Here is a 71,664-nt window from a genome sequence, read left to right on the forward strand (position 1 = left end):
TTTTTTAGAAAAAAGTCAAAAATTCGAGAAAAAAGTCAAACATTTTGAGAAAAGAGTCGAATTTTTTAGAAAAAAGTCAAAAATTCGAGAAAAAAGTCAAACATTTTGAGAAAAGAGTCGAAATTTTGAGAAAAAAGTCGAAATTTTGAGAAAAAAGTCGAAATTTTGAGAAACAAGTTTATTTGAGAAAAAAGTCGAGAAAAGAGTCGAAATTTTGAGAAAAAGCCGAAATTTTGAGAAAAAAGACGAAATGTTAAGAAGTAACTCCACTTCTCTGTCACTCCAAACCAAAGACTCTGGTCAATCTTGGAAGTAACTGGAAGTTACTCGTGTCATTTGTTGATGTTTTTTTCCAGGATTCTGATTGGCTAGCATGACTTTATCTTCTCGTTACACTGCCCCCTGTAGGTTTGGCTGCTCATAGCACCTTAACAGATATTTATGCAGGTTCCTGGAAATGATGGGATTTTTATAAACGTAGAGGGGGAAATATCCGTTTTTGAGAAATTTTGAGAAAAAAGTCGAAATTTTGAGAAAAAAGTCGAAATTTTGAGAAAAAAGTCGAAATTTTGAGAAAAGAGTCAAAATTTTGAGAAAAAAGTCAAAATTTTGAGAAAAGAGTCAAATTTTTGAGAAAAAAGTCAAAATGTTTAGAAAAAAGTTGAGAAGAAAGTCGAAATTTGAGAAAAAAGTCGAAATTTGAGAAAAAAAGTCAAAATCTTGAGAAAAGAGTCGAAATTTTGAGAAAAGAGTCGAATTTTTGAGAAAAAAGTCAAAATTTTGAGAACAAAGTCAAAATGTTGAGAAGTAACTCCACTTCTCTGTCACTCCAAACCAAAGACTCTGGTTCATCTTGGAAGTAACTGGAAGTTACTCGTGTCATTTGTTGATGTTTTTTTCCAGGATTCTGATTGGCTAGCATGACTTTATCTTCTCGTTACACTGCCCCCTGTAGGTTTGGCTGCTCATAGCACCTTAACAGCTATTTATGCAGGTTCCTGGAAATGATGGGATTTTTATAAACGTAGAGGGGGAAATATCCGTTTTTGAGAAATTTTAAGAAAAAAGTCGAAATTTTGAGAAAAAAGTCGAAATTTTGAGAAAAGAGTCAAAATTTTGAGAAAAAAGTCAAAATTTTGAGAAAAGAGTCAAATTTTTGAGAAAAAAGTCAAAATGTTTAGAAAAAAGTTGAGAAGAAAGTCGAAATTTGAGAAAAAAGTCGAAATTTGAGAAAAAAAGTCAAAATCTTGAGAAAAGAGTCGAAATTTTGAGAAAAGAGTCGAATTTTTGAGAAAAAAGTCAACATTTTGAGAACAAAGTCAAAATGTTGAGAAGTAACTCCACTTCTCTGTCACTCCAAACCAAAGACTCTGGTTCATCTTGGAAGTAACTGGAAGTTACTCGTGTCATTTGTTGATGTTTTTTTCCAGGATTCTGATTGGCTAGCATGACTTTATCTTCTCGTTACACTGCCCCCTGTAGGTTTGGCTGCTCATAGCACCTTAACAGATATTTATGCAGGTTCCTGGAAATGATGGGGTTTTTATAAATGTAGAGGGGGAAATATAAGTTTTTGTAAATATGTGGAAACGTGGCCTTAATCATATCCACCACCTCACTGGACCAGATTATTCTCATATCACTGCTATACGCAGATGATACACAACTCTACCTTCATTCCCACCAGACGACCTCACAGCGTCTGAACCAATCACAGCTAAGACTTTTACAACCCCGTCTAGACCAGACTGGTCTCTGTAGTCCACCAACTAACCACGTAACTGTTAGTTCTCCGGTTAACGATCATTAATGCTAGTATATCTGCTCTTTTGTACTGTTGAGGAATTTATCAAAACCAGTTCAGAAGTCCGCTCGTGGTATAGAGAGTTTTTAATCAGTAAGCCGGCGGTCGACATGACCAGCACAGATCGAGTCTGTATTTGGTGTGTCGACACCAATTGGTTTGTTCAAAGGGTTTTTATACAAAAGTTACAGGAATAAACCAGCCCAGTGAGAGGTGGGACCCTTTAGCTTTGGGACCACCCCTGAGGGATCAGGAAGTCCGTATATGGTCTTTGTCTCTGTGGGGGCTGGAAGTCTCGGCAGGGATGCAAGACGCCGGACATTGCATGACAATGTCCCGGCAGGGGTCCCCAGGAACTGGAACCTGCATGTCTATGTCTTAAGGGGTATATGAGGCTTGAGCAATCTGCAAGGCGTCGTTGTGTCCCTGCAGGGGGGCCAAATGGTCAAAATGCTTCATCAGTACCTTTGACAATATATCTGTGTATTTCCTTTAGAGATCGTGGCTAAAGTAGGGGGCAGTTCTTCAGTTCAGTGAGTGATTAAAGTCGTGTGTGTCTGTTTCAGTACGAGGAGATCGAGCTGCCTCCATCCAGACCTCCACCGGAGTGTATTTACAGCAAAATCCAGCATCCCTGCTGACCCGCTGCTGACTGACACACACCTGCTTAGGTGGACGAGGCCACGGCTTCAATGAGAGACAATGGTTTCCTGCTCCAGCATCTCTGGACTGATGGGAGGACTGCGAACATCCAGAAACTTGATGAACGTCTAACAAAGTCTTGGTACCATTTAGTTCTAGTTCCCAGGAGATGAACCTGGAGGGAACTTTTCAGTTTAAGGTAGTTAAACTATTCAAGGAGGCTGGGATTCCTGATGGGCTGCAGGCAGCTGCTACATTTATTAAAGGTTTGATAGCATCGCTTCATTTCTGTTAATGCACATTTATCATAGGGATTCATTGTTCTGGCTCTGAACTGTTTGGTCCCTGATACTAATAGCTGATGTTAATTCCATGTTAGCTGGTCTATATTTGTGGTTTTAAGTTTATAATTCTGTTTTTTTAGTTCATATTTGTGGTTTTAAGTTTATATTTGTTGGTTTTAAGTTTATATTTGCGGTTTTAAGTTCCTAATTCTGGTTTTAAGTACATATTTGCCGATGTTAAGTCTATAATGCTGCTTTTAAGTTTCACCATTTCCAGACTGTACTGATCCACAGATCATAAACATGTTTTAATATAATGAATGAGTCTCCAGTTTTCCTTCATAATATTCTCATTGTTGGGCCACAGTCCGATGTGAACTATGTGATTATATGAACAGTGGAGGCCTTAAGGGAACTTTAAGGCCTAACTCTGAGACCAGCCTTGATTTTCCTACAACTGGCCGCATGGTTGAAACAAAGGAACCAGGATTTGCATTATCTCGGGTCTCTTCACTTTCTTCTCTTCTCTTCTCTAATTACGGACTGGCCTCCTCCATGATCGTGACCGAAGTCACCTCCTGGTACAGAGTATAGAATTTCAGCCTCCTAGCTCAAAGCGTTAGTGAACTATGCAAAAAAAGACATGAACTAGGCCTCGCAGGCCCGAAAAGCAACACACGCTGTGACCTTTGACACTTCCGAAGGTCACACAGATCTGAAACTCGGCACAGTGGATGAGAGTCACCTCCTGATACAGAGTCTAGAACTTCAGCCTCCTAGCTCAAAGCGTTAGTGAACTGTGCAAAAAAAGACATGAAATAGGCCTCGCAGGCCCGAAAAGCAACACACGCTGTGACCTTTGACACTTCCGAAGGTCACACAGATCTGAAACTCGGCACAGTGGATGAGAGTCACCTCCTGATACAGAGTCTAGAATTTCAGCCTCCTAGCTCAAAGCGTTAGTGAACTGTGCAAAAAAAGACATGAAATAGGCCTCGCAGGCCCGAAAAGCAACACACGCTGTGACCTTTGACACTTCCGAAGGTCACACAGATCTGAAACTCGGCACAGTGGATGAGAGTCACCTCCTGATACAGAGTCTAGAATTTCAGCCTCCTAGCTCAAAGCGTTAGTGAACTATGCAAAAAAAGACACGAAATAGGCCTTGCAGACCTGAAAAGCAACACACGTAGTGACCCTTGACACTTCCGAAGGTCACACAGATCTGAAACTCAGCACAGTGGATGAGAGTCACCTCCTGATACAGAGTCTAGAATTTCAGCCTCCTAGCTCAAAGCGTTAGTGAACTGTGCAAAAATAGACACGAAATAGGCCTCATAGGCAAACCTATAACAATACATAACAAACCTCCTGTGCCTACTGAGCATTAATAACATGTCATAATCGAAGGAGAACTAATTAAAATGGATTTCCTTAACATGAACCTATTATATACTTTCGTGTTTTTGTGTTTAGAAATGTTAAAGATATTAAAAGAAAACCATAACACAATGAGGAAAATACTGTGGCGAACAAGTCGTGCCCAGAGCGTGTCTCGAACCACAGTCTCCCAGACCACAGTCAACTGCACTAACCAGTCGGCCAAATGCTGATGTGTTGCCCAGGCGGGCAAGGCCTTATCTTATCTGTGGTCGTTACACTATGTTCCAAAAAGTATTGTTTTTAATGGACAAGATCCGGCATTTTACGTTGAATTCTATTGTTCAGGCTTTAAAATTCTAGCTAAATACATAAAAAAGGGAGGTGAGGTGTGAGCTTCATAACAAAACTTCTGTGCCTACTGAGCATTAATAACATGGGGTTAGCCATAGAAAGGGGCGATAACAGCCTCCTGCGCCTACTAGTAGGTAGAGTAGGGCCCTACTGGCCCATATCTATGGGATGATTGTTATCGTTTTGTCCTTCATTCAATGGGATGACAGCAGTCAAATCGGGTGACGGATCCCATCGACTTCGCATAGTACTATATCCATGGTGTTCCCATTAAAACCTCAATAAAACACTGCTAAAACAGCGTTAAAAACATGCTTTTACAAACTGACAGTAACAAACAGTACCTTGCGCGACAAAAACTCATAATTTAGCCACTATAACAAAGAATAATATATAAATAATAATATTGTCATAATCCGAGTATATATCACAAGAACGGATCCCATTGACTTTGCATGGTACAATATCCGTGGTGCTCACACGGAATTATACCATTTTCCGTGTATATACCACGGAAAATAGTGGTGAGAGGTCGTGGGCATTTCACGGATTTTTGTGAGATCAGGTTGAACGAGTGACCCACGAGGTTCCGAGCCCCAGAAAGTCGAACCAGGGACCCCGCAGGCCTCGACGTGAACGCCTTTGGACCGACCTGAATACATACATGTATGTATGTATGTATGTATGTACTGTATATATATATGTGTGTATATATATATATATGTGTGTATATATATATATATATATATATATATATATATATATATATATATATATATACACACACACAGGACTGTCTCAGAAGATTAGAATATTGTGATTTTCTGTAACGCAATTATAATAATTTAATAATATAATAATAAAAGGCTTGCAATATTTCAGTTGATTTGTAATGAATCCAGAATGTATGACATTTTTGTATTTTTAATTGCATTACAGAAAATAAAGAACTTTATCACAATATTCTAATTTTATATATATATATATATATATATATATATATATATATATATATATATATATATATCTTTTGTTTTTTGTATAGAAATTTTTTGTATAAGTTAATTTTGATCATAATGAAATAGAGTTTAGGGGGTAGGAGTTAATACGTTTTTACTCCTTACGCCTTTCGAGCATGTTAATTATGATGGATGCATGTTTTTATTGATATTTTTGTTTTTTTGTCTTATTTACATTTATTTATTATCGATTATTATTGTTTTGTTTTGTATTCACTACCGTTTCATGTTCGAAATAAAAATTTCAATTCAATTGTGTGTTCTGCTGCTGCACAAAGTGAACTTTCCCCCACTGAGGGAGGAATAAAGGAACATCTAATCTAATCTAAGCAAAGTGAAGTGAAGGGGATTTTTGCGCTGGTTGTTTTCGTAGGTGTTTGTTCACCACCCTCACTGTGTTCATAGGTGTTTGTTCACCACCATTTGTTTTTGTAGGGGTTTGTTCACCACCATCTGACCACAGGGACGTGTCATCTCCCCCAGTACTGCTGAGAGCTGAGCTGCAAAAACCTCACCTTCCTGTCCATCTGCAGCTCTGAGGTTTTATACTCTGCCAACGTCTCCGTGGTCTGATCCACCGGTGTATTTAACATTTATGCTGCTTTACAGATACAGAAAACATTGACCAAATGCATTGTGATCTTGCCTGGACGAAAGTAGTGGACAGAGTAACATGTAACTTACTAACATTATTCAGGAATATAACTGTGTCTAAACAACCAAAAATAACCTTTTCCCAGGACGGACATGAGCACAGTTAGACAGGGGTTAGCAGGGGTTAGCATTAAAGTTAGCAGGGCTCATGTTTCCACTCCTTTACCAAGATCAAACGCAATGAAAATAACTTCTATGTCTAGGTTCATCTCACAGTGGAACAGGTTTGTGCCGTTACTAAACGAACGCAACAAGCAGAGACAGTAATGGGGTGTAATGATACACTAATCTCACGATACGGTACGATACACGATATTGAGGTCACGATAACGATACGATGAGGTGGTCGGAAGGGAGGGGGTTGTAAAAGTCTTAGCTGAGATTAGTTCAGACGCTGTGAGATCGTCCGATGGGAATGAAGGTAGAGTTGTGTATCATCTGCATATAGCAGTGATATGAGAAGCCATGTGAGGATAATCCGGTCCAGAGAATTGGTGTATATGACTAAGATAAGGGGCCCCGATACTGAGTCTTGGGGAACCCCTGTGGAGAGCTGATGTCATGAAGATGGTCTGGATTTAGTTCCTTCTCTTCCTTCACGTAAGAAGCAGAAGTCTCTTCTTGTGAAATGTCATCAGTTCAGCTAAAGTTCGGATCCAGTTTAAAGTCCAAATCTAAGTCAGTATGTACATTTATACATCCTACTGTGGTGGAAATGTAGTCTTGGCCACTGGATTAAACCAAAACGACTGTGAGGATGCAAATATAGTCTCATACAGAGAACAGAGTCTGCAGACGGATATTTAGTCCATAAAATACAAGCTCTGTTTTTATGAATCATAGGGATGAATCATCATTCTTCGCTTCTTTTGTTCCATTGTCATTCTGCATTGAGATGCCAGATTAGGGGTCGTCTGGTGGAAATGAAGGTAGAGTTGTGTATCATCTGCATATAGCAGTGATATGAGAACAATCTGGTCCAGAGAGGTGGTGGATATGACTAAGATAAGGGGCCCAGATACCGAGCCTTGGGGAACCCTTGTGGAGATCTGATGTTTCCCCCACCATGACTCTTTAAAGGGACGTCCAGTAATGAACCAAGAACCAATTAAAGCTGCAAGCAGCGATGAACAGGCCCCTCGCGCGTGCAATTTTAAGCAATTATGGTCAAGGAGTCAAAACCGAGTCCGATGACACCACCATGACTCTTTATGTTAAACCATTCAAAAGTTATGGCGGAAAAAAGGAACTATCAAATATGACCAATCAGCTACTAGTATCACTTCCTGTTTAGCGTTGAAGTTTGACGCGGCACCACGGCCACGCCATTTCACGAAAACTCGCGATTTTAATAACTTTTCATGGTTAACGTCTTTTGTGTCTCCTGAGCGAGTTTTATGTTGAACGGACCATCCTGCTAGGAAGAGTTCGTTAAAGTACGACACGTGAAAATGGCATAAATTGGGACAAAACTACATGATTAATTCAAAATGGCCGACTTCCTGTTTGGTTTCGGCTATGGCACCAAGAGACTTTTCTTTAAGTTGCGACATGATACAGGTGTGTACCGATTTTCGTGCGTGTACGTCAAACCGTATTGTGGGGCTTGAGGCACAAAGTTTTCTAGGGGGCGCTGTTGAGCCGTTAGGCCACGCCCATTAATGCAAACCATTAAATATCACATTTTTGGCATCAAAATGAGCATAGTTGAATATCTCAAAAAGCGTAATAGCTAGCATGATGAGACTTAAATATGTTGTAGTACAATGCGTCCCGGGTTTTTCAATGTTGTAATGATGTCAGTGCGATAAACCGTTGCCTAGCAACAAGCATCCAAAATAAAATTGATTTTTTTGTTTTTTATTGAAAGTTAAATATCGCAAAATTCTTAATAAGTAGCATGATGAGGTTGTACGGTCCTTTAGTGCCAATCGGGCTGAGTGTTTGTAAATTTGAACGATGTCTCTATGATAAAGTTTGGCTGAGCAATAAGCGTCCAAATTTTCGCTTTTTTTTTTTTTTGCTTTTTGGCATACACTAGGGTTTTCTGTCACAGACACCAGATATGTTTCAAGATTTATCTCAAGATGGTCATTAAATGTGAGGAAGTCCATGACCAGTTTCAAAACTGCTCGTTCAATAACCTTGGAGAGGAAGGGAAGCAGGGAGACCGGCCGGTAGTTTTCATGCTGATCACAACAATGTGCCGCTTCAGGGTGTGGTGATCAAGCCAAAACAAGAAAGTCCCTCCGTAAAGGAATTAACTTGCAGCGAATTAAATATGCGTCCGTGTTTTGGACTCTTTTATATGCAACGTTTAGCTTAATGTTTCAGTAACTTTTTTTCAGCAATATTGATAGTGAATCTGAATATATGATAGGAAACCTCTAAGTGTCAGCTTTCATTAGAGGCCAAAATTATGACTTTATGATGAAAGATTCAAGAGTTCTGCCCTTTTATCCAGGTATGTGACCTGGTTATCCTAGTGTCTTTTTGGCCATTTTTGGAAAGGTCTAGACACAATCTTACAAAAACATGTGTAAAATACTCATTTTTTTGTGGTATTGTTATCAAATTTGAACTTGTACTAGATAAGGCTTCAGGCTGTGGTCTGATGTGTTTTCACAGCTACACTAATCTGCAGACATCTGTTTACAAAACAAATAAAGACCTTCTATTTCAGTGTGTTCAAATTTAGATTACTCAATACTAGCAGCAGTTACAGTGATTGTGACAGTTGGGGAAAAACTTCACAGTGTTACCTTTCAAAAGATGAATAATAAGCTGTTGTAGCTTTGTAAATAGCTTTTTCATATACTATTAGCATATCTTTCCCTTCACGATAGGATTCTACAGACCACTTCCTTTCCATTTCACACACTTTTTGTCTCAACATGTGGATATCTGAATTATACGAGCGAGTAAATGGTTGAAAATCCTCCTTCTCAAAGTAGAACTGCATCTAAAGCTGAGTGCAGCAAATCTTCTGTGTTACTAACAAGGAAATCAAAGTCAAATTGAGGTCACTGACCTCGATTACTTCACTATTTTCCACTGTCGTAAGACGAGCCATGACCTCCCTAAATTTAGCAATGGCTTTACCGGATAAACATCTGCTAAAATTACACTATTTTGAGCTTCAACATCGACAATGTTGAATTCAATCGTTATTAAATAGTGTTTACAGTGGGATTGTTGATAATTTAGCAATTCTGGTTTCATTATTGATGTCGCTTATCGATTCTCATCCAGTTATATATTTATTTAGTACAAATGACTTTAGTTGCATTAACTCTTTAATTTCAATTATGCAACTCAACTAAATCAAAGCTGGCTTAAGCTGGAAAACAGGAATTTTTTTCAAATTTGTGACATAAATACTATCGAAATGATCAACTTTTGGACTTTTGAACAGTTTTTATGTAGGAAATGTTTCGGATGTTGGAGGTGTTTCCCCTTTGATGTGTCAAAGCTCTATTTTTGTTCTTTTAGCCGAAGCACTGTCGTCACTTCCTGTCACGTCCTGTGTTGTTGAGTGTGTGGTTTTGGATTGTATGAGGAAGCACTCACTGTAAACCAAATTTACCCAAGGGTACAATAAATAAATCTAATCTAAATCTAAAGCACCAACCTTCTCACTTCCGCACTGATGCTCCTGCAGGACTAAAGTTCCCTGCAGTTCCTCCACTGGCCACTAGAGGGCGGCTGCAAAAAAACGGTCAATCTCCCTTAACCTCCATGTTAAAATGTCTCACTTTAGAGCAGAAATAATTAGGGCCCAAGCACTGACAGTGCGAAGGCCCTGTTGTATCTGTAGGGAATTTTTCCCTTTTTTCTCGTTTTTATTTTTCCGATGAAATGAGGGACTTTTTTCCCCCTAAACGTGCCCCAAAAGTCACCAAATTTTGCACCAAGCCAGGCCTGGTGATAAATTTGATATTTAATGGTTTGCATTAATGGGCGTGGCCTAACGGCTCAACAGCGCCCCCTAGAAAACTTTGTGCCTCAAGCCCCACAATACGGTTTGACGTACATGCACGAAGATCGCTACACACCTGTATCATGGCACAACTTAAAGAAAAGTCTCTTGGAGCCATGGCCCAAACCCAACAGGAAGTCGGACATCTGAATTAGTATTATTATTATTCCGCACGCTTTTTTCGTCCGTTAATGCGGCCCGAACCGCAACGTTCACCCTTGCATGTCATACATGGTTTGATGCGTCTCCATCGTGCCTCGATGGACGTTACTTTTCTCAGTCAAAAGTGTTACCGTTGCAACACTAGATGCCAAAAAGCAAAAAAAAAACGCGAAATTTCGGACACTTATTGCTCGGCCGAACTTTATAGTATATGTAGAGACATCGTTAAAATTTACAAACACTCGGCCCGATTAGCACTAACGGACCGTACAACCTCATCATGCCCAAATACGAAGAATGTACATGACATCATCACGCTAATGCGTCAGACGTTGGCACAACCTTTACGCGGAATCATCAGCGATTCTACAGAATGGAACTACCGGGAGCCGGTTCTCGACTAACAGTGACTACGTTTACATGCAGTCAACATTCAGGTTATTGCTAATATTCCGGTTACTGAAACATTGGGAATATTTCGTTTACATGGTAATTAATCATTCAGGATATCTGGATCAAACCAGTGACGCACGGAGAACGTGATGACACAATTCCCGTCATTTCTGCTACTTCTTCCTGTATCCAAATTCAAAACAAATCCTGCTTCATACAACTTTTCTCTCACCTTCTTGTAAATCTTCTATCCCGGTACTTTCTAGCGTCTACAAATGCAGAAATGTTCATATCCTTCATTACATTTATGAAGTGATTAGTCTCCTCCTGGTCTTGGTTTCTCCGTGTTTAGAAGAACTTCCTGGAAAAAAGGGAAAAAAAGAGGAAAAAAAGAGATGAAAAAAAAGAAAAAAAGGAAAAAAGAGGAAAAAAGAGAAAAAAATGATGAAAAAAGAGGAAAAAAAGAGAAAAAAAGGAAAAAAGATGAAAAAAGGAAAAAAGAGGAAAAAAAGGGAAAAAAGAGGAAAAAAGAGAAGAAAAAAATATGAAAAAGAGGAAGAAAGTGGAAAAAAAGAGGAAAAAAAGAGGAAAAAAGAGGGAAAAAAGATTAAAATAGAGAGAAAAAAAAACTCTGTTTAGAAGAACTTCCTGGACTCAAAAGACCAGGATTCCTTGTGAACAGAGCATGTGCAGAAAACAGATTCCTGTTCCGTTAGTCCAGGAGTCGGCAATCCAAAATGTTTTGGATCCATATTGGACCAAAAACACAAAAATCTCACAAAAATGTCTGGAGCCGCAAAAAATGAAAAGTCTTGTATCAGAATTAGAATGAAGAAACACATGCTGCATGTTTCTATATTAGTTAGAACTGGGTCCTCGGCTGCAAATGTAGCTGCTAATGTGTTTCCACGTGACTCTTTTTGTTACACAAATCTATGAAGAGTATTAGAGCCAGGCAGGAGAAAAATAAAAATAGTATTTTAGAGGAGGAATATTTGTTTTTCATTATGCACTTCGAGAAAAAAGTCAAAATGTCGAGAAAAAAGTCGAAATGTCGAGAAAAAAAGGAAAGGAAAAAGGAAGAAAAAAAGAGAAAAAAAGAGAAAAAAAAGGAAAAAAAAGAAAAAGAGAAGAAAAAAAGGAAAAGAAGAAAAAGAAAAAAGCTGAAATGTTGAGAAAAAAGTCGAAATGTCGAGAGAGAAAAAGGAAAGGAAAAAGGAAGAAAAAAAGAGAAAAAAGGGAAAAAAGAAGAAAAAAGAAAAAAAGAAGAAAGAGGAAAAAAAGAAAAAAAGAGAAGATAAAAAGGAAAAAAAGAAAAAGATGAAAAAAAGGAAAAAAGGTCAAACAGTTTCTAAAAAGCTCCAGGAGCCACTAGGGCGGCGCTAAAGAGCAGCATGTGAATGAAATGTTCTGGAGCCGCGGGTTGACGAGCCCTGTGTTTGGTTATACATGACCAAATATTCGGGTTAGGAAAGGAGTAACCCAGGGGTCATATTGGGGTTTTTAAAAACCTGAATATGAGCAAATTCCGGTTATTCAAAGGGGTTATTGGTGTTTACATGGCCGTGCAAATTCAGGTTATTGCCAATATTCGGGTTTTAAAAGGATTATTGATGCTGGAAACACATTCACACAGATTCTTGGATTTTACACCACAGGAATAGAGACTGAGAGTGTGATTAAAGTGATTAAACCAGAGCGTCAGCTTGTCTAATCAGAGAGGAACTGCAGATTAGCATGACAGTAAACTGCTCAGCCTTCACACTGAAACCACTTCCTGTTTGCACAATGCAAGTGTAGAAAAGAAATCTTTGATAAAACAGTGATCCCCCTGTTGTTTAGTTTAGTTTTATTTAGCACATACAATACAAATCATCACACAAATAAGTGCAGTTAAAGAAACTGTGCAGGGAGGAGCGAGCGAGCCAGTAGACCCCACCTAATAACATTTAACAATAAAGTTATGAGGATACAAAATATTAAATAATAAAAATAATACATCATGAAAATTGCATGCAGAACATGAATGAAAATAAAAAATTACTGTTGACCTATAAAGACATGATCATGAAAATATCAATATTATGTGGCGACACAGAATATGAAGTACAAAAGAAACATTAAGAGTGGGAAAAGCAAGAGCTTTCTTGGCTACATTGTTGAATTAAATGTTTTCTTGAGCGACTTTTGGAGATGGATATGGACCTACAATTGTTTGCAATCTGGTACCAACTATTCCAGACTTTGACACAGAGTCGACCCTAAATTAATTGTCTAATCATTTAGACAGGTACATTTTTCTGGTTTAACTGAGATAAAACAACAGAAAATTAAAGCTGCAAGCTGCCACCCACGACTTCCTATGTCAAACCATTCAAAAGTTATGGCGGAAAATCAGGACAACCAATCAGAAGAAGGGGCGGGGCTAATTTTCACCAATTATGGTCAAGGACTCATTACAGAGTCCAATGACACCACCCACGACTCTTTATGTCAAACCATTCAAAAGTTATGGCAGATAAAAGTTTTCTAGGGGGCGCTGTTGAGCCGTTAGGCCACGCTCATTAATGCAAACCATTAAATATCAAATTTGCGTGCAAAATTTGGTGACTTTTGGGGAACTATCAATAATGGACCAATCACATGAAGGGGGGGGGCGCGCTTTTTGGCGTCTAGCATCGCCACGGTAACACTTTTGAAAGAGAAAAGTAATGCGTGGTGTCGCAGGATGGAGACGCTCATTTTGATGTATAACAAACCTGGGTGCACATTACGGTTCGGGCCGTATTAACGGCCGAAGGAATGGCATAAATTGCTCCAAAATTATGCAACTAATTCAGAATGTTTAAAATGGCCGACTTCCTGTTGGGTTTGGGCCATGGCTCCAAGAGACTTTTCTTTAAGTTGTGTACTGATACAGGTGTGTACCGATTTTCGTGCATGTACGTCAAACCGTATTGTGGGGCTTGAGGCACAAAGTTTTCTAGGGGGCGCTGTTGAGCCGTTAGGCCACGCCCATTAATGCAAACCATTAAATATCAAATTTTTCGCCAGGCCTGGCTTGCGTGCAAAATTTGGTGACTTTTGGAGCACGTTTAGGGGGAAAAAGACCCTCATTTTGTCAGAAGAAAGAAAAATAAAAAAAATTCCTACAGATACAATAGAGCCTTCGCACTGTAATTGCTCGGGCCCTAATTAAGATGTGATCAAAGCTAGGCTACTGAATCTAAGCTTTTCTTTTTGCGTTGGAAAGATCTCCCAGCGAGGATTCACGTCTAAATCCCCTCTCTCTTTGTACACGAGGCCCGTTAGATGTCGGACTCGCGTACGTGTCGGCAGCAGCAGCAACAAAGACGAGCAGGCGCTGCCTGACAGCAGATTTAAACCACACGCTCGCGTCCGCGGTCGCACCGAGCTGTATTTTAGAAGAATGCTCAAACCACTTCCTCTTTAGACACTTTATACAGAGTGATTTTCCCAGAGCTGCCTCTCAATTCAGCTTCTGTTCATAGAAATCAACCTAAATAACTTGTGAAAGTGTCACATTTGTGTCGTTGAAGTCGGATAAAAGCAAAAAAAAAGGACGTCGGCGTCCGGACTGAAGCGCTGCGTTGTCACGCTTGTTGGTAATCAAGGCAAGTTTATCTGTACAGCACAATTAACACGAGGTAATTCAAAGTGCTTTACATCAACATTAAAAGCAGCAAGACACAATTAAACAGTAAATAACAAATAAAGTAATTAATTGCATGTAGATTCTTCAGGTCTGGACATTTAGCGGATGAAACACCCACGACTCTTTATTTCAAACCATTCAAAAGTTCTGGCAGAAAGTAGGAACTATCAAATATGGATCAATCAGATGAAGGGGGGGTGCTTTTTGGCGTCTAGCGTCGCCACGGTAACGCTTTTGACTGAGAAAAGTAATGCGCGGTGTCGGAGGATGGAGACGCACATTTTGATGTATAACACACCTGGGTGCACGTTACGGTTCGGGCCGTATTAACTGCCGAAGGAATGGCATAAATTGCGCCAAAATGACACGATTAATTGAAAATGGCCGACTTCCTGTTGGGTTTGGGCCATGGCTCCAAGAGACTTTTCTTTAAGTTGTGACATGATACAGGTGTGTACTGATTTTCGTGCATGTACGTCAAACCGTATTATGGGGCTTGAGGCACAAAGTTTTCTAGGGGGCGCTGTTGAGCCGTTAGGCCACGCCCATTAATGCAAACCATTAAATATCACATTTATCACCAGGCCTGGCTTGGTGAAAAATTTGGTGACTTTTGGGGCACGTTTAGGGGGAAAAAGAACCTCATTTCATCGGAAAAATAAAGAAAGAAAGAAAGAAAGAAGAATTCAGTCTTACTAAGGTACGGCAAGGTTACGAGTCACAGAACTTAACTAGAGTATCAATAACACGTCCAGCAAATACTCATCACAGAAGTTTGTAGCTTATCTGCGTTGTCAAGAAAATGTGAACTTTTTCAAATGCAGTCTCGCACATCCTGCTAACTATGAACACGACACTTTAACAACGTGTTGATCAATTCAGTCAATGCGCCTTTACGCAACACACATCCATAAGTGTTGGGAAAGATAATACCTAGTGAAATGATTTGCACTTGTAGTTCTTTTATATGTATTAAATAACAGAATAATCAATACAAATAGACAGAGTAATTCCATAAATGTATTTAAAAAACAAACATTTACATTTTACCCTGAAGGTGTGGTGGCTGCCGTAACTTGGCTTAACCAATTAACGCCCCGGCCCACCTGGACCAAAGAAACACCTACGTGAGGAAGCCGTTTGTGGATTTCAGCTCAGCATTTAACACAGCCGTTCACCACAAACTGACCCAGAAGCTGGACAGGTTTAGGTTTAGGCAGGTTTAGGCAGGTTTCCACAGGAACAGACCCCAGTGCGTCAGGATGGGGGACGCACCTCCTCCACCCTGAACACTGGAGCTCCACAGGGGTGTGTCCTCAGCCCTGTACTCTACTCCCTTTTCACCCACGACTACTCCCCCATCCATCCCACAAACACCGTCATCCAGTTCGCCGACGACACCACCATTTTTAAGAACAACGATGAGTCGTCTGCAGGGAGGAGTCGAGCACTGACTGACTGGTGGTTCTCTCAGAACAACCTGGACCTCAACACTTCCAGAACCAAGGAACTACAGAAGATCTAAGTCCGTGCTCCCCACCCTCAATTTGATTTATTTATTATTAGGGCCCGAGCACTTACAGTGCGAAGGCCCTATTGTATCTGTAGGAATTATTTATTCTTTCTTTCTTTCTTTCTTTCGCCCCCTAGAATACTATTCTCTGCCATAACTTTTGAACGGGTTGTGATAAAGACTCGTGGGTGGTGTCATCGGACTCGGTATTGAGTCCTTGAGCTTCATTGGCCTGAATTAGCCCCGCCCCTTCTTCTGATTGGTTGATATTTCATAGTTCCTATTTTCTGCCGTAACTTTTGAATGGTTTGACATAAAGATTCGTGGGTGGAGTCATCGGACATGGTTTTGAGTCCTTGGCCATAATTGGTGCACATTAGCCCCGCCCCTTCTTCTGATTGGTCGATATTTCATAGTCTCTATTTTCTGCCATAACTTTTGAATGGTTTGACATAGGAAGTCGTGGGTGGTGTCATTTCTGATATGCTTATGGGGGGCGGTGGCCGTGAGTGAGAGGGCCCGTTCAGCGCTGCTTGCAGCTTTAATTCTGGTTGTTTCTGTGTGTGTTGATTCTTGCTGAGTGTTATTCTGTCAAGTGGAGCTGCTAAACAGATTTTCTCAGCGTTGTTGGAAACAATGTTTACATTGACAATAAAGGATTCTATTCTATTCTATTCAGGTTCATCTCATTCTTAAAATGGCAAGAATTACGTTTCTATACGGTCAAAACGTACAAAGACCGGGTCAAATACAGGATTACAAAATAATCTGTAACAATTCTAGTCATCATGAGTCGACTGATCTGCTGCTCGACACCGGGCGAGAACTTCCTCATCATGAAACCACATGAAACTAATTTCTCTGGAAAGTGATGGCAGTTATTAAAGTGCAATGTGTTTGTACACATGATCAGTCATGTGACCAACAGACACATGAAACATGCTCAAAGACTATTCTGTTCAGGAGTTTTAGGCCACGTTTCCACGTATCCGGGTATTTACAAAAACTGATATTTCCCCCTCTACGTTTATAAAAATCCCATAATTTCCAGGAACCTGCATAAATATCTGTTAAGGTGCTATGAGCAGCCAAACCTACAGGGGGCAGTGTAACGAGAAGATAAAGTCATGCTAGCCAATCAGAATCCTGGAAAAAAACATCAACAAATGACACGAGTAACTTCCAGTTACTTCCAAGATGAACCAGAGTCTTTGGTTTGGAGTGACAGAGAAGTGGAGTTACTTTTAAGTGTGACTTTAGAAAATAAAACTAGTAAAATACAAGAAAATATTGACGGTTAAAAACTAATAGGGCTTGGTTACCAAGGTGCATTCTGGGACGTGGTGGCCATGTTGGCAGCCTCGGGAGTGTAAACAAACAGCAGTGTAGTAGCACCAAGTGAACAGATGGAACGCAAAAAAAAAGATGTTAAACTGCTGGAAAGGAACTGGAATTTACCGGGATACCTTAAACAAGGAAGCCAGGGAGCGGTATATGGAGAAAATAATGATTATTAACGGTCTGGATCCATATGAAATCACTACTAAAGAATGGAGCTCCTCGTCGGAGCGCCACTCTTTATAAGGGATTACTGCCGCAGTTCTGCAGAACCACCGTCTCCTTGTTTAGGAGTGTTTGGCAGCTACTTTGGTAAATGTTTGACTCGCCATGTGTTTCAATAAATTAGTATAATAGTACAACATACAGTACATGTTTTGTATTACTCTTACTTTTCTTTTCTTTTTTTTGACTGCTATATTATGCTGAAGAGGCTCCGAGGCGTGAGCAATATTTTTGTTTTCCTCGTGAGATTATTTTTTTCCTCTGCAGCTACAAATAAGAGTTACTATCTTTTCCTCAACAAACTAGTTTTATCTGAAGATTGGGGTTAATCGCAGCGCAGAGAGCTGGCCAGTAACTGCGTTTAGCTGGCGAAGTGGGGAATAAAACCCGTGTTTTGATCCGACCCCGGTCTGTGTGAGTGTTTGTTTGTGGGATACTGTGGAAGGTGTTTGGTCGTTACAGCCGCGATCCAAGCGAGCTGACGACTCTTTTACTCTGTTATCTCAGATAATTGGCCGGCCTCCGTGGTTCTGCCTCCGTGCAGGGAAGCGGTGAAAAGTTAAACCATTATTGATCTTTTCCCCACGTCTGTTGTGTGGAGCTGCAGCAACAACACAGCAACGGGGTTACCATGGTTACAGAATAACGGAAAGTAACGATTACAAGTAAGACAACATAGAGGGAGCACGTCTGTACACCGAACAGCAGCTAAGTTAGCTTCCAACATGGCGTCTCCACCAGGTGATGACGTCAAGACGACCAAGCCCTATTGTAACCACAGGTGTCACTCACGCTGGTGACGTTTCTGTCTCATAATGTGACTGTGGCAGGGTGGAGGAGCTGCAGCTGCAGCCACTCAGGCTGATGGGACACAGGTGTGTCCCGTCAGCCTCTCCACCCTGCCAGCCTTATAAGACTGAGACTGAAGCTGAAGTACTGGGTGCTTGTGCACGTGTGGCGGTGTGTTGGAAGTTTTGCCAATAAAGGGTTCTGCACTAAACTCCGTGTCCTCTCTATCCTGTCGGTCGGGCCACGTAGCACTCGCCCTGCTAAAATGACGTTCTGAAGCCTAAATGTCCGTTTCCCTCCGTTTACAAGCAAACGTGAAGACGGAGGGTTTTAAAAATCTCCACTTTGGCCGTAGTTTTCAGAAATGATAGTTTTTGGAGACTTTGAGCTTCATTTTCGTGTAAATTTCGACTTTCTTCTCGAACATTTCGACCTTTTTCTCAAAATTTTGACTTTTTTCTCGACTTCTTTCTCAAAATTTTGACTTTTTCCTAAAAATTTTGACTCTTTTCTCAAAATTTCGACTCTTTTTTTGATTAAAAATGAAACATTTTAACTAGAAATAAGACAAATATTCTTGTTAAGATTGGGTTTTTGCAGTGTGGTGACGTTTCTGTCTCATAATGTGACGTTCTGAAGCCTAAATGTCCGTTTCTCTCCGTTTACAAGCAAACGTGAAGACGGAGGTTTTAAAAATCTACACTTTGGCCGGAGTTTTCAGAAATGATGGTTTTTGGAGACTTTGAGCTTCGTTTTCGTGTAAACGAACGACCAAAACGCATGAAAACACCACCGTTTTTACTACGTGTAAACGAGGCCTGAGGTTGGTCTGAAGTCAAAGCTGCTGATAAAACCTGGGGGTTAATGTTGAAAATGTCCCAACTCTGGAACTAGAAACATGTCTGACAGTCTCTGACGGCTCAATCTCGCCATCTAGTGGTGGTTACGCAGAATCACAGAGGAATGATACATGGAATCACAGAGGAATGATACATGAAATCACAGAGGAATGATGGGAAGAGACAGAGTTGTCCAAGTTCCTACTTTTTTCTCGACATTTCAACTTTTTTTCTCGACATTTTTAACTTTTTTTTCGACATTTCGACTTTTTTTCTCGACATTTCGACTTTTTTTCTCGACATTTCAACTTTTTCTTCGACATTTCAGCTTTTTTTCTCGACATTTTTAACTTTTTTTTCGACATTTCGACTTTTTTTCTCGACATTTCGACTTTTTTTCGAAATTGTACTTCAACATTAATCTCGACATTTTGACTTTTTTCTGGACATTTCAACTTTTTTCTCGACAGTTCGACTTTTTTCTTGACATTTTGACTTTTTTTTTTTTAAATTGTACTTCAACATTAATCTCGACATTTCGACTTTTTTCAGGACATTTTGACTTTTTTTTTACATTTTGACTTTTTTTTCAACGTTTCAATTTTTTTCTTGACATTTCGACTTTTTTTTTTTTTTTTTTAAATTGTACTTCAACATTAATCTAGACATTTCAACTTTTTTTTCCGCATTTTGATTTTTTCTTGACATTTTGACTTTTTCTCAACATTTCAATTTTTTTCTCGACATTTTAACATTTCGACTTTTTTCTCAACATTTCGAATTTTTCTCGAAATTGTACTTGCATTTTCTTTTCTGTTCAGGAGTTTTAGTGGGTCTGAACTCAAAGCTGCTGATAAAACCTGGGGGTTAATAATGTTGAAAATGTCCCAACTCTGGAACTAGAAACATGACAGTCTCTGACGGCTCAATCTCGCCATCTAGTGGTGGTTACGCAGAATCACAGAGGAATGATACACGAAATCACAGAGGAATGATACATGAAATCACAGAGGAATGATGGGAAGAGACAGTGTTGTGCAAGTTCTTCCTTCTCAGGAACTAGTTCAAACTTCAGTTCACATAGTTTAAAAATTAATAGTTCATAGTTCACCATTTTCACTTTGAACTAGTTCAAATTCAGTTCATTTCAATGTTTTTAGGTGAGAATTAGGACTGAAACGCCCCCCGATCCTAAAACTGTTCCCTGTAACTAATCATGTATCGTCCTGGTGGCTTTAAACTTTACTAGGCTGTAAATCTCCAACAATGTAGTCCTTTATCTACGGAAGAGAATCAGGAACATGAGGAGAAAAATATCTGAGGGGAAGATTTTATTTTATTGTGCCCTTCGAGAAAAAAGTAGAAATGTCGAGATTAATGTTGAAATATAATTTCAGAAATAAAATCGAAATTTCGTGAATAAAATTTTACTTTTGCCTTTTTTCTCAACATTTCAACTTTATTCATGAAATTTTGACTTTTTTCTCTCGACATTTCAACTTTTTTCCTCCTTCCATTCTGGGAGCTGATTGGTCTTTTCCTTTCCTTTCCTCTTTGGACCAAAAACACAAAAAACAAATATGTCTGGAGCCGCAAAAAATGAAAAGTCTTAGAATGAAGACAACACATGCTGCATGTTTCTATATTAGTTAGAACTGGAGGAAGATTTATTTATTCATTATGCACTTCGAGAAAAAAGTCGAAATTTTGTGAAAAAAGTCGAAATTTTGTGAAAAGTCAAATTTATGGGGGTATTATTGTTCCAATATTATTTGTGTGTGCGTATCTCAATCTGTGTGTGCGTAAAAAGATTTGTGTGTCTGTATTCAGATCTGTGTGTGCGTAAAAAGATTCGTGTGTCTGTATTCAGATCTGTGTGTGCGTAAAAAGATTCGTGTGTCTGTATTCAGATTTGTGTGTGCGCAAAAATCAGCCGGTAGCTCTCGATTGGCTGTCTTTGCACACGTGGATTTTGACACAGTTCTGCCGCGGCAAATCTGTAAAAAGATCCGTGTGTAAAACGATTTGTCCGTATCTTTTGCTTTGCCCTGAGCTCGGACTCACAGGCTCACGCCAGGCTACAGTAGCAATGCAGCCTTCACACCACTAGCGTTTTATAATAGATCCATGACCACTAGTCGGCGCGTAGCACTCAGTCAGTACTTTACTTGCAGCAGTTCCATCGGGTTTCTGAACATAGTATTATACATCGTTTGGACTTTTATACTGCATGCAAACACCTGAACCCCATCTACTTCGGACCTATGTCGGACACTTAGTAATCGGGTTGCATATGGAGTGAGATAACTTCCAAAAAGATGTGTTCATGTTATAACTATTCGTATTCGTAATGATAAACATTTGTATGTAAGTAAAAACGTTGTACAAAAATAAGAATAGAGAAACATATTTTCTCATCAACAAAACAAATTTAAATTTTTTCAAATAACAAAATAACACATTTGAACCATTTTTCCGACAATAAAAGAACTGAAACAATTGAAGAATTGTTCAAATATGTTATTTTGTTACTTGAAAATTTTTTAATATGTTTATGTAAAATATGCTTTGTTGATGAGAAAATATATTTTTCTTATTTTTGTGAGGGGGGATAGGCTATATATTGTTTTTCGGCACTACCTTGTTCTCTAATATGACATGAATTACTCCTACAGTATGTGGGATCAATAAGGTTCTTATTTTTGCCATCTGAGAAAATTAAATATATTATATTTGGTGCCTAACTGTTTCCCAAATATATTAGTGCGTGTGTGAATGAATAAATTAGACGTAAAAGGTCAATTTCTTACTCTTACCCTAATAATTTATCAGACTCATGTGCGTGACAGCAGCATTTTGAGTACAACTTTTCTATTTACATACAAATGTTTATCATTATGAATACGAATAGTTATAACATGGACACATCTTTTTGGAAGTTATCTCACTCCATATGCAACCCGATTACTAAATGTCCGACATAGGTCCGAAGTAGATGGGGTTCAGGTGTTTGCATGCAGTATAAAAGTCCAAACGATGTCTAATAATATGTTCAAAACCCCGATGGAACTGCTGCAAGTAAAGTACTGACTGAGTGCTACGCGCCGACTAGTGGTCATGGATCTATTATAAAACGCTAGTGGTGTGAAGGCTGCATTGCTACTGTAGCCTGGCGTGAGCCTGTGAGTCCGAGCTCAGGGCAAAGCAAAAGTTACGGACAAATCGTTTTACACACGGATCTTTTTACAGATTTGCCGCGGCAGAACTGTGTCAAAATCCACGTGTGCAAAGACGGCCAATCGAGAGCTACCGGCTGATTTTTGCGCACACACAAATCTGAATACAGACACACGAATCTTTTTACGCACACACAGATCTGAATACAGACACACGAATCTTTTTACGCACACACAGATCTGAATACAGACACACGAATCTTTTTACGCACACACAGATCTGAATACAGACACACAAATCTTTTTACGCACACACAGATCTGAATACAGACACACGAATCTTTTTACGCACACACAAATCTGAATACAGACACACGAATCTTTTTACGCACACACAGATCTGAATACAGACACACAAATCTTTTTACGCACACACAAATCTGAATACAGACATACAAATCTTTTTACGCACACACAGATTGAGATACGCACACACAAATAATATTGGAACAATAATACCCCCATACAAATTGTTGTGAAAAAAGAAATGTTGAGAAAAAAGTCGAAATGTCGTGAAAAAAAGTCGAAATTTTGTGAAAAAATTCGAAATGTTGAGAAAATTCGAAATTTCGTGAAAAAATTCGAAATGTTGAGAAAAAAGTCGAAATGTCGAGAAAAAAGTCAAAATTTTGTGAAAAAAGTCGAAATTTTGTGAAAAGTCAAATTGTTGTGAAAAAAGAAATGTTGAGAAAAAAGTCAAAATGTCGTGAAAAAAGTCGAAATTTCGTGAAATTTTTAATTTTTTTCTTCCCCTTGTCCCCTTTTCTTCCACATATTAATGATCGACACCATGATGGCAGAAACCAAAAGTATATAAATGTGCATTATTACTATATTTAATATATATACATATTTATATGTATATATGTATGTTATATGTATTTATATATATACATTTTTTTTTTTTTTTTTTTGGGGGGGGGGGGTGACGACATCCACTGCCAATCCAGGAAGCAGGAACACACGGAAACACACGTCAAGCACTGGAAATCTGCAACAAAAAACCACAAACAAAGCACGAAACCGGCACGGAGCCGACCAAAACATGAACAGCAATCGACCCAAATCTTGAGATCTGATCGCAGTCTGAGCTAAGCTATCGCTACCGCTACCTAAACCCAAAAACTAGAGAGCCAGCATGCAGGTGAACAAGCCAGTGTGTGTGTCTATGTGTGTGTGTGTGTGTGTATATGCGTGTGACTAAGTGACTATGTGTGTGTGTGTGTGTGTGTGTGTGAGGCCGACACGGAAGAGCCCGGAACCCAGGCCACCGGCAACCCCACAGAGGGGAGAAGTAGGAGGGAGGCAACCCACCGCCTGCGAGGACCCCCCCCTCCCCGGCGGCGGCGTGAAAAAATTCGAAATGTTGAGAAAAAAGTCGAAATGTCAAGAAAAAAGTTGAAATGTCGAGAAAAAAGTCAAGATTTCGTGAAAAAAGTCAAAATGTCGAGATTAAAAAAGAAAAACTGAGAAAAAAAGCAAAAAAAATTAAAGAAAAAGAAAAAAAGAAAAAAAAGGTCAAACATTTTTTTAAAAGCTCCAGGAGCCTCTAGGGCGGCGCTAAAGAGACGCGGGTTGCCGACCCCTGGTCTAGCACCCAAATCAATATCAGAATCATTCTGGGACTCCGAGAACCGGCTCGTTGGTTCCTGAACGGTTCTCTTCACATATCACAGTAGTTCTGATATGAATGATAGATCTCCAGCAGTAAAGTTTCAAAGAAAAAAACCCAGAAACAGCTCAGACTTTGTTTACGAGGTTTTATTATCATGAACAGAAAGTCGTCAACGTGGCAGAAACACACGTCTCACAAACAACTTCCATGGTGGACAGTGGTAGGAGATGAAAACTAAAGACCTTTCGGAAATCCTTTCCTTCACAGTTACTAGCGTCGATGCTTCTTCATTTACAGATGAGACGGCAGGAAGTCGTGCTTCTTCACAGGAAGCTCATGACCGTTCCCTTCTTGCCGACTTGGTGAGGCTGCAGCGCGTGGAACAGCACGACGATTCTGAAAACACAACGACGTTAGTCCGACTCGCCCGGATAAATACGGTCAGGGTTTAGAACAGGGGTCGGCAACCCAAAATGTTGAAAGAGCCATATTGGACCAAAAACACAAAAAACAAATATGTCTGGAGCCGCAAAAATGAAAAGTCTCGTATAAGTCTTATAATGGAGGCAAATGGCGAAAGGCAAAATGTCGAGGAAAAAGTTGAATTGACGAGGAAAAAGACAAAATTTTGAGAAAAAAGTCAAAATTTTGAGAAAAAAGTCAAAATTCTGAGAAAAAAGTCAAAATGTCGAGAAAAAAGTCAAATGTCAAGGAAAAAGTCGAAATGTCAATGAAAAAGTCAAAATTTCGAGATGAATGTTGAAGTACAATCTCGAGAAAAAAGTCGAAATGTCGAGAAAAAAGTCAAAATTTTGAGAAAAAAGTCAAAATTTCGAGAAAAAAGTCTAAATGTCGAGATGAATGTTGAAGTACAATCTCGAGAAAAAATTCGAAATGTCGAGAAAAAAGTCAAAATGTCGAGGAAAGTCTAAATTTTGAGAAAAAAGTCAAAATTTGGAGAAAAAGTCGAAATGTCGAGAAAAAAGTCAAAATTTTGAGATAAATGTTGAAATGTCGAGAAAAGAGTTGAAATGTGGAGATTAAAAAGGAAAAGAAAAAGGAAGAAAAAAAGGAAAAAAGAAGAAAAAAAGAATAAACAAAGAAAAAGAAGAGAAAAAAGAACATTTTTGAAAAAGCTCCAGGAGCCACTAGGGCGGCGTTAAAGAGCCGCATGCGGCCCTAGAGCCGTGGGTTGCCGACCCCTGGTTTAGAAGAATGACTGAACAACCAACGTTTTTAATTTAGCCACTTTTTACACCATATTTGGCAAGTTTTCTTTTTTCCGTAAAAGCGACGAGTGACTTTCTTCAGGAGTTGAAGACATTAGCGGACTCTAACGTGAAAGCTAGTATTGCTCTTCTCAGTGAGCAGCAGGTGCTGCCGCTGGCTCCGCCCCCGTGGCCACGCTGGCTCCGCCCCCTCCGGCAGCCCGGTCCGACTAAACGCTCTACACTCTACACGTGCCTTCCAGATTAAACTATAATTTTATACATCAATCTTTTAATGAAAAGATGAACCGTCTTCTGGCTCTCGGCGAAGGCGGACGCTTCTCTGCTCCTCTCCCTCCCTATCTTCCCTGCTGCTGCTTTTGTCCTTTCTCGTCTTCAGAGTCTATTCTTTTCATTCCTCCAAAACTCTACAATCATGGAATTGATTAACTGGTCTCTCAGCACAATTGACCACATTTTTGTGACGAGAAGTCTCGGGGTAAGGGAGCCCTCTTGGACACTTTTTGCCGGATACACAATGGATTCCTGGAAACATTGGAAAGCGTTGTGTTTGGCGATTCTGTCTGTTGAGGACGTTGAAGATGCTTCATAATTGGATTTATGATAGCAGGATTTCTCCTGATAGGAGGAGGGGGATTCCTGGTCTACCGACAAACGCGTAAGTCGTCGACAGCTGTTCTGGCTCTTTCTGAGCTGCCCGACGTGGCTGAGGGGATAAGCAAAGCGATCAACGATCAGACTTTAACGTTGGGGGAGCAAAACCGCAAGCTGGATGTGATTCTTGAACAGAATCGCAGGCTGGCGGTGGGTTTTGAGCTCATTGGCAAGATGGAAAAGACCTTGGAGAAGTTGGAAGCTCGGCTTGGTGGGAATTGATCACAAATTTGTCTGTTTGGAATTGCCATTGATGAACCAGAGAGTAAAGGCAGACGGAAAATTACTGATTCTGTCTGTTCTTTGCAATAATTGTTGATTCTATAATCTGCCCTTGACGGAGCGGTTTGGCTCCAGTCACAATCTCCCTGGTGGAATGTAAACAAGGTGACTCTGCCCCCACTAACCCTCCCCTCTCCAGGAACATCTGTGGACCTGTTTCAGAACTGACCGGGCCGTCTGATAACATCAAGGACATTGGCTGAGGAGCAGCTCTGAGCAAAGTTCACAGACTTACCGCTCACACACACTTGCTGATAACCACACCTCCCTCATCTCAACGCCTGTCCCAGGTTAGAACTCACCTGTCCTCAGGTAACCCCAGCTCCCGGGTCAGGAACTCGAACAGCTTAGCGCTGTGCTCCTTGTTCTTGTCGGCGGAGTCGGTGGCAGCGATGGCCGACACCGACAGCATCACGCAGGGAGAGAAGGAGCCGGCCATCAGCATCGGTAGGCCGGGCTTCACCACCATGTTCATCCTCTGGAAGAGAAGATGGAGGGATGAGGGAGGGAGGGAGAGATGGATGGATCTAGAGGGGGCCATGGGGGCCGAGGCCCCACCTGTAATCTGATTGGCACCTGAAGTTCCCCTGTTCTGTTCTGAACATTTTTTAATAAATCAAATAAATTTGATTTAGGCTTTTAAAAGAAAAAAATCTTTTACAAAATGACAAGGTAGAAAACATTTGTTGAACATAAAAAACTGAACATTTTTTAATTTCCCAGCATTTCTTAAATATTCCAGCAGACATTATACCAGCAAAGAACAATAACCTAAAATAAATAAATTAGCAAAATAATTTTTTTGTCCATCTTTGAGCTTACGTTAGGCTTAACTGACTGAACATTGTAACATAAGCCTTAAAACAATAAAAATGCATTAAAGCGCTCAGGGTTTTTTATCATTTCAAATGATAAATCAAACTTGTAGCTGAAAGACTTTGCAGATGTTTCCCCTCTAGATATTTGAGCAGAACATTCATGTCAAACAGCCATTCTTGTTTTATTCTTTGCCACTCTAAAATACTTCCACACTGCTGACATGTTTGCACCACTTCACTCCACGCTCTTCCACGTTTGATTTCCTCATCTAAACCTGTAATAGATTGATTTATGTTGTTTTGGTTCCACCTGCTGGTGAATGTTTGGTAAAATTCTTATGTGGTTAGTTTTTGGTTGGCCAACGATTTATGTGGTGCGCAACAGTTACGGAGCGGCCAGTCTATTTATATTTCAACGCAGTTATTAATTGTTCGGTTTTTTTCCCACTTATTCCACCGAACACCGAAAGTGTTTTTTTGCCATTTTCGGCCGAACAATTTCGGTTACCGAACAATCGGTGCATCACTAGCAGTAACCGCGGCAACAACCTGTGGACATTGAACTGCTCCAGGTCCACAAGTCCAGTTCCTCTAATGGATCACTGATCAGTAAACGGCTGCTTCCACTGACGGAATGCTGTACCGACTAGTATTACAACAAAAAACGTCACGTGACTGATCCCCGAGTTCTTTGTATCTGCACTCGATTGCTGTTCCTGCAGAAGACCCAGATGTGGCACAGTAGAATTGAAATTTAATTGCAAGAACTGAATTTGAATTGTGAGAGCTGAATGTAGATTCCGTTTTTCAATGCAATGATTCAAATTAAACAATACACATTCAAATTATGTGATTCAGATTCAGTTTTTTAAAGCAATTATTCAAGTTGAGCAATTCAAATTCAAATATAAATGATTCAAATTCAGTTTCTAGTGGCACATATTTCTGCCCATCTTCCCCCTCTAAAATATTTTTATATTTCTCCTGCCTGGCCCTAATACTCCGTAGTATTGTGATGGGAACGAGACACAGATTACCTAGCAACCCGAAACTTGATTACAAATGATTTAATTCTACAATTCAACAAGTATAAAGTGTTAAACTACTTGGAGTCTCACCACATTAATTATACTGTAGTAAAACTGCAGTTCTTTAGTTTGAACAGGTTGTTTTTACTAAAACTATTCATGATAATTATACTAGAGCGTCCAGTAACGTCTGCTTTTATTGCCTCGTTCAAAAACAAATGTTTTACAACGTTCTTTTATCTCCAGGTCAATGTCTCTGGAATTATCTCCTTCAGTATCTCCGCTGGATTTACAGTCAATCACTTATTAACAGGAAACTTAAACTCTATCTAAGACAGTCATTTCATCTGGTTGGTGTGTTGTGGATAATGATGATTTGTTTATTATCTATTGTATGTATTGTTTTGGTTTTACGTTTTGATTTTTGTTTTGTGTGCTATTTAAGTGTGATTGTACTGTATGTGTTATGGTTCCGGGAAGACTAGCTGGCTGCTATGGCTACAGCTAATGGGGATCCTTCATTTATAAATAAATACTACTGCTACTACCTGTAGTGCTATAACTACTACTACTACTACTACTATTACTACTACTGCTACTACTAGCATGTGAAGCTGGTCTGCCAGGTAAACCAGCCAGGTAAATCACACCTGCACCGACCGGTTTAGACCAGCCAAGTAAAACTAGTGATGCACCGAAATGAAAATTTGTGGCCGAAACCATCATCATCATCATCATCTTCTTCCGCTTTATCCGTTACCGGGTCGCGGGGGCAGCAGCCTCAGCAGGGATGCCCAGACTTCCCTCACCCCAGACACCATCAAGGACCGTTACGTCGCCCGGTTCGGCGTCACCGGGGCCCCTCCCTGGAGCCAGGCCTGGGGTTGGGGCTCGTAGGCGAGCGCCTGGTGGCCGGGTCTTTGCCCGTGGGACCCGGCCGGGCTCAGCCCGAAACGGCGACGCGGGTCCGCCTTCCAGTAGGCCCACCACCCGCAGGAAGGACCATGGCAGGCCGGTGCATTGTGGGCTGGGTAGCAGTCGTGGGGGGGTGTGGCCGAAACCGAAAATAATAATAAACACTAATAAACACGCTGAATACCGAACAATACTGAACATGGTTCTTCAGCAGTTTTTCATTTATTTTGCCAATTTTTTCACCATTTGCATAAATCAAATACATAACATAACATAAAAAAATGATTTTTTTTAAATTTCCCAGCATGATGTTGTTTTGGTTCCACCTCCTGGTGAATGTTGGTAAAATTCTTATGGGGTTAGTTTTTGTTTGGCCAACGATTTATGTAGTGCGCAACGTTACGGGACGGAGCGGCCAGTCTATTTCCTTATTTTACAACGCTGTTATTAATTGTTCGTTTTTTCCCACTTATTCCACCGAACACCCAAAGTGTTTTTTTGCCATTTTCGGTCGAACAATTTCGGTTACCGAACAATCGGTGCTTCACTAGGTAAAACCATACTACTGGTACCCCCACAGTAATACCACTACACTAGTATTATTACCACCACACTAGTACTATTAGCTGTAGTACTAGTACCACCACACTACTACTACCACTACTCTAGTACCTGTAGTACCAGCACCGCACTAGTATTAGTATTATTAAGATAAGATAAGATAAGATAAGATAAGATATCCTTTATTTTCTCCCTCAGTGGGGAAACTTATTTTTGTTGTCAGCAGTAACTTAGCACACACATGCAGGGGAGGGGTAAAAAGACTGAAAAGTCAGAAGTAAAAAATATATAAAAAATACAAAAAAAAAATATATAAAATATGTATAATCACAGAAATATGAACAGTATATACAGTTGGTTGAAAGAAAGAAACAGTGCAAAAAAAGCAGGTGGAGTGTTGTGAGGTAGACTGGTAGACTGGCAGATATTGCACATCTTATATTATTGCATGTATTATTGTCATATTACACTTATTATTACAACTACTACTACTACTACCACCACCACACTAGTACTCAGGGGCGAAAATCCTGTTTCATAGTTGGGGGGGACAATAAACAGTAAAATTTTAGAGAATAAATCCAGGGGGGGACAAGGAATAAAAGTTTGATCCTTCCTTTAATACAGCATTTTGACATTTTCATCTCTATCTCAAACAGGCAGAAGAGCTTTCTTAGAGCAATAAAACAATGGTATTAGGTGGAAGGTGCAATAATACACACATCTGACATAATACACTGATACAAAAACCCACAATCTGTACAAGAATATCTGTCTTATTTCTAGTTAAAATGTCTCATTTTTAGTCAAAAGAAATCTCATTACACTTAAAACAAGACTCATCATTGGAAAAAAAACCTTTTCACCTGTTTCAAGTAGATTTTCACTTGAAATAAGTAGAAAAATCTGCCAGTGGAACAAGATGTTTTTGCTTGTAATGAGAAGATAAATCTTGTTCCACTGGCAGATTTTCCTACTTATTTTAAGTGAAAATTTACTTGAAACAGGTGAAAATTGTCAAATAACAAGTTATTTTTCTGGTAATGACTCTTGTTTTAAGTGTAATGAGATTTTACTGTTTATTATTATTTTCGGTTTTGGCCACAAATGTTCATTTTGGTGCATCACTACTAAATACTGCTGCATTGTTCCAAAATTATTAATTCTGTCTCAAATTATTCTAGGGGGGGACAGCTTTACTAATGGGGGGGACTTTCCCCCCTGTCCCCCCCGGGATTCTCGCCCCCTGCTAGTACTACTACTACTATTGTAGTACTAGTCTAGTACGTCCTCGTCTCAAGGTGGCTGGTTAATCATCACCTGTTATTATCATCACCTGTAATTATCACCTGTTATTATCACTACCACCACCACCAGACTAGTAATATTACCACACTAATACCACCACACCACTACTACTACTATAGTACTCTGTCCTCGTCTCAAGGTGGCTGGTTAATCATCACCTGTAATAATAATCACCTGTCCCACTATTATCACTCACCTCCTCCGGCTTGTTCAGAGTTGCGGCCGCGCATGCGCACAGCTTCTTGACGAAGTCGTCCGTGAACGCGCCCGCGGGCAGGTTGGTCTGCAGCTCGACGAACGGCATCTTAATGGGAGTTTTCTGCTGGATTTATGGTAGTTTTCTGCTGGTTTTCCGGTAGTTTTCTGGTAGTTTTCTGCTGTTTCTCTGCTGTTTCTCTGCTTCGCTGCCACCAGTCCACTGACACGGGGGAGACGCTGCTTCCGGTCGGGATTTTCAGAATAATGCGCTCCGTCAGAGATAAGCCGTTAACGATTAACGGCTTATCACTCACGGAGCGCTTTATTTTGAAAGTTTTAAAGTTTAAAGTTCAGGCTCAGAGCCTTCAAGCTTTTATTGATTTATGTTAAAATCAAAGTATCGAACGTTTATGGTTTGAAATGTGACGTTTATTTATCTTTATGACACTTATTTTACATTTTTATTTTGTATGGAACGCAGTTTCAATTAAAAAATAATAATTTTAGATGATATATATATATTTATAGGGATATTTATGTAGTTTATATAGTGTATATTTATATAGATTTATATAATATTTGTATTTTCTATATATTGATATAATATTGATGTAGTATTTGTATTTTCTATATGCTTATATGGATAATTATGTAGTAATAGGCATGTTTACGTAGTATTTATATGTAATAATAGCAATAATGTAAATTCAGTTTTTTCAGAGTTATAAAGGGGGAGGAAATAGGAAAAAGTGTAAACTTCTTCTTACTCCTTTTTCAAACCTATGTTCATATGAAAATGTTACCGTTTATTTTTATTTTTTATTTTTTATATACATGTTCGAAATAAATTCATTCATTCATAAATATTCAATGAAGTAAATGCATAAGACAATAAAATAAATGTAAAAATGTATTATAAATCTTTACTTATTTGTTTATTTATTTATTTCATCCATTCATGTGCAATATTCAAGTGCATATATATATATATATATATATATATAAAAGTTAATTTCTGATTTAACTGTAAACTTTAATCATGATTGTGCTTAAAGACAAAACAAAATGATAAAATACAAGAAGATTTAAAACTAAATTAAATAATAAAACAACAACCTCCGAGTTTATTCTTCATTTCCACCTTTAAAGTCAGATATCAGTTAAATATTGTTTCCTGTTACGCCCTTGAAAATGGACTTCAGCCTTCTGAGCTGCTGTGATTGATCAGGTGATTGATCAGCTTTATTGATGGTTGTAAATGTGTAAAAAGTGTCGGCCGGTGAAGGTAAACGGTGAATTTGACTCTGGATTTTAACCTCTGAGGGAATTTCAAGGCACCAGGTTGTGTAAAATAATTTAACATAAAATGTCGAGATGAAAAGTAAACAGTCATAAGGAAGAATATTTAAGATTCAGTGTTTCCTTGAATGTAAAAGTTGCTGCTTAAATCAGCTGTTCTTTGTCTCCATCTAGCGGCCAGACAGAAGAACTGCAGCCGGGGACGACCTGCTGTTCCTCAGCCGACCAGCAGAGGGAGGAGAAAAGTTAATTTATTTCAATAATTTAACTTAAAAGGTGAAAGTAATATATTACATAGTCTAATTACATGCAAAGCAAGATATTTTATTTGGGGTTTTCATAAACTATGAGCCATAATCATCAAAATTATAACAAATAAAAGCTAGAAATATCTCATTTTGAATATAGTGGGAAATAAGATATTTGTTTCACCTTTAGTTGAATTTACTGAAACGAATGAAGTTTTGCAATATATTGTAATTTTCCGACCTTAACCTGGATATTATGACATCAATAAATAACAGAGTGAACCAACACATGTTGCTGTCTTTAATATCTTTAATATATCCTGTCCTTTATTTTGTTCATTATTGTTAGTTCGTTGTTCGTGTGTGTGTGTGTGTGTGTGTGTGTGTGTGTGTGACACACTTTATTCTCGTAATATTACCACTTTATTCTCATAAATTACGACTTTATTCTCGTAATATTACCGCTTTATTCTCATAATATTACGACTTTATTCTCATAATATTACGACTTTATTCTCGTAGTATTACCACTTTATTCTCGTAGTATTACGACTTTATTCTCGTAATATTACGACTTTATTCTCGTAGTATTACCACTTTATTCTCGTAGTATTACGACTTTATTCTCATAATATTACGACTTTATTCTCGTAATATTACCACTTTATTCTCGTAGTATTACGACTTTATTCTCATAATATTACCACTTTATTCTCATAATATCATGACTTTATTCTCGTAATATCATGACTTTATTCTCGTAATATTACCACTTTATTCTCGTAATTTTACGATCCAATGTTGAGACGTGTTATTTTTCATAGAACTAACACCAAACGACAACGTACCTCCACTGAGACCGTGACCTCGTGTCCGTCCATCCGTCTCCATAGCAACCGTCTCCCTGGCGGCTGAAACCTTCAGTTTACGGAGCCAGAGATGCTGGAGATGCTGCTGCGTCGTCGTGGCAACCCATCACTTCTCCTGTAAAGAGTCTGAACCAAGCACCAACTTCTACCGACCACTAGGGTCTGGATCCAGACCTGCTCAGATCCAATCAGAACCAATCAGAACAATCAGATCAATAAGATCCGCTCAGATCAATCAGATCCAATCAAACGCTCAGATCAATCAGATCCAATAAGACAGTCAGATCAATCAGAGGCTGAGATCCAATCAGATTCAATAAGATCCAACCAGACGCTCAGATCCGCAGGTCAAACATGTTTATTGGTGTAACAGATTCTTCCACTACAAGTAGAAAAGTAGCTCCGCCCACTCCTGTGACCACGCCCCCTGGAGGAGGCGTGGCCCTGCGGTGGCCCCTCCCCTTGAAGGAGACCACTCCCCCTAAAGGAGGCGTAGTCCTGCAGTGGCCCCGCCCCACATATATGGGGGCGTGGTCTTTTGATTGACAGCTAGTTACAGCCAATAGATGGAGGTCGTCTCTACAGATATGATGTTTCTCTGCGCTGCTAACGGCAGTCCCACTTTACCGGCACTTTGGACCTTCCTGACCGGTCTAGACCGGACCTGAACGGTCCAGAACGTCCAGGAATCTTCCCAGCAGCCTCTGCTTCACAGACCCGCCCACTCATGCGTGACATCATCAGATCCCCGGTACAGGTAAAGGTGCGGTAGTGGGAACTACTCACACGACTTTATTCTCATAATTTTACAACTTTATTCTCGTAATATCACGACTTTATTCTCGTAATATCACGACTTTATTCTCGTAATTTTACAACTTTATTCTCGTAATATCACGACTTTATTCTCGTAATATCACGACTTTATTCTCGTAATATTACGACTTTATTCTCGTAATATTACGACTTTATTCTCATAATATCACGACTTTATTTTCGTAATTTTACGACTTTATTCTCGTAATATCACAACTTTATTCTCGTAATATCACGACTTTATTCTCGTAATATCACGACTTTATTCTCGTAATTTTACGACTTTATTCTCGTAATTTTACGACTTTATTCTCATAATATCACGACTTTATTTTCGTAATTTTACGACTTTATTCTCGTAATATTACAACTTTATTCTCGTAATTTTACGACTTTATTCTCGTAATTTTACGACTTTATTCTCATAATTTATTATCATATTATTATGACTTTATTCTCGTAATTGTACGACTTTATTCTCGTAATATTACGACTTTATTCTTGTAATTTTACGACTTTATTCTCGTAATTGTACGACTTTATTCTCGTAATTTTACGACTTTATTCTCGTAATTTTACGACTTTATTCTCGTAATTTTACGAATTTATTCTCGTAATTTTACGACTTTATTCTCATAATTTATTCTCATATTATTATGACTTTATTCTCGTAATTGTACGACTTTATTCTCGTAATTTTACGACTTTATTCTCATATTATTATGACTTTATTCTCGTAATTTTACGACTTTATTCTCGTAATATTACAACTTTATTCTCGTAATTTTACAACTTTATTCTCGTAATTTTACGACTTTATTCTCATAATTTATTATCATATTATTATGACTTTATTCTCGTAATTTTACGACTTTATTCTCGTAATTTTACGACTTTATTCTCGTAATTTTACAACTTTATAATCGTAATATTACGACTTTATTCTCGTAATTTTACAACTTTATTCTCGTAATTTTACGACTTTATTCTCATAATTTATTATCATATTATTATGACTTTATTCTCGTAATTTTACGACTTTATTCTCATAATTTTCCGACTTTATTCTCGTAATTTTACAACTTTATTCTCGTAATATTACGACTTTATTCTAATAATATTACGACTTTATTATCATAATTTTACGACTTTATTCTCATATTATTATGACTTTATTCTCGTAATTTCCAATGTTTTTTTTTTACATTACAGAATTACATAAAGGTCGGGATGAGAATTACACAAGGTGCCTTTAAAAGAGTCATCAATGAAAGACCAGGCGTGAAACGTTGAATCTGAACCAACTCGTTTATTGGGCCGTGATTCCCGGGGGACGTGAACGCAGCATCGTCCTCCCCGCCGTATGAAAAGCCCAGGTAACCATGGCAACCCCCCCCAGAGTCCAGATCCCCCCCTCCCCACAGTCACGGCTCCACGGCCGGGCCAAAGTCTGGCCGGCGGGTCTGGACGATGCGGGGCCGGGGGGCCCGGGGGGCCCGGGGCGGCCCCTGGGGGGACTCCTCCTCCTCACGGTCGCTGTCGTCGTCCTGCTCGTCCTCGCACACGTGCACCACCACGCTGGGGGTGGTGGGCGTCGCCGTGTGCAGCTCGTACTTGTCTCCTGCAGAGGGAACAGAGACGGAAGAACGGAGACGGAAATTAGGACTAAATACGACTAAAGATAAAAAAAAGATCCTAATCATGAGAGTTCAACGTAGATCTGGGAATCGTCTGCATAAACTGTGACTAGAGACCACGGAGATTCATATTCAAAACTGTTACTCGTTAGGAGTAAAGTTGTAATATTACGACTTTATTCTCATAATATTACGACTTTATTCTCATAAAATTACGACTTTATTCTCGTAATATTACGACTTTATTCTCGTAATTTTACGACTTTATTCTCGTAATTTTACGACTTTATTCTCGTGATTTTACGACTTTATTCTCGTAATTTTACGACTTTATTCTCGTGATTTTACGACTTTATTCTCGTAATTTTACGACTTTATTCTCGTGATTTTACGACTTTATTCTCGTAATTTTACGACTTTATTCTCGTGATTTTACGACTTTATTCTCGTAATTTTACGACTTTATTCTCGTGATTTTACGACTTTATTCTCGTAATATTACGACTTTATTCTCATAATATTACGACTTTATTCTCGTAATTTTACGACTTTATTCTCGTAATATTACGACTTTATTCTCATATTACAACTTTATTCTTGTAATTTTACGACTTTATTCTCGTGATTTTACGACTTTATTCTCGTAATTTTACGACTTTATTCTCGTAATATTACGACTTTATTCTCATAACATTACGACTTTATTCTCATAACATTACGACTTTATTCTCGTGATTTTACGACTTTATTCTCGTAATATTACGACTTTATTCTCATAACATTACGACTTTATTCTCGTGATTTTACGACTTTATTCTTGTAACATTACGACTTTATTCTCGTAATATTACGACTTTTTTCTCATATTACGACTTTATTCTCGTAATATTACGACTTTATTCTCGTGATTTTACGACTTTATTCTCATAATATTACGACTTTTTTCTTGTAATTTTACGACTTTATTCTCATAATATTACGACTTTATTCTCGTAATTTTACGACTTTATTCTCGTAATATTACGACTTTATTCTCGTAATATTACGACTTTATTCTCGTAATTATACGACTTTATTCTCATATTACAACTTTATTCTTGTAATATTACGACTTTATTCTCGTGATTTTACGACTTTATTCTCGTGATTTTACGACTTTATTCTCGTAATTTTACGACTTTATTCTCGTAATTTTACGACTTTATTCTCGTAATATTACGACTTTATTCTCGTGATTTTACGACTTTATTCTCGTAATATTACGACTTTATTCTCATAACATTACGACTTTATTCTCATAACATTACGACTTTATTCTCATAACATTACGACTTTATTCTCGTGATTTTACGACTTTATTCTTGTAATATTACGACTTTATTCTCATAACATTACGACTTTATTCTCATAACATTACGACTTTATTCTCGTGATTTTACGACTTTATTCTCGTAATATCGTTAGGAGTAAAGTTGCTTTCGTCAACCAAAATTGTGACTAAATATCGTCGTCAACGAACCTTTATCACCTGAGGAAAACGAGACGCGATGAAAATGCTGGTCATGTGACAATAATGATAGAATTAAAAAAATAAAGGCAAATTTAACCAAAATAATTTGTGAGAGTTAAAAAGAAAAACGTGAGTCATGTGACTAATGTCAACTTCAGAGCGGAAAAACGAGCTAGCTAGCTGTTTAAGAAAATTTGTTTGCGAAATTGACTTGGCTATCTCATGTTTAACGCTAGTTAGACCTGAAGGATAAATTTGTGACAATAACGAAGCCTAAATGCTGAATTATGATTCTGCATTAAACCAACGCAGAACCTACGCCGTTGCCGCGACGCTGTTGCCGCGACGCCGTTGCCGCGACGCCGTTGCCGCGACGCCGTTGCCGCGACGCCGTTGCCGCGACGCCTTTGCCACCCACGCTGGGGGTGGTGGGCGTCGCCGTGTGCAGCTCGTACTTGTCTCCTGGAACAGAGACGGAAGAACGGAGACGGAAGTTAGGACTGAATACGACTAAAGATAAAAAAAAGATCCTAATCATGAGAGTTCAACGTAGATCTGGGAATCGTCTGCATAAGCTGTGACTAAAGACCGTAGAGCATCGGTGTCAAACTCATTTTGCTTGGCGGGCCGGATTTGACCAATTTTTTTCTCGCGGCCGCACAAAATAACAAAAACGGTGCGAACATTTCTTTTTACTATTGTTATCTAATCCAATATCAGTTTAGTTAATTTTAAAGGAAATATGCACTTTGTTTACACTCTAATTATGTAAAATATATTTCTTCAGGATCTTTTCTTGAAATTTCTCGTTTTTTTCCAAATTATGTAAGATACTTTTAATATCATTTTACAAACAAGTATGTTTTTTTTTAATATTTCCTTTTTTTATATATACGCCAGTTATTTTTTTTCTCCTTTTTTCCTCCTTTTTTCTTATTTTTTCCCCTTTTTTTCCTTATTTTTCTTTTTTCCTTTTTTTCTCCTTTTTAATCTCAACTTTTTTCTCGACATTTCGTCTTTTTTCTTGAAATTTTGACCAAGAACCAATGACCTAAAGATGCAAAAAAAAAAATTTCTAATTCTTTTTGTTTACTATTGTTATCTAATCCAATATCAGTTTAGTTAATTTTAAAGGAAATATGCACTTTGTTTACACTCTAATTATGTAAAATATATTTCTTCGGGATCTTTTCTTGAAATTTATCGTTTTTTTCCAAATTATGTAAGATACTTTTAATATCATTTTACAAACAAGTATGTTTTTTTTTAATATTTCCTTTTTTTATATATACGCCAGTTATTTTTTTTCTCTTTTTTTCCTTTTTCTTTTTTTCCTCCTTTTTTCTTATTTTTTCCCCTTTTTTTCCTTTTTTTTCCTTTTTTTTCTTATTTTTCTTTTTTCCTTTTTTTCTCCTTTTTAATCTCAACTTTTTTCTCGACATTTCGTCTTTTTTCTTGAAATTTTGACCAAGAACCAATGACTTAAAGATGCAAAAACAAAATTTTTCTAATTCTTTTTGTTTACTATTGTTATCTAATCCAATATCAGTTTAGTTCATTTTAAAGGAAATATGCACTTTGTTTACACTCTAATTATGTAAAATATATTTCTTCAGGATCTTTTCTTGAAATTTCTCGTTTTTTTTCTAATTATGTATAAGATACTTTTAATATCATTTTACAAAGATAAACGGAAACAAGTCTGTTTTTTTTATATTTAGCTTTTTTTGTAGGAAATTTAATTAAAAGCAAAATCTTTCTTATTACATCCGAGAGTGTTTTTGTGATTTAGAGATTTTTACAGTACAATTATTATATAATAGTAGTCAGTTAATAAAAATAAACGACCGTCTACAAACAAATAAAATAAATTCTAGAAAACTAAAAAAATGTCGAAAACTGCTCTTTGTGGAATAACGATGGATTTGTAGAAGAAATATATTATCGGATATGCTGCGATTCATGGCAATTATTTATGCCTTCCTCTTTAGTAAATTAACATTTCGTTTTTTTGCGTTGGAAACTTCTCGCGGGGCCGCACATTTGACACCCCTGCCGTAGAGATTCATATTCAAACTGTTTCCACGTAACAGACTCGTTAGGAGTAAAGTTGCTTTCATCAACCAAAATTGTGACTAAATATCGTCGTCAACGAACCTTTATCTCCTGAGGAAAACAAGAAAAATGCTGGTCATGTGATAACGATAGAAGAAAGTAATTATATATATATATATAAGATTTACAAGTCAAGATGTCGTGAAAAAAGTCAAAATGTCGAGAAAAAAGTCAAAATGTCGAGAAAAAAGTCAAAATGTCGAAAAGTCAAAATGGCGAGAATAAAGTTGAAATGTTGAGAAAAAAGGCGAAATTTCGAAAAAAATTTCAAAATTGTATTTCAACATTAATCTCCACATTTCGACTTTTTTCTCGAAGTGCACAATAAAATAAAATCTTCCTCTCTCAAATATTCTTTCTCCTGCCTGGCCCTGATTATTATATATATATATATATATATATATATATATATATATATATATATATATATATATATATATATATATATATATATATATATATTTATATTATTTTTTTAAAAGCCTCCTGTGGACAAGTGTTGCAAATTAGCATGTATGCTAAAACACTCAAACAGTGCATTTGGTTTGTCCTATGTTATTGTGGTGTCCATACCAAATATTATATATGTATATATATATATATATATATATATATATATATATATATATATATATAGCCTGTATGTAAACTCACGATTTTGATAACTTTTGATCGTTAACGTCTTTTGTGTCTCCTGAGTGAGTTTTATGTTGAACGGACGATCCTGCTAGGAGGAGTTTGTTAAAGTACGACACGTGAAAATGGCATAAATTGTGCCAAAATGACACGATTAATTCAAAATGGCCGATTTCCTGCTGGGTTTGGGCCATGGCTCCAAGAGACTTTTCTTTAAGTTGCGACATGATACAGGTGTGTACCGATTTTCGTGCATGTACGTCAAACCGTATTGTGGGGCTTGAGGCACAAAGTTTTCTAGGGGGCGCTGTTGAGCCGTTAGGCCACGCCCATTAATGCAAACCATTAAATATCAAATTTATCTCCAGGCCTGACTTGGGGAAACATTTGGTGACTTTTGGGGCACGTTTAGGGGGAAAAAGACCTAATTTCGTCAGAAGAATAACAATTCCTACAGATACAATAGGGCCCGAGCACTGTCAGTGCTTGGGCCCTAAAAAATACTAATAAAAAGCCCTGTACCCGGGCCCAGCTTGGAGATGGCATTCATTCATTCATTCATTCATTCATTCATTCATTCATTCATTCATTCATTCATTCATCCATCCATTCATACCTGGGCCCAGCTTGGAGATGGCACACATTCATCCATTCATACCTGGGCCCAGCTTGGAGATGGCACTCACTCATTCATTCATTCATTCATTCATTCATTCATTCATTCATTCATTCATTCATTCATCCATTCATACCTGGGCCCAGCTTGGAGATGGCACTCACTCATTCATTCATTCATTCATCCATTCATACCTGGTCCCAGCTTGGAGATGGCACACATTCATCCATTCATACCTGGGCCCAGCTTGGAGATGGCACTCACTCATTCATTCATTCATTCATCCATTCATACCTGGTCCCAGCTTGGAGATGGCACACATTCATCCATTCATCCATTCATACCTGGCCCCAGCTTGGAGATGGCACACAGCAGGTCGTAGTTGATTCATCCATCCATTCATCCATTCATCCATTCATACCTGGGCCCAGCTTGGAGATGGCACACATTCATCCATTCATACCTGGGCCCAGCTTGGAGATGGCACACAGCAGGTCGTAGTTGATTCATTCATTCATTCATTCATTCATTCATTCATTCATTCATTCATTCATTCATTCATCCATCCATTCATACCTGGTCCCAGCTTGGAGATGGCACACAGCAGGTCGTAGTTGATTCATTCATCCATTCATCCATTCATACCTGGGCCCAGCTTGGAGATGGCACACATTCATCCATTCATACCTGGGCCCAGCTTGGAGATGGCACACATTCATCCATTCATACCTGGGCCCAGCTTGGAGATGGCACACATTCATTCATTCATTCATTCATACCTGGCCCCAGCTTGGAGATGGAACACAGCAGGTCGTAGTTGATTCATCCATTCATCCATTCATACCTGGCCCCAGCTTGGAGATGGCACACATTCATCCATTCATACCTGGCCCCAGCTTGGAGATGGCACACATTCATCCATTCATACCTGGGCCCAGCTTGGAGATGGCACACATTCATCCATTCATACCTGGGCCCAGCTTGGAGATGGCACACATTCATCCATTCATACCTGGCCCCAGCTTGGAGATGGCACACAGCAGGTCGTAGTTGATGACGGGCGTGGCGTCCTTGGCCTGCTGCCAGCCCACCGGGGGAGACGCCGGGGGAGAAATCAGGAACTGCTTGTCCGGTTTGGGCGGCTCAAGACGAGGAGACCCGATGTGGACCGACTGAGGAAAAGAAGGATAAGAGGTGAGAGGAGGAGGAGGAGAACGAGACGTGAGAGGAGGAGAGGAAGAGAAGAGGTGAGGATCCCCCGACCCGGCTGGACCCCCGACCTCCACACCAGATCAGAGTGATGGACCCGGCAGGATCTACTGACCCGGTGGGATCAGGGTTCCTACGCCTTTTTCAAGGTCAAATTCCAGCACTTTTCAAGAACTTTCAAGGGTCCTTTTCAAAATCTTCAAGCACCTTATCACTGGGGTAAAATATCTACAGGTATATTGATACTCATCATTATTTTTTCCACTTTTTATCACAATTATGTACATTGTATCGTATATTGTATAGACACAGAGTTATAATTTCAAGCACTTTTCAGGCCTTGAAAACACAACATTCACCCGTAGGAACCCTGTAGGATCCACACGACCACGTGTGGCGGTTTCCACGGTTACCTGGGCGAAGTACAGCTTCATCTCGCGGCCGTGGAAGCTGCTCTTGTGCAGACGCAGTCGCGCCTCGGCCGCCGCCAGCGCGTCGCTGAAGTTGATCCGGACCCGCCGGAACGACCGGAAGTACTGGAACTGGACGTCCGGGTCAAAGCCCCGGAACAGGGACTCGAACCCGGCCTGGGGGGACACAGGGGGACACGGGGGGGATAGTTCCTGTTAGAATCACCGATATAAACATACACCCACGGAGAAACAACAACCGAAGTACTGGAACTGGACCTCCGGGTCGAAGCCCCGGAACAGGGACCCGAAACCGGCCTGGGGGGACACGGGGGGGACACAGGGGGACACGGGGGGGAGAATAATTCTTGTTAGAATCACCGATATAAACATACACCCACGGAGAAACAACGACGAAGTACTGGAACTGGACGACCGGGTCGAAGCCCCGGAACAGGGACCCGAACCCGGCCTGGGGACCAGGGGGGGGACACAGGGGGACACGTGGGGGATAGTTCCTGTTAGCATCCCCGATATAAACATACACCCACGGAGAAACAACAACCGGCAGGAAGATTTACAAGTCAAAATGTCGTGAAAAAAGTCGAAATGTTGAGAAAAAAGTCGAAATGTTGAGAAAAAAGTCAAAATGTCGAGAAAAAAGTCAAAATGACGAGAAAAAAGTTGAAATGTTGAGAAAAAAGTCGAAATGTTGAGAAAAAAGTCGAAATGTCAAGAAAAAAGTTGAAATGTTGAGAAAAAGGCGAAATTTCGACATTTTTTTCGAAATTGTATTTCAACATTAATCTCCACATTTCGACTTTCGACCCTCGAAGTGCACAATAAAATAAAATCTTCCTCTCTCAAATATTCTTTCTCCTGCCTGGCCCTGATTATCTTCCGTACTGTATCGGTTCATGTAGGACAGAAATTGATTATAAAAAGGCTAATTTGCACCAATTATGTTGAAGGACTCAAGTAATGATTCAAGTAATGTACGTCGTTGCAGGATGGAGACGCACATTTTGATGTATAACACACCTGGGTGCACGTTACGGTTCGGGCCGTATTAACTGCCGAAGGAATGGCATAAATTGCGCCAAAATTACACCATTAAATCAAAATGTTTAAAATGGCCGACTTCCTGTTGGGTTTCGGCCATGGCGCCAAGAGACTTTTCTTTAAGTTGTGACATGATACAGGTGTGTACCGATTTTCGTGCATGTACGTCAAACCGTATTGTGGGGCTTGAGGCACAAAGTTTTTTCTGTCTGAACCAACCAGATGAAGGGTGGCCGCGCTTTTTGGCGTCTAGCGTCGCCACGGTAACGCTTTTGACTGAGAAAAGTACTGCTCGTTGTCGCAGGATGGAGACGCACATTTTGATGTATAACACACCTGGGTGCACGTTACGGTTCGGGCCGTATTAACTGCCAAAGAAATGGCATAAATTGCGCCAAAATTACACAATTAATTAAAAATGGCCGACTTCCTGTTGGGTTTGGGCCATGGCGCCACGAGAGACTTTTCTTTAAGTTGCGACATGATACAGGTGTGTACCGATTTTCATGCATGTACGTCAAACCGTATTGTGGGGCTTGAGGAACAAAGTTGTATCCGTATGGACCAATCCGATGAAGGGGGGGCGCGCTTTTTGGCGTCTAGCGTCGCCACGGTAACGCTTTTGACTGAGAAAAGTAATGCGTGGTGTCGGAGGATGGAGACGCACATTTTGATGTCTAACACACCTGGGTGCACGTTACAGTTCGGGCCGTATTAACTGCCGAAGAAATGGCATAAATTGCGCCAAAATTACACGATTAATTCAAAATGGCCGACTTCCTGTTGGGTTTCGGGCATTTTCTATGTGTTTCCCCTTTAATGCTGATGAATTATATTCCTGGAACCCCCCGTTAGAGGAGGCGGGGGGTCCGGCCGTATTGTGGGCAGAGCCGCCGTCTCACCTGCGCGTCGGGCCGGTGGAACACTTCCTGGTTGGTCGCCGCGGCGACCAGGCAGAAGGGGTCGCACTTCCTGAAGTGCATGATGGGAAGTCCGGGGAGCCGGAACGTTCTCCACCGTCGGGGGGGCGTCGCCTTCCCCATGACGCCGCGGCAGGAAGTGACGCCGGGACGCTACGTCGCTACCGCGGCTACAGCTACGTCACCGCGGCTACGGCTACGTCTACGTCACCGTGGCTACGTCACCGTGGCTACGTCACCTTCAAGGTGACCAGGCCTCCATCTGCACCTCAAACACACTCTTCTTCTTCTTCTTCTTCTGCTGCTGCTGCTGCTGGAGAGCCGTGGTCCCACCGCCTCCCGTCTCCACGGCAACCACGGAACCGCGGCAGAACCGGCCAGAACCGGCTGCTAGCGCTGCTAACGTCCCTGCCAGGCGTCTCTCTCTCTCTCTCTGCGTCCGTCTCTGTCTGATCCTCCGCCTGCTCTGACGCATTACCCACAATCCCCTCCTCCCCCCGCCTGCTCTGACGCATTACCCACAATCCCCTCCTCCCCCCGCCTGCTCTGACGCATTACCCACAATCCCCTCCTCCCCCCGCCTGCTCTCATCCTCTCCTTCACTCAGCTGAGAGGATGAGAGGGAGGATCCCTCCTCCGTCTGCTAGCGAGCTAATCTGGGAGTGAGGTGTGTGTGTGTGTGTGTGTGTGTGTGTGTGTGTGTGTGTGTGTGTGTGTGTGTGTGTGTGTGTGTGTGTGTGTGTGTGTGTGTGTCTGGAACATGGTGCTATCACCATGATGACATCACCATGATCACAGCTGACCGAGGAAAAACAGAGAAGTGGAAAGACTGGATGGAGGAGGATGAGAATAGGAGGATGATAAGATGAGGTGGAGGGATGGAGGTCTGGAGTTGGACCTGGATCATGTGACAGGAAGTGAAACAAACACAAATAAAAACCGTATTTTTGCGACCATTAGGCGCATATAAACGTCTTTTTTTTTTTTTTTTAATGTGCCGCGCGCCCAATGACGCAATGCGCCCATTGTATTATTTAAAGGCTGATTTATGGTTCCGCGTTACACCGACGCAGGGCCTACGGCGTAGGGTACGCGGCGACTTAACGCGGATCCATAAGGCGGACGTATCGATTTCCCAATTCTAAATCTCACTCATCACTCACTCATCTTCTCCCGCTTTATCCGTTACCGGGTCGCGGGGGCAGCAGCCTCAGCAGGGATGCCCAGACTTCCCTCACCCCAGACACCTCCTCCAGCTCTTCCGGGGGGAGTCCGAGGCGTTCCCAGGCCAGCCGAGAGACATAGTCTCTCCAGCGTGTCCTGGGTCTTCCCCGGGGTCTCCTCCCGGTGGGACATGCCTGGAACACCTCCCTAGGGAGGCATCCAGGAGGCATCCGGTACAGATGCCCAAGCCACCTCAGCTGACTCCTCTCAATGTGGAGGAGTAGCGGCTCGACTCCGAGCTCCTCCCGGGTGACCGAACTCCTCACCCTATCTCTAAGGGAGCGTCCAGCCACCCTGCGGAGGAAACTCATCTCGGCCGCTTGTATCCGCGATCTTGTCCTTTCGGTCACTACCCAAAGTTCATGACCATAGGTGAGGGTAGGGGCGTAGATTGACCGGTAAATCGAGAGCTTCGCCTTTCGACTCAGCTCCCTCTTCACCACGACGGTCCAGTACATCGACCGCATTACTGCGGACGCTGCACCGATCCGTCTGTCAATCTCACGCTCCATTGTTCCCTCACTCGTGAACAAGATCCCGAGATACTTGAACTCCTCCACCTGAGGCAGGACTTCTCCACCCACCCGGAGAAGGCATGCCACCCTTTTCCGGTCGAGAACCATGGCCTCGGTCTTGGAGGTGCTGATTCTCATCCCTGCCGCGTCGCACTCGGCCGCAAACCGCCCCAGCACATGCTGGAGGTCCCGGTCTGATGAAGCCAACAGGACAACATCATCTGCAAAAAGCAGAGATGAAATCCTGAGGTTCCCAAACCGGATCCCCTCCGGCCCCTGGCTGCGCCTAGAAATCCTGTCCATAAAAATTATGAACAGGACCGGTGACAAAGGGCAGCCCTGCCGGAGTCCAACATGCACCGGGAACAAGTCTGACTTACTGCCGGCAATGCGAACCAGACTCCTGCTTCGATCATACAGAGACCGGACAGCCCTTAGTAGAGGGCCCCGGACTCCATACTCACTCAGCACCCCCCACAGAATGGCACGAGGGACACGGTCAAATGCCTTCTCCAGATCCACAAGGCACATGTAGACTGGTTGGGCAAATTCCCATGAACCCTCGAGCACCCTGCGGAGGGTATAGAGCTGGTCCAGTGTTCCACGACCGGGACGAAAACCGCATTGTTCCTCCTGAATCCGAGGTTCGACTATCGGCCGTAATCTCCTCTCCAGTACCCTGGCGTAGACTTTCCCCGGGAGGCTGAGAAGTGTGATCCCCCTGTAGTTGGAACACACTCTCCGGTCCCCCTTTTTAAACAATTAAACCAACCAACCTAACCAACCAACCAATTCTAAATCGATTCTCATATTAATTCCTAAAAATCGATTCATATGTCTAAAGAATGATTTTTTTAATTTTTTTTTTCCTTTTATTTATTTTTGTATTTTTTTTTTCATCATTACATTACAACTTTTGGTTATTTTTTTGTATATCCCCAAAGAAGGAATGTTTTGTTGGACACCAGAATAACTGGTGCCATGTTTTTGCCTTTAAATATGTTTAAAGGTATGAAAACATTAAAGTGTTAGGTTATAATTGCATAAATTGTCTATATTTAATTACTTTATATACTGTCTTGGGGTTACATTTGCAAAAAATGCTAAAAACCAAATGCTCAAAAATTAAAAACCAAAATAGACCCAAAATGGAACAAATAAGAACTGAATGTGGGAAAAACTAAAACCGATTTCCTCCGTCTCTGTTTCCTCCTGGATCTGTTTGGTAATTCTACACGATGTTTCTGTTTCAGTTCTATCAGCATTCTGGGAGCTGATTGGTCCTTACAGCATCATTAGCTGCAATACTTGCTGTTGAATCTCAATATAATACTAGTATTAATATGTTGCAGAACTACAGTCATATCATTCATGCAACAGCTGAAAAAACTGTTTTAATAACACTAACCCAAATCAATATCGGAATCGAATCAAATGTTGATAATCGATTCTGAATGAGCGTGAGGGGAGGTGCTTATCATACACAAGCCCCGCCCCCAACATTCGTTAACCTCTGACCTCCAATTCCGACATCAGAGCGCCGCCGACCCGCCAGACCAGTTCAACCATAACTTTATTAACATTTGAACTCAGAACAGGAGAAGAAGAAGAGCGGCCCGTCAACCAGAACCAGTCCGCCCATCCGGTCCAGTCCGGTTCTGGGGTTTACCCCAGACGGGTTTACTAGCTACTGCGCAGCTACTGCACTAACTCGCTACATTAGAAAAAGCCCACTCAAATTATATCAAATGGCCCATTATTCCCCCCAAAGTCAAGGAAACTCATTTTAAATTGATTAATAAAATGTATTCAACCGCTGAATTCTTGAGACATAGATTTAAATTTGAAGTTGACCGCTGTGCTTTTTGCAATGAATCGGGAGAGTCACTTGATCACATGTTTTTATTGTGTCCTGTCTCAAAAATTTTACATACTATTGACAAATCAGTGTCCTTCTTAGTTAATGTCATTCTCTTACTGACTAAATATCACATACATTGTTGTAAGTGGAGAAAAATGAAGCCTCTTTTCATTTTTTTATAAATGATTTCAAAAGTTTTTTTGTTTCTTTAAAAAATATTAAGTCAAATAACTGCAAAAAAATTAGTAACCGATATATCAAAGTATCTTTTATTTTAAGTCTCTTTCCGAAATGTCGATGCTATTTGCTTTAAAATGCCTTACTGTTCCTTAGTATTAACTTTACTTGTCTCTTATTTTTGTTTATATGTCTCTTGTTCATAAAACCTCCTGGATGTTATTTTTTCTTATATTTCCTCTACTAGTAGTTGTGTATAAAGTGTGTTTTTCTAGTTTAAAAAATTCTGTTCAATAAAAAAAAAAAAAAAAAAATACTGCACAACAACCATCACAGACGAGGACAGCCATTGGCCGAGACAGCTGTCAATCAATCATGTCAGAAATGCACTTAGGGCCAATCCCAATGTTCACCCTAATTTCTACCACTAGCCCTAAAAATGAAGCCACAAACCGTAGGGCCCTTGTAATGTTCCCTAGGGATTGGGACACCACTTGCTACGTCACTGCTTGGCTTACGTTCGGGTACGTAAACGGTCCTGGACATTTCACGGATCATTTCAATTTGCAACTTCACATTAAGCTTGATTTATGGTTCCCCGTTACACCAACGCAGAGCCTACGGCGTAGGGTATGGCGCACGGTGCGCGTCGCCGCGTAGCCTACGCCGTAGGCTACGCCATAAATCAGCCTTTATTCTGGCGAGATCTGAAGATACAACGCAACAACGACCAAGCGATAAGTGATTATGTACATTCACTGAGTGAATATTATGAAAGTAAAATATATATTTCTCGCTAGAAATGTATCAAAACGCATTTTTATGTAGAAACAAACTCAAAATATTGATTTTATTCACTAAAAATGAGAAATGTCCACCATGTTTTTTTGTTTGATTCAGTCTGCAAATCATGACGTAAAGCATTCTGGGAAAATTCTGGCCCTCGGTCAGCGAGTCAGAATCTAAAATCCCTCGCTGTGAAGGGCTAGATTCATACACACTAGCCCTCGTAATGTCCACTAGCCCTCGTTACGTCCACTAGCCCTCGTTACGTCCACTAGCCCTCGTTATGTCCACTAGCCCTCGTTATGTCCACTAGCCCTCGTTATGTCCACTAGCCCTCGTTACGTCCACTAGCCCTCGTTACGTCCACTAGCCCTCGTTACGTCCACTAGCCCTCGTTATGTCCACTAGCCCTCGTTATGTCCACTAGCCCTCGTTATGTCCACTAGCCCTTGTTATGTCCACTAGCCCTCGTTATGTCCACTAGCCCTCGTTACGTCCACTAGCCCTCGTTATGTCCACTAGCCCTTGTTATGTCCACTAGCCCTCGTTATGTCCACTAGCCCTCGTTATGTCCACTAGCCCTCGTTATGTCCACTAGCCCTCGTTACGTCCACTAGCCCTCGTTACGTCCACTAGCCCTCGTTACGTCCACTAGCCCTCGTTATGTCCACTAGCCCTCGTTATGTCCACTAGCCCTCGTTATGTCCACTAGCCCTCGTTACGTCCACTAGCCCTCGTTACGTCCACTAGCCCTCGTTATGTCCACTAGCCCTACATGCAAAGAGGAATTGGGACACCACTACCCTCACGGGAACGGGCAAAATTTAGGGGTGGTGCTGAAAAGTAGGACTAGGGGGGATTGGGACTGGGCCAGATTGTAAATATGTGTATTTCTGCTCTTAGCTTCTTGTACCTCTTTTCCACCAAACTCTTTGCTTGGCCAGAGAACCGATTCCAATCTAGCACCAATTATTTGCCGTTTCTAAATCGGGGCTCGTCAACCCGCGGCTCTTTAGCACCGCCCTAGTGGCTCCTGGAGCTTTTTCACAAATGTTTGACCTTTTTTCTTCTTTTTTCCCCTTCATTTTTCATTCATTTTTCCCTACTTTTCTCTTTTTTTTCTTCCTTTTTCCCTTTCCTTTTTAATCTCAAAATTTCGACTTTTTGCTCAACATTTCAACTTTTTTCTCGAAGTTTTGGATATTTCCTCGACATTTAGGACTTTTTTCTCGACATCTCGACTTTTTTCTCGACATTTCGACTTTTTTCTCGACATTTCGACTTTACATTTCGATTTTTTTCTCAAAGTGCATAATGAAAAAAAAAACACAATTGCCTGTCCTTAAAACAATGAAAAATAATGGGCAGAGGTTTATTTATTTATTTATGGATTTATGTCTATACTGACTGATCACTGTGCCTGTCCTTGGTTTTAGATTTAGGACATTTTATTTACTTTATTTGTATGAAAAGCAGCAAAGTTGAATAAAATATCTATTTTTCATTGAAGTAGCCATCTTTCTCGTGTTTATTATCATTTGCCACATAATTAAAGCAACCTCGTACTAAATTTAAGAAAAAATGACTAATTATCCGATTAGTCGACTAATCGTTTCAATAGTCGGTGACTATTGACTATTAAAATAGTCGTTAGTTGCAGCCCTAGTTAGGAGTTCGATGCCTGAGTAAACAGGAAGTGGAAAAGCTCCATCTAGTGGACAAAAGCAGGTACTGCACCTGAACGGCGCCGAACTCCGTTCAAAAACCCGCTGATTAAACATTTAAACGTCCAACAGCGACAACACACGTGACAAAACAACCCACTTTATAGAGGATTCCTACACCTTTTTCAAGGCCAAATTCAAGGGTAATTTTCGAAATCTTCCAGCACCTTATCGCTTGGTAAAATATCTACAGGAATATATATAATCATCAATATTTTATTTAATATTTATTTTTTCCGTTTTTTATCACAATTCTGTACATTGTATCGTGCTGTAAATATCTAATCATGTTTCATCTTACTGATTTTATTTCTCCTTGTAATAATTAAACTATACAGTCTGATCCCAGTTTTGTGAAAGACAGAGTTATAATTTCAAGCACTTAAACTAAAATTCAAGCACTTTTCTACGGAAAAGTATCAGGGCCAGGCAGGAGAAAAAATATTTGAGGGGAAGATTTTTTTTTAATGGTGCACTTTGAGAAAAAAGTCAAAATGTCGAGATTGTTGAAATACAATTTAAAGAATAAAGTCGAAATTTCGCCTTTTTTCTCAGCATTTGAACTTTTTTCTCGACATTTCGACTTTTTTCTCGTAATAAATAATGAAAAAAAAATCGAAGTAAACACAGGAAGTTGATAATCGCCATCTAGTGGACAAAATCAGGTACTGCACCTGAACGGCGCCGAACTCCGTTCAAAAACCTGCTGATTTAACATTTAAACGTCCAACAGCGACAACACACGTGACAAAACAACCCACTTTATACAGGGTTACAGCGATTACAGCACGATTTACACCCTGGATTTTATTTCTCCTTGTAATAACTAAACTATACAGTCTGATCCCAATTTGGTGAAAGACACAAGAGTTATAATTTCAAGCACTTTCAAGCACTTAAACTAAAATTCAAGCACTTTTCTACGGAAGAGTATCAGGGCCAGGTAGGAGAAAAAATATTTAAGAGTGCAAGATTTTTGTTTATTGTGCACTTTGAGAAAAAAGTAAAAATGTCGAGATTAATGTTGAAATACAATTTCAAGAATAAAGTCGAAATTTCGCCTTTTTTCCTCAACATTTTGACTTTTTTCTCAACATTTCAACTTTTTTCTCAAAGTGCATAATGAAAAAAAAATCTTCCTCCTCTAAAATATTATTTTTATTTTTCCCTGCCTGGCCCTGATACTCTTCCCTACTTTTCAGGCCTAAGAATATTTGTCTCATTTCTAGTTAAAATGTCTCACTTTTAGTAAAAAAAATAAAATAAAAGATCTCATTACACTTAAAACAAGACTCAAGACTGGAAAAAACAACAATTTTCACCTGTTTCAAGTAGATTTTCACTTAAAATAAGTAGAAAAATCTGCCAGTGGAACAAGATTTTTTTCCTTGTAATGAGAAGATAAATCTTATTTCAAGTAGAAATTTACTTGAAACAGGTGAAAATTGTCAAATAAGTTATTTTTCTTGTTTTAAGTGTAATGAGATTTTTTGACTAAAAATTAGACATTTTAACTAGAAATAAGACAAATATTCCTGGTAAGATTTTGAGTTTTTGCAGTGTTGTTAGATGCCTGAATAAACAGGAAATGGATAATCGCCATCTAGTGGACAAAAGCAGGTACTACACCTGACCGGCGCCGAACTCCGTTCAAAAACCCGCTGATTTAACATTTAAACCTCCAACAACGACAAGACACTTGACAAAACACCCAACCTTATACATTTCTGTAAACACTAAACCCCCCTCTTCACTTCGGCGGGGGCTTAGAGCCTCTTAGACCGGAACCGGGCGGTCTAAACGGTACATTAGTGGAAGTACGGCCCCGGAGCGTCGGTACCTTCAGGCCGGCCTCGGTGAACAGATCCTCGGGGATCCTGCAGGCCACCAGGCCGGTGGGGAGATCCGTGACCTGCACGGACACGGCCGCCTCGTCCCGCTGCATGGCGAGGGTTCTGGTTCGGCTCAGTTCTGGCTCTCAGCAGTGGTTAGATGTTAGTTCATGTTGTTGGAGTTAAAGCTTAAAGCCGCTCCTCGTTTATCTGCTCTAATCTCCTCCAGAAACTCCTCCAAAAACCTCCTCACGCCGACATGGCTCCTGTTTCAAAGTTAGAGGAAACACTTTTATTCCTGTTTACCTGGAAACAGACCTGTTTACCTGCAAACAGGCCTGTTTACCTGTAAATAGATCTGTTTGTGAAGCAGATCACGTAAAGCAACCAGGAACTGTGCATTTATTTACGTGCCGGTGACGTCATCGCTGCTGCTAACGCGGCCGCCATCTTGGTCCGGGCAAAATACGGAAACATCTTGGTCAGGGTTGTCACTACCTGATGTGAGTCCGCTACCCGATTTGAGTCACGCATGCGCAGTTGCGTCCAACATGTGCATTTCAGTGGAGAAGTAGTGTTGTCATTACCCGATTATTGATTAAAATGAGCGACTTTAATGTTTTCCATCATCTCCATGCCTACATGGAATCCGGAAGTTTCATCCTAGTTTGGGAAAAGCTGACAAATGGAAGATTACTCGTTCTATGAGTAATTACATCTTGAAAGATAATTTGGCTATCATGCTTAGCTATGCTTGCTAAAAATAATATAAATATTTTTTGCCAAAAATAATATAAAGATTTTTTGCATCAATACCCTTATATAGCATAACATTCCCTGTTGTTGGACACAACTGCGCATGCGTGACTCAAATCGGGTAGCGACTCACATCAGGTAGTGACAAGGGCAAAATACTGGAACATCTTGGTCAGGGCAAAATACAGAAACATCTTGGTCCGGGCAAAATACTGGAACATCTTAGTGAGGGCAAAATACTGGAACATCTTGGTCAGGGCAAAATACCGGAACTATTGCACATCTGTTCTTTTTTATTGTCATATCTCTACGGAAGAGTATCAGGGCCAGGCAGGAGAAAAATAAAAATAATATTTTAGAGGAGGAAGTTTTTTTTTTCATTATACACTTCGAGAAAAAAGTCGAAATGTCAAGAAAAAAGTCGAAATGTTGAGAAAAAAGTTGAAATTTCGAGAACAAAATAGAAATGTCGAGGAACAAAGTCGAAATGTTGAGAAAAAAGTTGAAATGTCGAGAATAATGTTGAAGTAAAATGTCAAGAAAAAAGTCGAAATGTCGAGAAAAAAGTTGAAATGTCGAGAATAATGTTGAAGTACAATTTTGAGAAAAAAGTCGAAATGTTGAGAAAAAAGTCAAAATTCCGTGAATAAATTTGAAATGTTGAGAAAAAAGGCGAATTTTCGACTTTATTCACGAAATTTCGACTTTTTTCTCGAAATTGTATTTCAACATTAATCTTGACATTTTGACTTTTTTCTCGAAGTACAGGGCAAAATACTGGAACATCTTGGTCAGGGCAAAATACTGGAACATCTTGGTCAGGGCAAAATACTGGAACATCTTGGTCAGGGCAAACCTGCAGTTCCTCTACTGGCCACCATTGTCATATTATTTTTCTCTGAATCAAAAAAAGAATACGACTATCTGTGTTTGACGCCAGCTATAACTTTGTTGTAGTTTTCTTTTTTAAATTACGTTTATTGGAAAGTGTTTTTCTGCAATTTTTTAATTGTGTCATTTGTATTTTTTTTTATTATTACATTAATTGAAATGTGATTTCTTAGGAAAAAGGGACAGATAAAATAAGCTTAGTCCTCTTTCTGTTTTTTTTTGCAATTAATTTTTTATTGAATTTTAACATTTAATATTGACATGCAAAAACACACATAGAACGCACAGAACACCCTCACCCATCCCTCTCCTCTACAACCCCTTCCCCTTTACTGGACACACAGTTGTACATATAATACAAAATCAGAGTCAGGAAAATCGACTAGTCCAGAAGTCGGCAACCCAAAATGTTTTAGAGCCATATTGGACCAAAAACACAAAAAACGAATATGTCTGGAGCCGCAAAAAATGAAAAGTCTTGTATCAGAATTAGAATGAAGAAACACATGCTGCATGTTTCTATATTAGTTAGAACTGGGGGAAGATTTTTGTTTTCATTATGCACTTCGAGAAAAAAGTCTAAATGTTGAGAAAAAAGTCGAAATTTCGTGAAAAAAGTCGAAATGTTGAGAAAAAAGTCGAAATGTCAAGAAAAAAGTAAAAATTTCGAGAAAAAAGTCGAAATGTCGAGATTAAAAAGGAAAGGAAAAAAGAAGAAAAAAAGAGAAAAAAAGGAAAAAAATAGCGTCTAATACAACAGATGTTGTCTCTAGACACTTTCCAGAGATCCAGAACATAAACATAAACATAAACCCCCGAGCAATTATTACATAAACAATGGAGGTAAAAACTCCCCTAGTGGGAGAACAAAAAAGCCAAACAGTGGCAAGAAAAACTCCCCTTTAGGAGGAAGAAACCTGGACCTGAACCTGGACCAGGACCAAGACCTGGACCAGGACCGGGACTTGGACCTGGACCTGGACCAGGGGAGCAGGCAGGTGGAAGCAGCAACTGGATGACCAGGGGGTGGGGGGACCGGGACCGCAGGCAGGTGGAAGCAGCCAGCACGCAGCTCCCGAAGCTCTGGCCTGCAAACATGTACAACAGACAAAAAAGAGAAAAAAGGGGGGCTGGCACAAGAAACTACAGGAACGATGGACAAAAATGATGGCTATGAGATATTTATAATAAATAAAAATGGAAATGGAGAAGAGAGGAAGGGAAGAGGAGAGGAGAAGAAGGGTGAGAGGCCCCGCCCAGTGGATCATGTCGGTGTCCCCCTGCAGCATAGGCCTATAGCAGCATATCTACCACCAAGATATATTTGAGACTTTACTAAACAGAAAGGTTTTAAGTTTAGTTTTAAAGGTGGAGGTGGTGTCAGCCTCCTTAACCCAGATGGGAAGTTGGTTCCATAGTAATGGTGCCTGATAGCAGAACGCCCGCCCTCCAAATCTACATTTGGATACTCTAGGAACTACGAGTAAACCTGCACTCTGAGAGCGGAGAGCTCTGCCAGGAACATAAGGCACTATCAGGTCTTGTAAATACTGCGGAGCTAAGCAGTTTAATATTACGGAGATGGAAAAATGCTATTTTACAAACCTGATGCTATTTTACAAACCTGATATATTAAAAAGAGCAGAAAGTTGTCCAGCTGTAACAACCCTGGCAGAAGGATTAGAGTATAGAGCTTGAATCATTTTAAAGCAATTTGGACCAGAATTGAATTTTTCTAAGAGTTTCCACAGGTATCCCCACTCCAAGCGATCAAACGCTTTTTCTGCATCAAGAAATAGGAGTCCACCTGGAGTCCTCAACAATGACATGTAAAAGCCGACGTACGTTGTCTGATGCCAACCGTCCTTTAAGGAAACCAGTTTGGTCTGGGTTGATTAACTTTCTTTCTGTTCCCTTTCATTCAAGGAAAGAGATTTGTTGTAATTATATTGAACTGTTTTGTTTTTCTTTTAAAGAATGAAATTAAGAAATAAAGTCTAAAAAAAACAAAGTCTAACACGAGCGTTACACTAACGTTCAGATACCGTCTGGTCTGGTCTGCTCAGTCTGGTCCCCTGACTGAGTGAATGCTGCCCCATGGTGGCCAGAGGAGACACATGCAGGATCTGGAACAACCTGCATCAATCTCCAGGTGATTCCATCCTTCCATGAAGCTGCAGTTTTGACTCCAGACTTTCTGATCGGGTCTAATCATTGTTTTGACTTCTCTGTAACGGCTGGTTGAGTCCCACATTTACCCATTAGTCAGGTAGTCAGGGGGCAAACCCTAAGATTGATAACTCTGCTCACGCTTCTGGGTAAAGTTTGACAACCTTATTTTTTTGTTAGAAGGAACCCCTAGGAGGAATAATAGGGTGTTGTCATCTTGGATTTTTTTTCTGCTGACCACTGGAGGCGCTGTAACATTCAAATACTCAATTCATGCAAATGGTCACAATAATGGTCCAAATGTACAGTTTATATGCAAAATCTTCAATGTTCAAGATTTTATATTTAGGGAAATGGATAAAACATCAATTGAAAAACATTTTTTTTTAAAAATTGTATTGCTATATTTTGTCCAATATTGGTTAAAAAATATGACTTTTTATAGGCGTTTTTAACACACACATAATAAGGATCTTTTTTTCTTTTTTTTTTTACAGTGAAACACATTTTCTATGAAATCCTGTGTCAAAAACGTCTATAAAAAAGTGATATTTTGCATCCAATATTTGCTAAAATATTACAATATGATTCATAAAGGCTTTTTTAGTATTGTTTTATCTATTTCCTTAGATATACAATGTTTTAATCTTGACAATTATGCATATAAATTGTACACGTTGACCAAAACTGACCATATGCCTGAATTGAGAACTTGAATATTCTAGCGCCTCTAGTGGTCACCAGCTAAAACATTCAAGATGACAACACCCCTAAAATAGATTTGTTCTAACAAAAAAAATAGGTTGTCAAACTTTACCCAGACATGTGAGCAAAAGTCTTAACGGAGGCTTTTTATAAAGTTGCCCCTTGACTACATGTTTGATGTTTGATTTCACATTCATGCCGACGGTTCACGGAGAGAAGTTTAACAAACCTTATCCGTCGTGCATAATTAGGGGTGTGGCTTTTGGATTCCCAGTGAATTTAAAATCCGAGCTGTCAATCAAAATCAATAAGGCTTCTGGTGATGTAAACTGATCTGTAAGTCCCGCCCCCCTTAGTTACTGTTGCTAACGTGCTTCATTGGTCAAAGCTCTAGCTATTAACTTGTTTCTCTGAAAGTTTCAGCTGAAGGAATGTAGTATTTCCATAAGTATAAGTTGTGTGTAGGAGTGTGTAGGAGTGTGTAGGTGTGTGTGTGGTGCTTAATTGTGTGTGTTACAGTAACTCCTGCTGGTCCCAGCGGGATTAAGCCACCGGTCATGTGGAGATCAGCCTTCAGCTAATCCTGCGAGGAGAGAGACGGAGTGAGAGCTTCATTTATGATATCTGGTGGTTCTGGACGCCCCGGGACCTGCAGGACCGCCTCGTACCCGCTGGCAGAACTGCCTCGTACCGGCCAGCAGGACTGCCTTTTACCTGCTAGCTGGACCGGAACGTGGGTCCAGTCACATCAAGAGAGAGTCGGAGGTTTCGGTAAACGCTCATCTCTGATCCGATCTGGAATTCCAGATTAACCCCAACGAGAAACCTGCAGGACTCGGGTCACCTGGGAACCGTCCGGCTCCGACGCCGACGCGCCTCATGCTTTTAGTCGCGGGGAACTTCGGGAGATCCCCACGACTTTTGGGTTTTTGATACCAGAATCATCGCCGGAGCTGATCTGGATCCCTCTGACCCGGTTCCATAGAGATCTATCCTCCCGGAACCCCTAATGGCTCAGCCGGGGCACTTCCCGAACCCGGACCGGTCCAATGGGGCCGTAGTGTACCAGCCGCTGTCCGTCTGCTCGGACCGGCACCACCCGAGGGGCCCGGTGGGGGACGACGGGCCGGAGGAGGACGAGGACGACGTGGAGCTGGCCGAGGAGGTGGGCGAGGACGCGCTGGAGATGACGGAGGAAGGAGAACCGGGGCCACCCGGGGGCGAAGGGAGGGGCGGTGGGGGGCCGGAGGGGGTGGAGGTGGCCCTGGTACCCTACGCTGGGACCAGGGGGGCCGAGGAACCCGAGGGAGGAGTGGAGGTGGCCCTGGTACCCTACGATGGAACCAGAAATGCTGAGGAGGGGGTGGGCCAGCCAGAGAAACCCAAGGGGGTGCAGGTGGCCCTGGTACCCTACGCTGCAACCAGGGAGGCCGAGGAAGGGGGGGGCCGGGCGGGGGAACCCGAAGGAGGAGTGGAAGTCAGCCAGGAGACGTTAGAAGAGGAGGAAGGAAGGGAAGGATGGGAGGAAGAGGAAGAGGAAGCAACAGAGAGTCTGGAAACAGATGTGGGGGATGAAGAAGAAGAAGGAGGGCGAGTCCAGGGTTCTGGTAAACGGGTCGGGCAAGCAGCCGGCTCGCTAGCTCCTGGCGACGCAACAGAAACTCCTGAGGAAGCAGAAGAAGAGACGACCGCTCCGCCCCCTCACGGTGGGCCACGCCCACCTGCTAGAGAGGAAATATTTGACCCGCCCACGGAGACGGCCGAGACCGTAAACATCTCCGCGAAGAAGGTCAATCGCGTAACCGGCGCCGTTGAGGCAGTCGATGGAGTAACCGTCTCCAAGGAGACGCCTGAGATCGTAACGGTCTCCGTGGAGACGGTCAATCGCGTAACCAGCACCATTAAGGCAGTCGATGGAGTAACCATTGCTGTGGAGACGCCTGAGATCGTAACCGGTGACGTTGCGGCAGTCGATGGAGTAACCGCTTCCACGGAAACGGCTGATGGAGTAACCGTCTCTGTGGAAACGCCTGAGATTGTAACCGTCTCCGTGGAAACGATCGATTGCGTAACCGGCAACGTTTCGGCAGTCGATGGAGTAACTGTCTCCGTGGAAATGCCTGAGATAGTAACCGTCTCCACGGAAAAGGTCAATCGTGTAACCAGTGACGTTGAGATGGTCGATGGAGTAACCATCGCCGTGGAGACACCTGAGATCGTAACCGGTGACATTGCGGCAGTCGATGGAGTAACCGTCTCCACGGAAACGCCTGAGATCGTAACCATTTCCGTGGAGACAGTCAATCGCGTAACCAGCGCCGTTGAGGCAGTCGATGGAGTAACCGCTTCCACGGAAATGGCTGAGATCGTAAACGTCTCCGCGGAGAAGGTCGATCGCGTAACCAGCGCCGTTGAGGCAGTCGATGGAGTAACCGCCTCCACGGAAACGGCTGATGGAGTAACCATCTCTGTGGAGACGCCTGAGATCATAACCGTCTGCGTGCAGACAGTCGATCGCTTAACCAGCGCCGTTGAGATGGTCGATGGAGTAACCATCGCTTTGGAGACGCCTGAGATCGTAACCGGTGACGTTGCGGCAGTCGATGGAGAAACCGTCTCCAAGGAGACGCCTGAGATCGTAAACGTCTCCACGGAGACGGTCAATCGTGTAACCAGTGCCGTTGAGGCAGTCGATGGAGTAACCGTCTCCACGGAAACGGCTGATGGAGTAACCGTCTCTGTGGAAACGATCGATTGTGTAACCGGCAACGTTTCGGCAGTCGATGGAGTAACCGTCTCTGCGGAAATGCCTGCGATTGTAAAGGTCTCTGTGGAGACGCCTGAGATCCTAACCGCCTCCGCGAAGAAGGTCAATCGCGTAACTGGCAACGTTTCGGCAGTCGATGGAGTAACCGTCTTTGCGGAAACGGCTAATGAAGTAACAGCAGATGGAGTAACCGTCTCCATGGAGATGCCTGAGATCGTAGCCGTCTCCGTGGAAACGATGGATTGCGTAACCGGCAATGTTTCGGCAGTTGATGGAGTAACCGTCTCCGCGGAAACGCCTGAGATCGTAACCGGAGAACGTTGCGATGAAACGGAACCCGATGACTGGAGGAACCGGAGGAACCTGGAGTCAGGTGACCTCCGTTCACCGGAGCGGGACTTCGTTGTGACGGAGGCCGAGGAGGTCGGAGTCCCGGAGAAGGTGGTGGAGGAACCAGAGAACCTTCCTGAGGGAAGGACTGAGGGAACCGAGCCGGGGACGGACTGGAGAGGAACCATCCGGGAGCAGCTGAGACTCAGCGGACTCCTCTCAGGAGGAGACGGAGGTGGAGACGGAGGTGGAGACGCGGCGGAGGTGGAGATGGAGCTGGCTGAAGGACCCGTCACCGTTTTAGACGATGACGTAGAGGACGACCTGGAGGACAAGAAACAAGTCCTAAAGGAGGAGGAAAAGGAGACGAAACATGTGAGAGAAGAAGAAGAGATGGATAAGAAACAAGTCAGGACACAAGAGGAGGAAAAGAAACGCATTGGGGAAGAAGAAAAAGAGAAAAAACAAGTCAAGAAAGAAGAAGAAGAGGAGGACAAGAAAAAAGTTGAAGAGGAAGAGATGGATAAGAAACATTTGAGTGCAAAAGAAGAAGAGATGCATAAGAAACATTTGAGTGCAAAAGAAGAAGAGATGCATAAGAAACATTTGAGTGCAAAAGAAGAAGAGATGCATAAGAAACATTTGAGTGCAAAAGAAGAAGAGATGCATAAGAAACAAGTCAGGAAAGAAGGAGAAAAGGAAGAGAAACAAGTCGGAACAGAAGAGGAAGAGATGGATAAACAAGTGATAACAAAAGAGAAAGACAAGGAAAAGACGCCTGTCAGAGAAGAAGAAAAAGAGAAGAAACAAGTCAAGAAAGAAGAAGAAGAGGAGGACAAGAAAAAAGTTGAAGAGGAAGAAGAAGAGATGGATAAGAAACAAGTCAGGAGAGAAAAAGAGGATGAGAGAAAGCATGGTAAATCAGAAGAAGAGGAGAAAAAGAAACAAGTGAGAGCAAAAGAAGAAGAGATGCATAAGAAACCAGTCGGGAAAGAAGAAGAAAAGGAAGAGAAACAAGTGAGTGCAAAAGAAGAAGAGATGCATAAGAAACCAGTCGGGAAAGAAGAAGAAAAGGAAGAGAAACAAGTGAGAACCGAAGTGGAAGAGAAGGATGAGGACAAAGTCAGAAAGGTGGATGAGAAGGAAAAGAAACAAGATAAAAAAGAAGAAAAAGATGTGACACAAATGAGGAAAGAAGAGAAGGATAATAAACCTCTCAGAAAAGAAGAAGAACAGAAGGAAATGAAACAAACAAAAGAACTGGAAGTGAAGGACGAGAGACAACTAGTCAAAGAAGTAAAGGAAGAGAAAAGAAAAGAGGAGGAAAAGAAGGAAGAAAAACCAGAAGTCAAAACGGTAAAGGAAGAAACAAATGAGAGTAGAAAAGACGTGAAAGAAAAGGATGATAAACCGGAAGTCAAAAAAGAAGAGGATGAGAAACAGAAAGTTCGAGGACTCAAGGAGGCGATGGAGAACGGGCCGTTGGGTCTGCAGCAACAAACGAGTGGGAAGGAAGGATGGAAAACCAAAGTCCTGTCTTCCAGGAGGAAAGACAACGACTGGATTAGGAAAGACCCGCCGGAGGAAAAGATGACGGGAGAGGAGAAGGAGTGGAGGAAAGAACTCCGACCGGTTAGGAAGGACGTCTGGGAGGCTGAGAAGGGAGGAAAGGAGGTGATGGACAAGGAAACGTCTTCAACGGACAAGGAAACATCATCAACGAAGAAGGAAACATCATCAACGAAGAAGGAAACATCATCAACGAACAAGGAAACATCTTCAACGAGCAAGGAAACATCATCAACGAAGAAGGAAACATCTTCAACGAGCAAGGAAACATCAACGAAGAAGGAAACATCATCAACGAACAAGGAAACATCTTCAACAAACAAGGAAACACCTCCTGCAGCGAGGAAGGAAACATCTCTTCTACCAAGGAAGGAAACGTTTCCTCCAGCAAGGAAGGAAACACCTCCTGCAGCGAGGAAGGAAACATCTGCACTGAAGAAGGAAACATTTTCTTCACTGAGGAAGGAAACACCTCCTCCAGCAAGGAAGGAAACATCTCCACCGAAGAAGGAAACAGTTTATTCACCGAACAAGGAAACATCTTCACTGAAGAAGGAAGCATTTTCTTCACCGAACAAGGAAACACCTCCTCCAGCGAGGAAGGAAACGTCTCCACTGAAGAAGGAAACATTTTCTTCACCGAACAAGGAAACACCTCCTCCAGCGAGGAAGGAAACATCTCTTCTACCAAGGAAGGAAACATTTCCTCCAGCAAGGAAGGAAACACCTCCTGCAGTGAGGAAGGAAACATCTCTTCTACCAAGGAAGGAAACGTTTCCTCCAGCAAGGAAGGAAACACCTCCTGCAGTGAGGAAGGAAACATCTTTTCCACCGAAGAAGGAAACATTTTCTTCACTGAACAAGGAAACACCTCCTCCAGCAAGGAAGGAAACATCTCTTCTACCAAGGAAGGAAACGTTTCCTCCAGCAAGGAAGGAAACACCTCCTGCAAGGAAGGAAACACCTTCTCCAGCGAGGAAGGAAACGTCTCCTCCAGCGAGGAAGGAGGATCTGATGAAGGAGCTGAAGTCGGTGATCAGAGACGAGTCTCAGGCCAAGAACCGTGCGGAGCCGGTGAAGAACAAGCGGGTGGTGCTGCTGGAGGACGGACGCTCGTACCGACCGCAGCGCGAGGAGATCCCGGACGAGGTGACGCTGATCTCCCACCGGAGGACGGACCAGCAGGAACCGGGACCGGACCAGGACCAGAACCACCACGTCTCCCTCTACGTCAAGGTAAGAAGCCGCAAACATGGTCCGTGGACTTCGCGGCCATCCGTTTTTTGTTTTGAAATGACAAAATAAAAATAGAGATATAATCCAAAATCATCCGTTTCGTGCGTTTTTTCGTGCGTTTTTTCGTGCGTTTTTTCGTGCGTTTTTTCGTACGTTTTTTCATACGTTTTTTCGTGCGTTTTTTCGTACGTTTTTTCATACGTTTTTTTGTGCGTTTTTTCGTACGTTTTTTCATAAATTTTTTCGTATGTTTTTCGTACGTTTTTCGTACGTTTTTTCATGCGTTTTTTTGTGCGTTTTTTCGTGGGTTTTTTCGTGCGTTCTTTCGTACGTTTTTTTTAGTGCGTTTTTTCGTGGGTTATTTTGTGCGTTCTTTCGTACGTTTTTTCGTACTTTTTTTCGTGTGTTTTTTCATACGTTTTTTTGTGCGTTTTTTCGTACGTTTTTTCGTGCGTTTTTTCGTATGTTTTTTCGTGCGTTTTTTCATACGTTTTTTCATGCGTTTTTTCGTACTTTTTTTCGTACGTTTCTTAGTACGTTTTTTCGTACGTTTTTTCGTACGTTTTTTCTTGCGTTTTTTCGTACGTTTTTCGTACGTTTTTTAGTACGTTTATTCGTGCGTTTTTTCATGCGTTTTTTTGTACGTTTTTTTTGTGCGTTTTTTCGTACGTTTTTTCGTACATTTTTTCGTGCGTTTTTTCTTACGTTTTTTCGTATGTTTCTTCGTACGTTTTTTCGTGCGTTTTTTCGTGCGTTTTTTCGTACGTTTTTTCGTGCGTTTTTTCGTACGTTTTTTTGTACGTTTTTTCGTACGTTTTTTTGTGCATTTTTTCGTACGTTTTTTCGTGCGTTTTTTCTTACGTTTTTCGTACGTTTTTCCTGCGTTTTTTCGTACTTTTGTTCGTGCGTTTTTTCGTACGTTTTTTCGTGCGTTTTTTCGTACGTTTTTTCCTGCGTTTTTCCTTATCTATGGATCCACTTTCCTACATAGACGTGGAAAAGAAAACCAAATGTGTCGTGGAAAAAGAAAAAGACGGGGAGAAATGCGGAAAAATAAATATGTGGTAACCTCAAATGAGAGTCTTCTGTATCTGGAATGAATGTACTCTTGAGTCTATAAGGAAACAATAATAGAATAATAAGATAACCTTGTTTGAATTGTAAAACGGGTTTGGCTAAATACAATCCTTGACTAAAACTAGAGTAAAATGGACAATTCTGACTAAAATAAGACTGAAATGCTCAGCAATGGAACTGGTTTGGTGGAAAAGGGAGGTGTGTGTGAGGAGGTCTGGCGTAGTTTTACAGATCTACTAATGTCAGCTAACGTTAGCTGAGCCTAAAAGCTAAAGTAGCTAACTTGTCGTCAGGTGGGTGTGTCCTAACTGAAGGTGGGCGGAGTCAGATCCATGGCGTCGTCCGGTGTCTCGAAAAACTTGGTTCAACCCAACTCTGTTAGCTTGTCCAGTTCTTCCTAGTGTGTGTGTGTGTGTGTGTGTGTGTGTGTGTGTGTGTGTGTGTGTTTATCCATGATCTCATTAGGGCGGTAAAGGCTTAATCCACGACACCATAGCGACGTCACGGCAACACAAACTCCCTCCACGTCTAATTTAACGCCATGAGACTCGTGACTCTGGGAATCTGTGAAGTTCCTGCTCCACTTTATCCACAAACTCTGCAGCAACATTCCTGGCGGGGAATAAAGGAGGGCATTAAACGAAAGGTTTAAGGAATAAGAGCTCGGCCCCCCGCCTGAACAATGGCTGCCTTGTTGGGGGGCCGGCGGTGCCGAGGGAGACGTTACGGACCAGTTCAGGGTCCGACTGGGAACCTGTTCTTGTAGAAGGTTAAAGTAGTCCACCATGGAAAGTTTGGAGTTGTTTTATTGTGATGACAAACCGGTTCCAGTGTTAGTTTTTGTTGTGTTTTGTTGCTATGCGTCTGTTTGGGGGGGTCGCGGCGGTGGTGGCGCCAGCACTGTGGAGGTTAAGCTCTGCATTCTCACCCTGTAAGCTGATTAGCTGCTATTTGGTAATGAGAGATCGGACCAGGCCGTGCAGGAAATGTAATTATGGTATGTTCAGCCATGGGAACATGGTATTTAAGTTGGGGGGAACTCTGGACTCTGGACCCAAGACTCATCCATGCAAAACAACTGGGAACAACAACTGCCACAGACCACGTGACATGATTCTGACATTAGTGAATTTCTTCTTTGGGGTTTTGACCCAAACGTTCTTCTTTGGGTCAAAGACCCAAACCTTCTACTTCTTTGGGTCAAAGACCAAAACCTTCTTCTTCTTTGGGTCAAAGACCCAAAAGTTTTTCTCCTCCATCCAGAACCTCCATGTACTGACAACGTTTGTTGTCCCATTCTTGTCTGATATCGAGGCATGAATCTCCAGAGTTCCCCGATGTGTAAATCATGTCCAGAGAAGAGGAGATTCTGCTCAGCAGAGTCGTTGTTGTACATACAGTCAGGAAAGAGCCAGGTGCATCATGGGATAGTCCAGACTCCCTTGAACCGGTCCTTTATATACACTCCCTCAGATGAAGAACATTTTCTCACCAGATTTGTGATGCGTGTGATCGGACGTGGCTGAGATTCCACCTCCACCCACCGCCGTTCCTCTGACAATGAGAGGACTGTTTCCCCCGCCGGCTAACGCCACGCCTTAGCGGCCGCGAGGAAACAGCTGGGAGGAAACAGACAGACGGTAGAGTCCCATCGCCCTGGAGGATCGTCTGTCCTGGAGGAACCTCCTGAGGGAGAACCGTGGTCCGAGGACTCTGGTTCTGCGCTGAGGATGTGACCCGGATCGGTCGCCATGTCCTGGTACGACATCGCTATCAAGAAGCTGGGCTTCCCCTCCGTGGAGCTGTTTGTGAAGGTGAGCCGAGGTGAAGACGAGTCTGTTGTGCTGCTAACCGTCCATTTGATGAATCAAACGTTCTTTTTCTTGGGGTCAAAGACCCAAACATTCTTCTTCTTTGGGTTTTTTGACCCAAATTTTCTTCTTTTTCGGGTTTTTGACCCAAACGTTCTTCTTTGGGTCAAAGACCCAAACGTTCTTCTTCTTTGGGGTTTTGATCCAAATTTTCTTTTTCTTTGGGGTCAAAGACCCAAACGTTCTTATTCTTCTTCTTCTTCCGTTCTTTGGCCCCAACATTCTTCTTCTTCAGGTCAAAGACCCAAACGTTCTTTTTCTTTGGGGTTTTGATCCAAACGTTCTTCTTCTTTGGGGTTTTGATCCAAACGTTGTTCTTCTTTGGGGTCAAAGACCCAAACGTTCTTCTTCTTCTTCTTCTTCTGTTCTTTGGCCCCAATATTCTTCTTCTTCAGGTCAAAGACCCAAACGTTCTTTTTCTTTGGGGTTTTGATCCAAACGTTCTTCTTCTTCTTCTTTGGGTCAAAGACCCAAACGTTCTTCTTCTTCGGTTCTTTGGCCCCAACATTCTTCTTCTTCGGGGTCAAAGACCCAAACGTTCTTCTTCTTTGGGGTCAAAGACCCAAACGTTCTTCTTCTTCTTCTTTGGGTCAAAGACCCAAACGTTCTTCTTCTTCTTCCGTTCTTTGGCCCCAACATTCTTCTTCTTCGGGTCAAAGACCCAAACGTTCTTCTTCTTCTTCCGTTCTTTGGCCCCAACATTCTTCTTCTTCGGGTCAAAGACCCAAACGTTCTTCTTCTTTGGGATTTTGATCCAAACGTTCTTCTTCTTTGGGGTTTTGATCCAAACGTTCTTCTTCTTTGGGGTCAAAGACCCAAACGTTCTTCTTCTTCGGTTCTTTGGCCCCAACATTCTTCTTCTTTGGGGTCAAAGACTCAAACGTTCTTCTTCTTTGGGGTCTTGGACCCAAACGTTCTTCTTCTTCTTCCGTTCTTTGGCCCCAAAATTCTTCTTCTTCTTCGGGTCAAAGACCCAAATAATGTTCTTCTTCGGTTCTTTGGCCCCAACATTCTTCTTCTTTGGGGTCAAAGACCCAAACGTTCTTCTTCTTCGGGTCAAAGACCCAAACATTCTTCTTCTTTGGGGTCTTGGACCCAAACGAGGATGTGACCCGGATCGGCCGCCATGTCCTGGTACGACGTCGCTATTAAGAAGCTGTGTTTCCCCTCCGTGGAGCTGTTTGTGAAGGTGAGCCGAGGTGAAGACGTGTCTGTTGAGCTGCTAACCGTCCATTTGATGAATCACATCCGGCGTGAACTTCCTCTGAAGAATATTAACGTACGTTATATGGTCTGAAGGGTCATGAAGGGTCTTGAATGGTCTAAAGTGTCCTGAATGGTTTGAAGGGTCCTGAATTGTCTGGAAGGGTCCTGAATGGTGTGAAGGGAACCATGTTGAGCTGCATTTTGTAATAACGGTGCATTTTGTAATAAACATCCAAAATGTCATAACTTTTTCATTTCATTTTGTAATAAACTGCCCCATTTTGTAATACATTTTGCTACATTATGTAATAAGTTATTGCATTTTGAGAAGATTATTATAAAATGCACATGCAACTTTTTTATTTTCTAGGAAATGTAATAACATGGTGCATTATGTAATAAAACCTATTATTATTGTTTGTTTAACAATGAATTTATACAAGAGTGACTTTTGTCGTTTTTTATGCAATTTCCCAATAAATCTATGTATAAAACTCCAAATATAACTTTAGTTGCTTATTTGAAGTTTGGAATTATATAGGCCAATAACAAACAAATAAACTTTGCTTTAGAATTGTTATTACATAATGCACCATGTTATTACATTTTTGGAAGAGAGGAAAAAAGTTGCAAGTGCATTTTGTAATAATCTTCTCAAAATAACTCACTGGTAATAACTTATTACATAATGTGGCAAAATGTATTACAAAATGCGTTGGTGTAGTTGATTACAAAATGCGGCTTTATTGCAAAATGAAATGACAAAGTTATTACATTTTGGATGTTTATTACGAAATGCACCGTTATTACAAAATGCGGCTCAGCAAACCTGAATGGTCTGAAGGGTCCTGTGTCGCTGCTCCAAGCTACTACCGTCTGTTTTTGCGTATCTTTAGTTCATGTAATGATTGTGTGTTTGCAGGCAGGAAGTGACGGCGAGAGCATCGGCAACTGTCCCTTCTCCCAGAGACTCTTCATGATCCTGTGGCTGAAGGGCGTCATCTTCAACGTCACCACCGTCGACCTGAAGCGGTAACGCAACCGCACATCGTGGACACGTTGGTGTTCGGAGGTTCAGGGATTTCGGGTTAAACCAGGGGTAGTCTTGGACCAAAAACACAAAAAACGAATATGTCGGGAGCCGCAAGAAATGAAAGTCTTGTATCAGAATTAGAATGAAGAAACACATGATGCATGTTTATATATTAGTTAGAACTGGGGGAAGATTTCGTTTTTTCATTATGCACTTCGAGAAAAAAGTCAAAATGTCGAGAAAAAAGTCGGAATGTCGAGAAAAAAGTCAAAATTTCGAGAAAAAAGTCGAAATATCGAGAAAAAAGTCGAAATGTCGAGATTAAAAAGGAGAGGAAAAAAGAAAAAAAGGATAAAAAGAAGAAAAAAAGGAAAAAAACAAAAAAGAACAAAAAAGGATAAAAGGAAGAAAAACAAAGAAAAAAGAAAAAAAAGAAGAAAAAAAGAGAAAAAAGGGAAAAAATAGAAAAAAGGCAAAAAAGGAAAAAAAAGAAGAAGAAAAGAAGAAATAAAAAGGTCAAACATTTTTGAAAAAGTACAATCTTGAGAAAAAAGTCGAGAAAGAAGTCGAGATGTTGAAAAAAAAGTTGGAATGTCGAGAAAAAAGTCGAAATGTCGAGAAAAAAGTTGAAATGTCGAGATTAAAAAGGAAAGGAAAAAGGAAAAAAAGAGAAAAAAAGGAAAAAAGAAGAAAACAAAGAAAGAAGAAAAAAAAGAAGAAAAAAAGAGAAAAAAGGGAAAAAATAGAAAAAAAGGCAAAAAAATAAAAAAGGAAAAAAAGACAAAAAAAGAAGAAATAAAAAGGTCAAACATTTTTGAAAAAGCTCCAGGAGCCACTAGGGCGGCGCTAAAGAACCGCGGGTTGATTAATCTGACCCTCTGTGCTGCCTCTGTGCTGCCACCTACAGGTTTCTGGGGGGGGGGGGGGGTGACGTCTCCGAAGGCCTCTAGTTATTAACATTTATGTTCATTGTAATTTAATTACCGACGTACATAAAGTTCCCCTGGACCTGTTACGATGGAGGTCTCAGGTCGGGTTCTGCCCCTACTGGTCCGTCCGTGAAGTGCACAGTGAGCAGCCATGTTGGGTTTGTTGTTGGCAGGAAGCCGGCGGACCTCACTACACAACCTCTACACAACCTCTACACAACCACTACACAACCTCTACAGTACACAACCACTACACAACCTCTACACAACCTCTACACAACCACTACACAACCTCTACACAACCTCTACACAACCACACAACCACTACACAACCTCTACACAACCACTACACAACCTCTACACAACCACTACACAACCTCTACACAACCACTACACAACCTCTACACAACCACTACACAACCACTACACAACCACTACACAACCACTACACAACCACTACACAACCCCTACTGGTCCGTCCGTGAAGTGCACAGTGAGCAGCCATGTTGGGTTTGTTGTTGGCAGGAAGCCGGCGGACCTGCAGGATCTCGCCCCGGGGACTCACCCTCCATTCATGACCTTCAACGGGGAGGTCAAGGTCGACGTGAACAAGATCGAGGAGTTCCTGGAGGAGAAGCTGGTCCCACCGCGGTACAGGAACTTCCATCGCCCGCCAGGCAGCTCTGTGTGGACGGATTTAACTGATGTGTTCGTTCTTTACCGACAGATACCCAAAACTGGCTCCTAAACACCGTGAAGCCAACACGGCCGGGAACGACGTGTTCGCCAAGTTCTCCGCTTACATCAAAAACCCAAGAAAAGACACTAATGAGGGTAAGGAAGCTCCGTCACCAGAAGGGAGTCGTGTTTCTTTCTGCCATTAGTGATCCAGTGGATTAGCCCGGGGGTCGGCAACCCGCGGCTCCTTAGCGCCGCCCTAGTGGCTCCTGGAGCTTTTTCAAAAACGTTTGAAAATGGTAATCGATGGGGAAGGGAAATATATTTTTGGTTTTAATGTGGTTTCTGTAGGAAAACCTGACACAAACATTCTGAACGTTTAGCAATGCTGTGTAGAATAAATATTACATATCAACATTTCTGTTAACAAAGATTTTTACGGAAGAATATCAGGGCCACGCAGGAGAAAAAATATCTGAAAGAGGAAGATTTTTTTTTCATTGTGCACTTCGAGAAAAAAGTCAAGTTGTCGAGAAAAAAGTCGAAATGTCGGGATTAATGTTGAAATACAATTTCAAGAAAAAAGTCGAAATGTCGAGATTTATGTTGAAATACAATTTCAAGATTAAAGTCGAAACATTTTGACTTTTTTCTCGACATTTTGACTTTTTTCTTGACATTTCGACTTTTTTCTCAACATTTTGACTTTTTTCTTGAAATTATATTTCAACATTAATCCCGACATTTCGACTTCTTTCTCGACATTTCGACTTTTTTCTCGACATTTCGACTTTTTTCTCAAAGTGCATAATGAAAAAAACTTCCTCCTCTAAAATATTATTTTTATTTTTACCCTGTCTGGCCCTGATACTCTTCCGTAGATTCCCGTAACAAAAAGAGTAAAGTGGAAAGACCCAGTTCTAACTAATATAGAAACATGCAGTCTTCATTCATTGTCTTCATTCTAAGGCTTATACAAGACTTTTCATTTTTTGTGGCTCCAGATATATTAGTTTTTTGTGTTTTTGGTCCAATATGGATCTAAAACATTTATAGTTGCCGACCCCTGGACTAGACCAAACCAACCAGTTTGGTGAAATCGTACTTCAACACAAAGACTCTTTACCAAAGTGCATTTTGGGTGCGGAGAGACCCTGCTGGCTGAATAAAGAGCAAATAAAACAAAGGCAGAGGAACTAAAACTGTACGAAGATAATCCGACTTGGTTGGGTAGCGGTTGTGCAATAAACCCAACCTAAACCTAACTTTGGCACCAATATCTAACGGGGTAGTTTTTATTCCTAAACTACAACCTGTTACAAACATTACTGTTTAGTTGTTTTGGCACCTTAAACAAATTGGTTGCTGTGGCACTTAAATCTAACTGGATAATTCTGGTTACCAAACCTCCCTAAACATAAATAAGTGGTTCAGATCCCTAGAAAATAACCTAACTGCATAATTGTGTTGCATAATGCAAACTGAAAAATGTTGTAGCTGAAGGAAAGTAATCTGTGCCAATTCTATGCCATTTTTATTTGTGTTTTATGTTTTATGTTGTCTTGTTTTCATTTTCCTTTCGCTTGTCCAGCACTTTGGTCAGCTGTTGTTGTTTTTAAAGTGCTTTCTAAAGAAACTTCAACTTGAGGAAGTGGTTGTAATCCTTACGAAGAGTCCATGTTGATCTGCGTCTGTATCTTCGTCTCCAGCCTTAGAGAAAGCCTTGCTGAAGTCTCTCCAGCGCCTCGACGACTTCCTGCGGACGCCGCTGCCGGAGGAGATCGACGCCGACGCGTCGGGAGAACCGCCCGAGTCCTGCAGGAGTTTCCTGGACGGACCGGAGCTCACGCTGGCCGACTGCAACCTGCTGCCCAAACTGCACATCCTGAAGGTCGGTCACCACCGCGGGAGCCAGTGTTGTGCAGGAACGAGCTCAAATGAACGAGTTCAAATGAACTCGTTCATTTCTGTGAGAATGTTGAACTGATCACAACATATTTGCAAATAAAGAACTTGTTCATTCTGCAGATCACCAACTGGAATTTGAACTGTTCAGATTATGTGAGTTCCAGCTTCACTGTTTAGG

General features: G+C 41.0%; 4 protein-coding genes across 7 annotated transcripts in view; 2 read left to right on the top strand and 2 right to left on the bottom strand.

The window, feature by feature from the left end:
• The window catches only part of LOC133425394 (uncharacterized), a 14,252-nt gene extending 11,252 nt beyond the window's left edge, over positions 1 to 3,000 (top strand). Inside the window, exon 4 of the mRNA XM_061716239.1 lies at positions 2,371 to 3,000. Within this exon, the coding sequence (XP_061572223.1) occupies positions 2,371 to 2,445 (75 nt within the window). The 3' untranslated portion in view covers positions 2,446 to 3,000. The remainder of the gene's footprint in view (positions 1 to 2,370) is intronic.
• Positions 3,001 to 24,032: 21,032 nt separating this feature from the next.
• On the bottom strand, positions 24,033 to 31,147 carry ddt (D-dopachrome tautomerase). Its single transcript, XM_061716255.1, has 3 exons — positions 30,894 to 31,147; positions 26,370 to 26,545; positions 24,033 to 24,298 (listed from the first exon to the last, which is right to left on the bottom strand). The coding sequence occupies exons 1-3, from the start codon at positions 30,999 to 31,001 to the stop codon at positions 24,226 to 24,228; spliced, it is 357 nt and encodes a 118-aa protein (XP_061572239.1). The 5' UTR covers positions 31,002 to 31,147; the 3' UTR covers positions 24,033 to 24,225.
• Positions 31,148 to 35,421: 4,274 nt separating this feature from the next.
• Positions 35,422 to 52,777, bottom strand: LOC133425397 (calcipressin-1-like). Of its 3 annotated transcripts, none has more exons than XM_061716245.1 (4): positions 52,370 to 52,777; positions 42,264 to 42,437; positions 41,654 to 41,813; positions 35,422 to 35,748 (listed from the first exon to the last, which is right to left on the bottom strand). In XM_061716245.1, the coding sequence occupies exons 1-4, from the start codon at positions 52,472 to 52,474 to the stop codon at positions 35,552 to 35,554; spliced, it is 636 nt and encodes a 211-aa protein (XP_061572229.1). In that variant the 5' UTR covers positions 52,475 to 52,777; the 3' UTR covers positions 35,422 to 35,551. The 3 variants fall into 3 exon arrangements, with proteins under 3 accessions (XP_061572229.1, XP_061572227.1, XP_061572228.1); XM_061716243.1 differs by lacking the exon at positions 52,370 to 52,777 and adding an exon at positions 44,225 to 44,710; XM_061716244.1 differs by lacking the exons at positions 35,422 to 35,748; positions 52,370 to 52,777 and adding exons at positions 37,303 to 37,736; positions 44,225 to 44,710.
• A 12,602-nt stretch (positions 52,778 to 65,379) lies between these two features.
• LOC133425390 (chloride intracellular channel protein 4) overlaps positions 65,380 to 71,664 on the top strand; it is an 8,485-nt gene continuing 2,200 nt past the window's right edge. The window contains exons 1-5 of one of the 2 annotated variants that reach the window (XM_061716235.1): positions 65,380 to 65,675; positions 67,861 to 67,970; positions 69,426 to 69,551; positions 69,628 to 69,734; positions 71,288 to 71,469. In XM_061716235.1, the coding sequence (XP_061572219.1) occupies positions 65,613 to 65,675; positions 67,861 to 67,970; positions 69,426 to 69,551; positions 69,628 to 69,734; positions 71,288 to 71,469 (588 nt within the window). In that variant the 5' untranslated portion in view covers positions 65,380 to 65,612. Of the gene's footprint in view, positions 65,676 to 66,833; positions 66,922 to 67,860; positions 67,971 to 69,425; positions 69,552 to 69,627; positions 69,735 to 71,287; positions 71,470 to 71,664 lie in introns of those variants that run through there. The other variant, XM_061716236.1, reaches the window with a different exon arrangement.

The sequence above is a fragment of the Cololabis saira genome, chromosome 24, assembly GCF_033807715.1.
Source record: "Cololabis saira isolate AMF1-May2022 chromosome 24, fColSai1.1, whole genome shotgun sequence".
In the NCBI taxonomy this organism is placed as follows: domain Eukaryota; kingdom Metazoa; phylum Chordata; class Actinopteri; order Beloniformes; family Belonidae; genus Cololabis; species Cololabis saira.

Coding starts and splice junctions, on each gene's coding strand:
- ddt (XM_061716255.1), bottom strand. CDS start 31,001: ATGCCGTTCGTCGAGCTGCAGACCAACCTGCCCGCGGGCGCGTTCACG. Junction 26,546..30,893: donor CTCTGAACAAGCCGGAGGAG/GTGAGTGATAAT, acceptor CTTCTCTTCCAG/AGGATGAACATGGTGGTGAA. Junction 24,299..26,369: donor CTGGGGTTACCTGAGGACAG/GTGAGTTCTAAC, acceptor TTGTGTTTTCAG/AATCGTCGTGCTGTTCCACG.
- LOC133425397 (XM_061716243.1), bottom strand. CDS start 44,365: ATGGGGAAGGCGACGCCCCCCCGACGGTGGAGAACGTTCCGGCTCCCC. Junction 42,438..44,224: donor TCCACCGGCCCGACGCGCAG/GTGAGACGGCGG, acceptor GTGTCCCCCCAG/GCCGGGTTCGAGTCCCTGTT. Junction 41,814..42,263: donor TGAAGCTGTACTTCGCCCAG/GTAACCGTGGAA, acceptor TCTTTTCCTCAG/TCGGTCCACATCGGGTCTCC.